General features: G+C 44.3%; 2 protein-coding genes across 4 annotated transcripts; both read left to right on the forward strand.

The window, feature by feature from the left end:
• The first annotated feature begins 4,334 nt into the window (after positions 1-4,334).
• On the forward strand, positions 4,335-47,949 carry LOC124122602 (lysosomal alpha-glucosidase-like). The gene is made up of 20 exons (XM_048398189.1): positions 4,335-4,633; positions 7,677-7,929; positions 8,775-8,920; positions 13,213-13,381; positions 15,892-15,988; positions 19,271-19,515; positions 20,636-20,767; positions 21,593-21,706; positions 25,821-25,934; positions 26,813-26,897; positions 31,411-31,528; positions 32,995-33,128; positions 38,194-38,345; positions 38,694-38,836; positions 39,844-39,928; positions 41,407-41,588; positions 44,360-44,448; positions 45,235-45,272; positions 46,548-46,694; positions 47,830-47,949. The coding sequence occupies exons 1-20, from the start codon at positions 4,350-4,352 to the stop codon at positions 47,887-47,889; spliced, it is 2,787 nt and encodes a 928-aa protein (XP_048254146.1). The 5' UTR covers positions 4,335-4,349; the 3' UTR covers positions 47,890-47,949.
• Positions 47,950-57,285: 9,336 nt separating this feature from the next.
• LOC124122604 (O-methyltransferase MdmC-like) lies at positions 57,286-70,306 on the forward strand. 3 transcript variants are annotated; one of them, XM_046485678.2, is made up of 6 exons: positions 57,286-57,380; positions 59,532-59,841; positions 61,911-62,120; positions 64,204-64,304; positions 67,621-67,764; positions 70,123-70,306. In XM_046485678.2, the coding sequence occupies exons 2-6, from the start codon at positions 59,532-59,534 to the stop codon at positions 70,174-70,176; spliced, it is 819 nt and encodes a 272-aa protein (XP_046341634.2). In that variant the 5' UTR covers positions 57,286-57,380; the 3' UTR covers positions 70,177-70,306. The 3 variants fall into 3 exon arrangements, with proteins under 3 accessions (XP_046341634.2, XP_046341636.2, XP_046341635.2); XM_046485679.2 differs by having other exon boundaries at positions 57,311-57,384; XM_046485680.2 differs by lacking the exon at positions 67,621-67,764.
• Positions 70,307-72,089: the final 1,783 nt, after the last annotated feature.

Raw genomic sequence — 72,089 nt, forward strand, 5'->3', positions numbered from 1 at the left:
ACGCCTCGAGATCAATTCTACTGTTTGTCAATAATATTGCTACATTTTCCTATAAGCAACAGGTTGTTTATGTGGAAAGTTTGACAACAATATAAAGTACAATGGTAACGCCTATTTCCGATCATTTGGACACCGAAAACAATTTTTGTAAAACTAACTTTCCATTTCCATTTTGTTTTCATTGCGTCCTTTTCGGAATGCCACAATGCACATTGATTGATGTTTGCGTGTATTGCATAAGCAGTGTGACATATAAAGTTGGACAATGCTTGGACTTCCCCATGCATAAAATTAACTAACTTGGATCGTAGTATCAGTATCCTGAAGTTCTAATTAGATATATAACGTCAAAGCCTAATAATAATGTCTCGATTATCCACCGAAACACATTCCACGGGGTGTAAAAGGCAAAATAGTTTTTAAAATAAATATACGAATGAATCACTGAAAATAAGTGCTGATACAGTAGAAAATCGACCATGAGCTCAAGTGGAGTTTTTTCTTCTGCCAAACTGCTCTCTCTAAATATATCCCCTTTGCGCTGTCCAACATTCTACAACGAAACTATTACCACCACCTCTCTCAAAATAATCTATACCTCTCAGTTGATTTATCATGTTTTTTTATTTTGTATTGAAAATATCTTACCTTAGGGATATTTGCAACAAAAAAATGAACTGTACTGTTGCTTAGTCAGCACGCAAAGAATACTTCCACATGGTTTTATTTTTTTAAAATAATTTGATCAAAACATTTATTTATTTATTTATATTTTTTTTAAATCGCATATTACACAACTGCTGATGGTTATGTTAGTCATCTTATCTCTGAAAATAAATAAATTAGATTTTTTCGGCATTGGTGACGAATGGCAACAGAGCCTGACATCCATTTAGTCGACAATCGGATCGGAAGCTACTATGGTTGGTTTGTTGTTTAACGCCGCACTCAGCAACATTCCAGCTATATGACGACGGTCTGTAAATAATCGAGTCTGGACCAGACAATCCAGTGATTAATATCATGAACATCGATCCACGCAATTGGGAACGATGATATGCATCTACCAAGTCAGAGAGCCTGACCATCCGATCCCGTTAGTCGCCTCATTACGACAAGCATGGGTTGCTGAAGACCTATTCTACCCCGGATCTTCACAGGTCTGCTATAGGGATCAATTCTACCATGGAACATGGAATCTCTACGGGGTTGAATCACGATCCACGATCCCCGTCATCTGGACACGGCGACACGACGGCACGACGACACGACAGCATGACGGCAAAGTCGCATAGCCTGACCACCCAGTGATATGGTCGTTAAACTCCCCTTCAAGATTATTGCACTTATATAGTGACATGCATGCACGGATGATTGTACTGGTCCGGACGTCTTTTATAATTTTAGACCACTGAGATACCAAGCCGCTGTTTAAGATGAATACCCATTCAGACACAGTAAACTGACTGCAAGCCGACCAGTCGTTGTTCCATCCCCATAATGCCAGACAGGGCAACAACAAGTACCATCTTTGAACGTCTCTTGGTATGACATGGGATCGAACCACCGACCTTCCGCTCTGGGGGCAGACGCTCTCTCCACGGAGGCCTGACCGGATTAATCTAGTCGACTCTTGTGACGATCAAGGAAGACTTTGGACCTATCCAGGACTATCTTCCCGAGGTAAGAGAGTTAACTGACTTTAAAAGTCCAGTTTCCACCCTTGCCGAACTAGGCTGGTATTATGGAGTTACATTTTGGCTGGACTAACGAGTCTATGCATAGTCCAATCAAAATCGCGCAACGAAATCGAAATCCGGTTCGTAAAATGTCGTGCAGATTTCGGTCGATTGCAGGATTTGCAAAGCATGCACACCGCCAACTCGCTGTCAACAGATATTTTCCCAACCTTTTCATGTTTTTAATGAAGGTGCTCGCGTGATTTGATGCACATCGCGATGTAAGACCCGTTTTATCACAATATAGATCTTGATTATCGATCAGATCGTCTTGACTGGGCGCCGCCATTTTGTTTGAAACAAATGCAAGTGATGGAATCGGATTGGTCCATAGGAGAGCCTCAGAGGGGACATAACACATAATAACCATTGGCGGCGCTACGATCGAGCCCAGTAATTCCAGCCTAGTTCGGCAAGGGTGGAAACTGGACTTTTGTAGTCAGTTAACTCCCTTGCCTCGGCCCGACATGGGTACAATGTGTAAGGCCCATTTCTGGTGTCCCCCGCCGTGATATTGCTGGAATATTGCTAAAAGCGGCGTAAAACCATACTCACTCACTCACTCACTCTTGCCTCGGGAAGATGATCCAGGACCAGGTACCCCACAAGATGTAGCAGATGGGTTTCCTGCTTAGTTTAACATAAAAGTCCGGACAAAAGAAAGTATACCCTTGAAAGTTGGATTTGACCCCAAAATTACAAACGTTATAAAACTGTTACTAGGCTGAAAGCAGTCGCCGAAACCTTGCAAACGTTAGGTCCAAAACTCAACTGTGATACCCGTATCAAATGCACCCCCATCGAATAACCATTTGTTGTTTGTTTCATTTCTAGCCGCCAGAAAACATGGTGTATACTTTCTTGTGTGTATGTAAAATGTTTACGAAGAACATGTGTGATACCCGTATCAAATGCACCCCCATCGAATAACCATTCGTTGTTTGTTTCATGTCTAGCCACCAGAAAACATGGTGTATACTTTCTTGTGTGTATGTAAAATGTTTACGAAGAACATGTGTGATACCCGTATCAAATGCACCCCCATCGAATAACCATTCGTTGTTTGTTTCATGTCTAGCCACCAGAAAACATGGTGTATACTTTCTTGTGTGTATGTAAAATGTTTACGAAGAACATGTGTGATACCCGTATCAAATGCACCCCCATCGAATAACCATATGTTGTTTGTTTCATTTCTAGCCGCCATAAAACATGGTGTATACTTTCTTGTGTGTATGTAAAATGTTTACGAAGAACTAACCATGCATTGCCAAGGAATCTGAAGTTCCCGAAGAAGGAAAATCAAGAAGAGAATCGATTTGTAAAAAAATGGGAATTTCTTAGTATTTTCTTTATTTACACAGTAGTATTGGAAGCTTTGAAGCACTACTATTGAGTGAGTGTGCGAGTATTGTTTTATGCCACTTATAGCAATATTCTAGCAATATCATGGCGGGGGAAACTAGAAATTGGTTTCATTGTACCCATGTAGGGATTCGAACCTGAGCCTTCGTCGTGACGAGCGAACGTTTTAACCACTAGGCTACACCACCGCCCCTGAAGTAGACTAACATTTAGTCTCTGAAATCTTATATTACACAATATCCTTCTTGACTCTAAAAATAAAAATAAAAATCCCTATGCTGATTTTAGAATAGAGCTAGCTTGAGCTGGCTGGTCGCCGCGAATAGCTGCAAAATTGCTGATGCGGCGTTAAGCAATATTCACTCACTCACTGAGCTGGCCGGACTTGCTTTTGTATGCGTTTCTAGATTATTATTTTCTCCATAAAATAAATATATTCCACGGTCATGGTGCAGGACTACCCTTGAAGCAATACTACAAGATAAGCTACATGTAAAAATATTTTTCTCCACATTGGTCATCTTATCAGTGAAATGACAAGTCTTCTTGGAAAACCTAAGCCACGAAGACACTTCTAATTTATTTCTCAAGAACAACGTATGATAAGGGCATTTTTTTTTTATTTGTTTGTTGCTTAACGCCGCCCTCAGAAATATTCCAGCGAAATGACGGAAGTCTGTAAATAATCGAGTCGAGACCAGACAATCCAGTGATTGATATCATGAGCATCGATCCACGCAATTGGGATACGATGACATGCATCAACCAAGTCAGCGAGCCTGATCACCCGATCCCGTTAGTCGCCTCTTGGTGAAGACCTCTTTTACCCCGGAGCTTCACGTGTCAAGGGTCGTTTTTGGCCCTCTCCGATGACGATTTCATTGGGAGGGGAGCCGTCCGGTTGAACGAGGTGATTTGTTAACGCCGACGATTTCATTGGGAGCGGAGGGTGTGGAAGTGGGGTGGGGGGTGGGTGGGGGTGGAAGGGGTAGAGTCGTCCAGATGACGATTTTATTGGGAGGAGAGCCGTTCGGATGAACGTGGTGATTCGTAAATGCGGAAGATTTCATTTGAAGGAGAGCCGTCCGGATGAACGAGGTGATTCGTTTTTGCGGACTATTTCATTGGTTGGGTAGAGTCGTCCGGATGGACGAAGTTTCACTTTATATGGCCAAAGCTCATCGCTGCAGTCCAAATACACTGTGTCCCGTATGTGACACTGTGTCTCTAGCTATTCACCTCTAGATGACGAAGTCATCTGTGCAGTGCCAGACTATGAGAAGTAACGGGTGTTCGAGGTCAAAGATGAGGCATATATATATGAGGCTCTTACTGCACAGCGTCATTCACTCCAAGCAACTCCACACCATGTGGCGGCCTCAGAGACTTGGCGTGCATGAAGCTGTGATAGCGGCACTGGCGTTACAGGCCTGGGTGCACGGGTTTGGTGTCCATGGTAACGGCACCGGGCGTGTTTTCGTAAATCGTGACCAGGACTCACCCCAGTGTCATCTCACAGGCGAACACAGGTAAGTCTCACCAGTGGACAGAGGTACGTGACACAGGTATGTCACGCAGGTACGTCACGCAGGTACGTCACGCAGGTACGTCACGCAGGTACGTCACGCAGGTACGTCCCGTCCTTACCATACCAGGGATGACACGGCCTATTATCCTCGATTATCACGCGTTTAGAAAGTATCACCATCTGTTGAAAGACAATATTGCGTGTAGACATGTTTTATGAACTAAAATCTGTTGTCATGTGCCAATACAAATACCAATACCAACAAACAACTTGTGACCAATAATCAATAAGATCACCCATCAAAATGAGAGTATCTGGCCAAAACCGAAACTTAAAAAAATCACGAAAACTGATTCATTGTTAAAAAACTAAAAACAACTCTCAACAGCGCGTATGTAATCTACATGATGCGATGACATTCTGGCGTGTCTGGATGGTTCACCACTCTTCAGTAAGCGCATTGCCGAGTTTCCGTAGACTTGCCGCAAGGCGTCATGAGAGGGCGATAGGGTTGAGGTCTGGTGACCAGGCTGGCCGCTCCATGCGGACAGTTGTCATCAAGTAGGCATCGACGACACTGGGGTGACGAGGTCGTGCGTTATCGTCCATGAGGTTGAAGTTCGGTCCGATTGCACCAGCATACGGTCTCACGTACACACCCAGAATGTTATCCCTGTAGCACATACCTGACATCGTGGCCATCTGTAGGACATGGAGATCGGTTCTTCCAGCTCTACTAATCCCACCCAAATTCATGATTGAGCTCCCTCCACGGAGGTCATGTTGGGCTTCGTTGGAATCCAGAAATATTTCTCCTCGGCACGACCATCGGGCACGACGATCTGTGAAGTCTAGACAGTATCTCGATTCATCAGTGAAAAGTACTGGAACCCAGTCTTGGTCTGCCAATTGACGTGACCTTCAGCCCAATTCAAACGTGCCTGCCTTTAAGGTCGGGTCATTGAGATGCAAATGCATGCCCTCCGCGACCGGAGACCAGTCTAACGGAGACTATTACGCACTAACCGAGTAGAAACGTTAACGCCACTGGTGTTCTGCAGGTCATTTCTGAGTGTGGTGGCAGTCACAAAGTGATGCCGTCTTGCTGCAATCAAAGCTTTGTGGTGGAACGCTGTCGACCACCTGAATGTTGCTGAGTAGCTGATCCAAATGTGTGGTGTCGATTCCATGCCATGCTGGTAACTGACAGGATTCTGTCACGATACATTCAACAGAGGTTTGACGCACCTCCTGTACACCGTGCCCATGACTGCATGCATCTGTCCGTTCGTTATGAAACTAAGGTCCTACAGGGGTTACCCAATCGTTGTGTTCCGGGATATTCCAATATTTGTTGGATGTTTTTTGATATAATCCAAATATGATTCTTCGAAAACTAAGTATATCTCCATTCTGTTGTGACATTTGTATGAACCCCGAGTAGTCCAGACATCACAGGGGCAAATAAGTTGTAAAATATAACAGGTGCAAAGGTAACTTTGGTCTCTGATAATCTTAACAGGGTGTGCGCAAAACGCAGTTGGTGCTATTGTTAGCCGCTCGCAGTGTTTTCATGGCACAAAACGTTCCAGATTTACAGTATGTATCCTTGACCCATATGCTGCCATAGCGATAAGAGAACTTAGTGATAAGAGATATAGGGATAGTGACGTCACTTCCGAAACGAAGATATGACTAATGGTTCTATCCACCACACCACGAAGGCGGTCTCTCTAAGTGATGACGGTATGATACGGCTGCAGAAACAATTAAACGTTTTTTCGGGCACATTCTTCTCAAAAGTGATGAGGGTGCTGAGTCGTATTTTAATTTTTTTTTCTCATTAAGATTGGACCGCCTCCGTGGTCTAGTGGTAGAGTGTCCGCCCGGAGAGCGGAAGGTCCGGGGTTCGATTCCCGGCTGCGTCATACCAAAAGACGTTAAAAGATGGTACTTGTTGTTACCCTGTCTGGCGCTCGGCATTAAGGGGCTAAAACAAGGACTTGTCGGCTCGGAGTCAGTATACGGTGTCTGAGTGGGGTATTCATGTTAAACTGCGACATGATATCTCAGTGAGCTAGCACTATAAATCGGCATCAGTCAGGACTAGTACAAGCAGCCACACACACACACACGTACATGCACGTCACTATATAAGTGCAATAATCTTGGACGCGACGTTAAACCCCATTTCACCTCACCCAATTAAAATTGAAAACAAAAATATAACGAGGCAGGCACAACTCGGTTGATCTCTTAATCCTTTAATACAATCTCAGTCGTGAAATTCAAGCAGGGGTAACAGTTTATCTGAAAATTACTTCAACTCAATGTTGAGATGTGATCTGTTCACGTGATCTTGACAAACTTCTACGTATCCCGCCTGTTGTCAATGACAATGACGAGTCAATGACAGTCACGTGACAAAGCACAAGTTAACCTCAGCTCATTCGAACAGCTGTTTTCCCATCAATCTTCAATTTGTTTTAATTATTTAACTATGGCAGATTGAAACATGTCGGCAAGCTAAATTCGGTGAAGCAATATTACGGAGGTTATATTTGACTTTATGCGTCTGTACGACTCGTGGTATTAAACCAACGCGGGCCGCATAAACTACATAAATATTATATTTCTACAATTCATTTTGCTTTGTATGATGCCGTGAAACATATTGATTACCAATAAAAAGACTGATACTCAGGGTTTTAAGTGACGGGTCGATGCCCGATAAATATTTCATTTGCTTTTTTAGCCAAATCTATCTGATGTGATCTATCCTGCCTCCGAGATATGAGAATAAATGGGAAAAACGAATCAAAGTCAAATCTAGAATGATTTGGCAAGTCTAGATTCTGGCTGCTCTTGTCTGAAATTAAGCTAGTGCTGGTCTCCATTTGATTTGATTTAGGCTGCGAAAAACAACGACTACGAGTCGTTTATGTCTTACAAGTGACCCACATTCCAGTGAGGTTTAAAGAGCTCTCGCCAAGTATATGGGAGACTTACACTCAGACGATTGAATTTTTCCCTTTTTATTAAAGGAGTGATTGTTACCCAGAGACAGGCGTCACAGAGGCTGCCTGTTTGTCACGTGGTTGCTGCTGGCAGACTACCAACGTGAAGGGCGCCCCCTACTGTTTCTACCCGCCAGGGGAAGACTACTCTGTACAGAAAGTAATAAACAATGGCAGGTCCGTGCTGTTGACAAGAAGCCAACATACCCACTGGCCTGATGACGTTATGGATCTACAGGCTGACGTGGTCGAGGAGACAAGCAGTAGACTCCGATTTAAAGTAATTTTGTAAATGTGATATCTGCCCACAATATTCAAATACTAATTTTATATATTTTCGCGGTGGTCTGTCAACACAATCTTTGCACTGAGTTGCGCCCCTTTGCTGTCAAAGCTGAAGGTCGTGGGTTCGAAGCAACGCCTATAAACATGATCCTTGGTTTGTTGGCACCAGACTCGTGCTCATATTTGCACCAAAATGGTAAATAAATGGTAACACTCAAACCCACTCAGCAACTCACCCACTCACTCACTCGTGGTAGACCCGTAAAGATCCGGGGTAGAATAGGTCTTCAGCAACCCATGCTTGCCGTAAAAGGCGACTATGCTTGTCGTAAAAGGCGACTATGCTTGTCGTAAAAGGCAGCTATGCTTGTCGTAAGAGAAGACTAATGGGATCGGGTGGTCAGGCTCGCTGACTTGGTTAATGCATGTCATCGATCCTAATTGCTTCGATTGATGCTCATGCTATCAATCACTGGATTGTCTGGTCTGATTATTTACAGACCGCCGTCATATAGCTGGAATATTGCTGAGTCCGGCGTTAAACAACAAACAAAAACAAAAAAGCACTCGTGGTAATAATCCTTGATCTGTCAGTTTCGATCGCAGAGTAAAATGATTGCCCGTCACTGAACTGAAATATTATTCAAAATGACGAAAATAAACCCTAACTATTTAGTGGGATTCCACATCATCGGATCCCGACGACGTGGGACGTTGCTCATAGTCATATGGTCCAGACTATTAAATTCACAGGCCGCCGTAAAAAATCTGGAATGTTACTGAGTACGGCGTTAAGCAGCATAGAATTCACACCCGACGTGACACATTTACTCTTTTCAGATATACGACCCCAACAACAAGCGCTATGAAGTTCCTCTACCGCTCAACAAGGCATCCGGTTCTTCGCAACAAACTGATTACTCCTTCACCATCGAGCACAACCCCTTCGGCCTCACCGTCACCAGGAAGTCAACAAAGAGTGTTCTGTGAGCCATCGAACTCTGTGAAAAGGATGTCTGTTGAATGTTAGACGCCAGGCGGCATACTCTGATCTTCGTCTCTTCTAATCGTATTCCAATGTTCTGTTGATTGTTTGACGCCACTCTCGCTCTCATCTGATCGTATCCAATGTTCTGTTGATTGTTTGATGTCACTCTCGCTCTCATCTTATCGTATTCCAGTGTTCTGTTGATTGTTTGATGTCACTCTCGCTCTCAACCGATCGTATTCCAATGTTCTGTTGATTGATTGATGTCACTCTCGCTCTCATCTGATCGTATTCCAATGTTCTGTTGATTGTTTCATGTCACTCTCGCTCTCATCTGATCGTATCCAATGTTCTGTTGATTGTTTGACGCCACTCTCGCTGTCATCTGATCGTATTCCAATGTTCTGTTGATTGTTTGACGCCACTCTCGCTGTCATCTGATCGTATTCCAATGTTCTGTTGATTGTTTGACGCCACTCTCGCTCTCTTCTAATCGTATTCCAATGTTCTGTTAATTGTTTGATGTCACTCTCGCTCTCTTCTGATCGTATTCCTATGTTCTGTTGATTGTTTGACGCCACTCTCGCTCTAAACTGATCGTCTCAGTGTTCTGTTAATTGTTGGACGCCAGTCTCGATCTCATCTGATCGTATTCCAATCTTCTGCTGATTGTTTGACGACACTCTCGCTCTCTTCTAATTGTATTCCAATGTTCTGTTAATTGTTTGATGTCACTCTCGCTCTCTTCTGATCGTATTCCAATGTTCTGTTGATTGTTTGACGCCATTCTCGCTCTAAACTGATCGTCTCAGTGTTCTGTTAATTGTTGGACGCCAGTCTCGCTCTCAACTGATCGTATTCCAATCTTCTGTTGATTGTTTGATGCCACTCTCGCTGTCATCTGATCGTATTCCGATGTTCTGTTGATTGTTTGACGCCACTCTCGCTCTCTTCTAATCGTATTCCAATGTTCTGTTAATTGTTTGATGTCACTCTCGCTCTCTTCTGATCTTATTCCTATGTTCTGTTGATTGTTTGACGCCACTCTCGCTCTAAACTGATCGTCTCAGTGTTCTGTTAATTGTTGGACGCCAGTCTCGATCTCATCTGATCGTATTCCAATCTTCTGCTGATTGTTTGACGACACTCTCGCTCTCTTCTAATTGTATTCCAATGTTCTGTTAATTGTTTGATGTCACTCTCGCTCTCTTCTGATCGTATTCCTATGTTCTGTTGATTGTTTGACGCCATTCTCGCTCTCAACTGATCGTCTCAGTGTTCTGTTAATTGTTGGACGCCACTCTCGCTCTCAACTGATCGTATTCCAATCTTCTGTTGATTGTTTGATGCCACTCTCGCTGTCATCTGATCGTATTCCGATGTTCTGTTGATTGTTTGATGTCACTCTCGCTCTCATCTGATCGTATTCCGATGTTCTGTTGATTGTATAACGCCACTCTCGCTCTCAACTGATCTTATTCCTATGTTCTGTTGATTGTTTGACGCCACTCTCGCTCTAAACTGATCGTCTCAGTGTTCTGTTAATTGTTGGACGCCAGTCTCGATCTCATCTGATCGTATTCCAATCTTCTGCTGATTGTTTGACGACTCTCTCGCTCTCTTCTAATTGTATTCCAATGTTCTGTTAATTGTTTGATGTCACTCTCGCTCTCTTCTGATCGTATTCCTATGTTCTGTTGATTGTTTGACGCCATTCTCGCTCTAAACTGATCGTCTCAGTGTTCTGTTAATTGTTGGACGCCAGTCTCGCTCTCAACTGATTGTATTCCAATCTTCTGTTGATTGTTTGATGCCACTCTCGCTGTCATCTGATCGTATTCCGATGTTCTGTTGATTGTTTGATGTCACTCTCGCTCTCATCTGATCGTATTCCGATGTTCTGTTGATTGTTTAACGCCACTCTCGCTCTCAACTGATCGTATTCCAATGTTCTGTTGATTGTTTGATGTCACTCTCGCTCTCTTCTGATCTTATTCCGATGTTCTGTTGATTGTTTGATGTCACTCTCGCTCTCATCTGATCGTATTCCAATGTTCTGTTTAAGGTTTGACACCACTCTCGCTCTCAACTGATCGTATTCTAATGTTCTGTTGATTGTTTGATGTCCCTCTCGCTCTCAACTGATCGTATTCCAATGTTCTGTTGATTATTTGACGCCACTCTCGCTCTCATCTGATCGTATTCCAATGTTCTGTTGATTATTTGACGCCACTCTCGCTCTCATCTGATCGTATTCCAATGTTCTGTTGATTGTTTGACGCCACTCTCGCTCTTTTCTAATCGTATTCCAATGTTCTGTTGATTGTTTGACGCCACTCTCGCCCTCATCTGATCGTATTCCAATGTTCTGTTGATTGTTTGACGCCACTCTCGCCCTCATCTGATCGTATTCCAATGTTCTGTTGATTGTTTGACGCCACTCTCGCTCTCTTCTAATCGTATTCCAATGTTCTGTTGATTGTTTGATGTCACTCTCGCTCTCTTCTTATCGTATTCCAATGTTCTGTTGATTGTTTGACGCCACTCTCGCTCTCAACTGATCGTATTCCAATGTTCTGTTGATTGTTTGACGCCACTCTCGCTCTCTTCTAATCGTATTCCAATGTTCTGTTGATTGTTTGATGTCCCTCTCGCTCTCAACTGATCGTATTCCAATGTTCTGTTGATTACTGGACGCCACTCTCGCTCTCAACTGATCGTATTCCAATGTTCTGTTGATTATTGGACGCCACTCTCGCTCTCATCTGATCGTATTCCAATGTTCTGTTGATTATTTGACGCCACTCTCGCTCTCTTCTTATCGTATTCCAATGTTCTGTTGATTGTTTGATGTCCCTCTCGCTCTCAACTGATCGTATTCCAATGTTCTATTGATTGTTTGACGCCACTCTCGCTCTCTTCTAATCGTATTCCAATGTTCTGTTGATTGTTTGATGTCCCTCTCGCTCTCAACTGATCGTATTCCAATGTTCTGTTGATTGTTTGACGCCACTCTTGCTCTCATCTGATCGTATTCCAATGTTCTGTTGATTGTTTCATGTCACTCTCGCTCTCTTCTGATCGTATTCCGGTTCGCCCCGATTATGTTTCTAGGTTTGTGAGCACCATACGCGTGCTCGTGGGTTTCACCGAACTGGTAAACGTCTGAGACCTGCACCACTTCGGGCTTTCCTCCTACATTAAGCTGACACGCCGTGATATAACTGGAATACTGTTAAAAGCGGCGTTAAACCCAACTCACTCACTCACTCTGATCGTATTCCGAGGTTCTGTTGATTATTTGACGCCACTCTCGCTCTGTCCTGATCGTATTCCAATGTTCTGTTGATTGTTTGACGCCACTCTCGCTCTCTTCTAATCGTATTCCAATGTTCTGTTGATTGTTTGACGCCACTCTCGCTCTCATCTGATCGTATCCAATGTTCTGTTGATTGTTTGATGTCACTCTCGCTCTCATCTTATCGTATTCCAGTGTTCTGTTGATTGTTTGATGTCACTCTCGCTCTCAACCGATCGTATTCCAATGTTCTGTTGATTGATTGATGTCACTCTCGCTCTCATCTGATCGTATTCCAATGTTCTGTTGATTGTTTCATGTCACTCTCGCTCTCATCTGATCGTATCCAATGTTCTGTTGATTGTTTGATGTCACTCTCGCTCTCATCTTATCGTATTCCAGTGTTCTGTTGATTGTTTGACGTCACTCTCGCTCTCATCTGATCGTATACCAGTGTTCTGTTGATTGTTTGACGCCACTCTCGCTCTTATCTGATCGTATTCTAATGTTCTGTTGATTATTGGACGCCACTCTCGCTCCCTTCTGATCGTATTCCAATCTCCTGTTGATTGTTTGACGCCACTCTCGCTCTCAACTGATCGTATTCTAATGTTCTGTTGATTGTTTGATGTCACTCTCGCTCTCAACCGATCGTATTCCAATGTTCTGTTGATTGTTTGATGTCACTATCGCTCCCTTCTGATCGTATTCCAATGTTCTGTTGATTGTTTCATGTCACTCTCGCTCTCATCTGATCGTATTCCAATGTTCTGTTGATTGTTTCATGTCACTCTCGCTCTCATCTGATCGTATTCCAATGTTCTGTTGATTGTTTGACGCCACTATCGCTCTTATCGGATTGTATTCCGATGTTTTGTTGATTGTTTGACGCCACTCTCGCTCTCATCTGATCGTATTCCAATGTTCTGTTGATTGTTTGATGTCACTCTCGCTCTCAACTGATCGTATTCAATAAACCTGTTCTGTTTAAGGTTTGACGCGAGTCTCGCTCCTCTGATCTTCTCCGACCAGATGCTACAGATCTCAGTGGGGGTGCCAACTACCAACTTGTACGGCATCGGAGAAACCAGGAAGCCTTTCCGGATCCAACTGGAGCAGGGTCCTGGCTATTCCCTCTGGGCTCATGATATCATCCCGGAGGTGAGTGTCCCACTGAGTCTATGAAGGCTGACGCGGTCACGTCATCCGGATTGCCTAAACGCCCGCTCTGGTAGGGGTGAGACGGGTCAAGGTTATGATTGGCACAGTACTTCATTCACGGGTGTGGTGAGATGGAATAGGACTCACGTCGCGATTTAGATTATTTCACTCACATAAAGACGACCATCCATGTGTGTGTGTGTGTGTGTGTGTGTGTGTGTGTGTGTGTGTGTGTGTGTGTGTGTGCGTGCGTGCTTGTTCTAGTCCGGAGTAATGCTGGTTTTACTATTTACTATTCCTAGCCCACTGAGATACCGTGCCAGAGGACTCGGATACACATATATTCTGACCTCGAGCAGCAGCTTTAATCCTTATAATGCCGAGCGCCACACAGAGTACCAACATGTACTATCTGTTAATGTCCTTTCATATGAACCGCCTCCGTGGTCTTGTGGTAGAGCGTCCGCCCGGAGAGCGGAAGGTCCGGGGTTCGATTCCCGGTCGCGCCATACCAAAAGACCTTAAAAGATGGTACTTGTTGTTACCCTGTCTGGCGCTCGGCATTAAGGGGCTAAAACAAGGACTGGTTGGCTCGGAGTCAGTATACTGTGTCTGAGTGGGGTATTCATGTTAAACTGCGGCATGGTATCTCAGTGAGCTAGCACTATAAATCGGCATCAGTCCGGCCTAGTACAAGCAGCCACACACATACACGTGCATGCACGTCGCTATATAAGTGCAATAAGTGCGACGTTAAACCCCATTTCACCTCACCTCACCTTTCATATGACGCGGCTGTGGATCGACCCACGAAACTTCCGCTCTCCTGACAGACCTCTGCCCACAACACCAGGGAGGCGGTCTATTTCATTATCGACGACCATACCTATATTGTATTGATGCCACGTAAACATGAGCAATCACAAACCAACACTATGCAAAAAGGTCAAGATTGTGGGACTTCTTCGAATGTGGTTGCCAAAGTTAAATATAAAAGACAAATCGTTAAAAACATTATAATATGAAACATTGCAAAACGCTGAAACAAACTGTCGCGAAATAACTTTACATTCCTCAAGTAAAGCTGCAACTGACTATATGTAAAGTTAAAATGACACATTGTACTCCCCCGTGAAGATCAGGGTTCAATCACATTAAAATTAGGTCTAAGTTCTTGCTACCGCTAAACAAAGATCTCAGGACATCCCATTACGGGTCACGTCAGAACGACCTTTCATCCAACCAATCAGAGGGTAGTTTGCCAGATCAGGAAAGTGACAGTCGGAATGTATTTTCTAATCTTGCAACTTAGAAACAATTAACACGCGGTATCCCGAACGACAGTTACGGGCTTTGCAACTGAATCCATACAAATTAGGCCATGTATTAGCCATTCCAGAATGTTGTTTTGTTTTGTGTCGAAACTAGTACCGCAAAGCACGAGAAAGCTGCCTTCTGATTGGCTCATGTCGACTTATTGTCAGTCATTCCATTGGTCGGTCAAAGTTCACGAAAGGTAGGTCTGACGTGACCCGTAATTGGATGTCGTCAGATCTTTGTTTATAGCAATATAAATGCAATAGCAATGATTTCAATGAGATTGATCCGGGTCTTCAGCAACTCATGCTTGTCGTAAGTAAGAGACCAACAGAAGGTCAGGCTCCCTGACTTGGGATCTACGGATCGACCCGTTAGAAAACGAAACCTGGTGCCGGTTTTTGGAGACAAGATAGCAGCCCCCATGAAACGGCTACCAATTTTCGTTTTTATTTGGAATCCTCACTCAACAATCACCTTCGAAATTGAAAAAGTATTTGGAGATGTGTGATTTTGGAAGCTGTGGGCCTATAACTGTTCAACATTGTAGCCTGATTATATTCTAAAGATCTGCTAATGTATTTTTTTAATAACCTGAACTAAAAAAGGTTTGGGATCATGAATATATTATGGGATATTTCTATTGTAGCGAACACTGAGCAGACAATATCATAAAAATATTCCCCCCAAGATACAATATAAGAAAACAAATTCTGCGTAAAGAATCAAACATTAAATTCTTTTTAAAAAAAGATGTGCATTGCAACCGTTATTCCGGAAATCATGTTATTCCGGAAACCCTGTTATTCCGGAAATCATGTTATTTTGGAAACCCTGTTATTCCGGAAAACCCGTTATTCCGGAAACCCTGTTATTCCGGAAATCATGTTTTTCCGGAAACCCTGTTACAATGAAAACCTGGTTATTCAGGAAACCCTGATATTTTGGAAACCTGTTTTTTCGGAAACTCTGTTACTTTGGAAACCCAGTTATTCCGGACCATTTTTGTTTAGAGTTCAATTATTATATCCAAAGGATTAGACCCCGTAACACGTCTTCGTTATTTCGGAAAATGTGCTATCTGGGAGATTGTTTCGACGAGGAACGGCACCATCCGGATAAAGGCGGTTTCATTGAATGAAATAGACATGGCGTGGTCCTTGTTTTTGATGTAACACCCCATTTTCTTTCAGATCAACACGAATATGTACGGCAGCCACCCATTTGTGGTCGGAATAGAACCAAACGGCGACGCATTTGGAATATTTCTCATTAACAGCAATGCTCTACGTAAGTGAGTGAGTGAGATCACTTGACATCTTATACTTTAAAGGGGTACTGATCTAAAGCAATTCCCCGGGACTGGTTGTTGCCTTTGTTATTGTTTTCCCCTGTGAGTACCCGGATGATATAGCAGAAACCAAGACTAGTTCGCGACCTGTGCTGCGCAATTCGTAAGCGCATTTGTCACTTTTATTGATAGTATAAGGGCGTATGGTCACATTGATCAACAAAATGAAATACAGTTTTGGAAATAATTAGGAAATGTAGGTATCTTTGTGGGTAGCATCGGTAATGGTGACGAACTTTTGATATGTCACTTGCTTGGTAATTGTGCGATTTTCGTTTACACTATTTTGACTTGCAACACAAAGTAAATATTTCTCCTGAGCATTGCTTATTTTATCGTGTTTATATTTTTTACAGTCAAAATGTGCAAAATTTTCACCTAGGAAATTTATTAAAAGCCTGAATATTCAGTTATTTTACAAATTGACTGAAAAATATGTCCATCTGTATTATTATGATAACGAATTCCAAACATTTTTATGTTTAATATCTTCACCAAGAGACTGAAAATGTTACGATGAAAAGTACATTTCTATATTGTTTGGCTTCTAATCCTACATAATAATCTATTGTGAAGTTTATAGGCCCTTTTGATCGTCTTAATCAGTTTTAGTCAATCTGTTAAAGAGATGGACAGATTTTTCAGTCAAAATGACTGAAATATTTACACATTTTATAAATTGTCTGAGAGAATCACATTTTACAAATTAACTGTAATAAGTACATGCTTACAAAGGAAAAGACTTGTGAAAACAACATCTATCGCGCATCGAAGAATTTCCCAACCAAGACGTAGAGGAACAGGAACGAATCTGTTCAATGCTACAGCAAATGAAGGAAAACATAAAGGAAAAATATCATAATTACAACCTACCGAACCTATGTTCGTGGGTCCTACTTTATATTTAACGTCCGGGGGCGTCCGGAAACGCCCGGGAGGTTTCATCAGACGTCCGGAAACGTCCGGGAGTTTAAAAATACAGTGCAGTCAATGTCTTTCTCAGTTTGGTAAGATCGTGAGAATATCAACTGACGTACGTGTTTGCCACGTGCAGCGGCCAGAAAATGGAAGTACCAGTATCCGGAAGTTTCTGGCCGCTGCACGTGGCAAACACGCACGCTAGTTGATATTCTCACGATCTTACCAAACTGAGAAAGACATGTTTTATTGACAGCACTGTATTTTTAAACTCCCGGACGTCTGATGAAACCTCCCGGACGTTTCCAGACGTCTGATGAAACCTCCCGGACGTTTCCAGACGTCTGATGAAACCTCCCGGACGCTCCCACCAGATGCTCCCCGACGTTGCCCGGACGCTATAGTACCGGACGTTTTACACTCAGTGAATCACCTGGGGCAACGCATGAACTTTTGAAAACGTCTGTGTTTCAGTTTTAGTTATGGAAATGTATACAGAATATGACACTATAAAAGAACATTTTATTTGTTCCATAAGCAAATTAAATTGTATCCATCAAAGCCTACGTTACGAATACCTCGTCAGTTCGAATAAATAAAATCGCATTTGCTTCGCAGATTCACCATTTAAAAAGAAAAGGGGTGTATGTAATTTTTTTCCAGCTATATTTTATTTTGTATAATTAATATAAGAACACAATTATATAGAATACACTTTATTATTTAGTATCATTCTCCCGGACGCTCCCTGGCATTGCCCGGGCGCTCCCGGACGTTTCCGGGCGCTCCCGGACGTTTCCGGACGCCCCCGGGCGTAATTTAGTAGGACCGGTGTTCGTTTCTCAACTGATCACTTAGATTGTTTCAGGTGTTTCACATAGGTGTCATGTCTCAAAGGTCGGCTGAGAAAGCCTACGTGACAACTATTTTCATAACGTCCTCGGTTCCCAAAAAAATCCATTGAGTGATAGATAACAATGAGCTGTCAATCAATATATTATCGCCTTAACCGTTTGAACAAAGTATGTTGTTTTTATATCGGCACTTCACGCCATGATATGAGTGTATTCCCTTTGTTTTAGTAAACCTAGACATGTAAACACTCACTTTTGACAAGATAACAGTGATTAATCAATCAATGTATTTTCTGTTAATCCTTTGATGACTAGGAACGATCCGTTGATTTACAAAAAAGTAAATCAACTGATCATTCATCTCTTGCTGAGCTGCTACGTGCATATTACATAACACACATTTCACCTCACTTTAAACCTGGATTTAGATTGAATAATTACCCCAGACACAATAAATGCCAAATGGTAATCGATAATACGAAATCCGAAAATGCTTTCACTGCATGGATACTCGTTTATTATTAAACTATAACAATCATATAACTATTTCCAAATGACGACATCCGATGAGCTTCTTTTTGTCTGTTTGTTTAGGCTGAAGAAATTAATTAACATGCGCCCTTTGTCGAAATCTTTATAGATCACGGTTAACCAATCAGTGTTCAAAAATGAGTAAGACAATTATTGCCTCCAAGTTTATTCAGCTGTCCTTGCAGACGGTAGCCCAGTTTCTTGTCACGCTCAGTTGCGTTGCGTATCATCCGGGTACTCACGGGGATAACAGCAATAACAAAGGCAACCACCAGTCCCGGGGAATTGCTTTAGATCAGTGCCCCTTTAACAGGATAACATGACTCAATACTAGGGCGATGTATGGATGCTTTAACTTGATACCTGCCTGATATCTTGGTACTTTAATTTGATACCTGGCTGACATCTGGATACTTTAAATTGATACTTGACTGAAATGTTGGTACTTTTATTTAACACCTGGATGAAACATGGGGACTTTAGCTTGATACCTGACTGAAATCTTGCTACTTCAATTTGATACCTAACTGAAATTTTGGTACTTCAATTTGATACCTGACTGAAATCTTGCTACTTCAATTTGATACCTAACTGAAATCTTGCTACTTCAATTTGATACCTAACTGAAATTTTGGTACTTCAATTTGATACCTGACTGAAATCTTGCTACTTCAATTTGATACCTAACTGAAATCTTGCTACTTCAATTTGATACCTAACTGAAATCTTGGTACTTCAATTTGATACCTGACTGAAATCTTGGTACTTTTATTTGACACCTGGATGAAACATGGATACTTTTACTTGATACCTGACTGAAATCTTGGTACTTTAATTTGATACCGTGGTTATATCTGGGTACTTAAATGTGAAGTCTGGGTATTACAAATGCTATTTTTTCTTATCACTTGCGAACAGGTATCGACGTTATTCCAACCAATCCCGTGACAATTCGCTACCGCGCCCTTGGGGGAATACTGGACTTCTACGTTTTCACTGGCCCTACGCCGGATGACGTCATCGATCAGTACTGGACTTTGATTGGACAGCCACCACTTCCGCCATACTGGTCGCTAGGATACCATCTGAGTAGGTGGGGATACGGCGGAACAAGCGGGATGAACGCAACCATACAAAGGATGAGGAACAAACAGATGCCATTTGTAGGTTGAGGTCACACTGCATCATTTGCCGAACGCAGAGCATCCTTTTTAAATCTGAACTACGTTTGCAAGGCGTATGATTGACGGTCCAGCTTGTGGTATAATTTTGGAGACAATCAGTACAGAGTAAATGCGTGAGAAGCTTTTTTTCATGTTTTGTCATTAAAAGCAGATGTTAGTTCTCGTTGCCACTAAACAAAGATCTGATGTCACTCATTTCGGTCACGTCAGAAAGACCCTTTGCGAACTTTGACCGACCAATGAAACGACTGATATGAAGTCGACGTTAGCCAATCAGAAAGCTGCTTTATCGAGCTTTACGCGACTAGTTTCAAACTGGCAACTTCCATTCTTGATTACGCTTTGAAAAATATTGATTCAAAATTTGAAAACTGTACAAACGAAAAGCCTGGAATGTCTAATAGATGGCCGAGATTGTATGGCAGTACTTCTCACTGGTTATAGAGGTGAGGTGAGGTGAGGTGAGGTGAGGTGAGGTGAGGTGAGGTGAGGTTATTTTTACCCCATAATACACGGAAAGAAATGGCACAAGTCCAAATCGGGAAGTGCATCTGACTTTGGTCATGTGAGTGAGACTCGGACCCGACCAGTCCTTATTTTAGACCCTGAATGACGAATGCCAGGCACGGTAACAACAAGTACCATCGTTTAACGTCTTTTGGTATGACGCGGGCGGGCCCGGGCTACGGAATATATCTTCCGTTTCAAATATTTGTCCTATTGAAGCAAAAGATAGACGATTATTTGGACGGAATCAGTCGTACAGTCCTTAACTGACGTTCAGAATACATTTACGAGGTTGCATGATTAGAAAATACACTCTGACTATCACACCGGAAATGGGCTTCATATTGTGAATCGAACACTGTCCCCGTGTTCGGCTTTTACCACAATGTTATTGAAACTTAATACTAAAGCTCAAACACATTTTTATTTAATGCCTTTTGCGTACATTTTTCTCCCACCACTTTGGCGTTTCAAGAAGAATGACAGAAGGGTCCCGTATCGTCCATCCATCATCCTTTGAATGTGTACGTTTACAGATACATTTCTATGTCATGATTTACAATGTCTTGTGAAACCATATTGTGTTTAAAAGGACACCATCTGGAACGACATCGACTACATGGTCAAAGAGATGGACTGGACCTACGACCACACGGTGTATGGTCAGCTGCCGGACCTTGTTAAGGATATACATAGTCATGGGGAGAAATACGTCATCATCTTGGTGAGTGTTAAATATGCCGTATTATCTGACTATTGTGTAGTGTATGTTACACTTTATTCATCTGGGTAGGTCTTAAATATCCCGTATTATCTGACTATTGTCTATTGTATGTTACACTTTATTCATCTGGGTAGGTCTTAAATATCCCGTATTATCTGACTATTGTCTAGTGTATGTTACACTTTATTCATCTGGGTAGGTGTTAAATATCCCGTATTATCTGACTATTGTCTATTGTATTTTACACTATATTCATCTGGGTAGATGTTAAATATCCAGTATCATCTGACTAGTGTGTAGTGTATGTTACACTCTATTCATCTGGGTAGATGTTAAATATCCAGTATCATCTGACTATTGTGTAGTGTATGTTACACTTTATTCATCTGGGTAGGTGTTTAACATCCCGTATTATCTGACTATTGTCTATTTTATGTTACACTTTATTCATCTGGGTAGGTGTTAAATATCCTGTATTATCTGACAATTGACCCCTTAATGCCGAGCGTCAGGCAAGGTAACAAAAAGTGCCATCTCTTTACGTCTTTTGATATGACGCGGGTTGGGATCGAACCTTCCACTCACCTGACGACGAGGGCGGTCCAGAATCGATGTAACTAAATCGGTAGCCGCAGTAACTGAAAAAATGTGATGTAATCAAGTTTGAATTATTGCTTCTGTGTTTGCATTCCAGTACTTATGACTGTGGTATAGTCGGAATCGTACAGTTGACACTTATGGTAATGAAACATTTTTGTCGCTGTTATTTATATAATGCCAGCAATTCTAAATCCCTGGGTTCACATTTGACCAACTTCGTTCCAGGATCCCGGCATCAGCAACACCCAGCCCAAGGGTCAGTATGCCCCGTATGACGATGGCATAACAGATGATATCTTCGTGAAGACTGCCAACGGATCTGCTCCTTTAGTGGGGGAGGTGGGTAGACCATAGCTTGCCCTTAGCAGCTCCTATAGTGGGAGAGGTGGGTCGACTCTAGCTGTCCTTGGCAGTTCCTATAGTGGGAGAGGTGGGTCGACTCTAGCTGTCCTTGGCAGCTCCTATAGTGGGAGAGGTGGGTAGACTCAAGCTGTCCTTGGCAGCTCCTATAGTGGGAGAGCTGAGAAGATCCTAGCTGTCCTTCGCAACTCCTATAGTGGGAGAGATGGGTAGACCCTAGCTGTCCTAGACAATTCCTATAGTGGGAGAGTTGAGTAGATCCTAGCTGTCCTTCGCAGTTCCTATAGTGGGAGAGGTGGGTAGACTGTAGCTGTCCTAGGTAGCTCCTATAGTGGGAGAGGTGGGTAGACTCAAGCTGTCCTTGGCAGCTCCTATAGTGGGAGAGCTGAGAAGATCCTAGCTGTCCTTCGCAACTCCTATAGTGGGAGAGATGGGTAGACCCTAGCTGTCCTAGACAATTCCTATAGTGGGAGAGTTGAGTAGATCCTAGCTGTCCTTCGCAGTTCCTATAGTGGGAGAGGTGGGTAGACTGTAGCTGTCCTAGGTAGCTCCTATAGTGGGAGAGGTGGGTAGACTGTAGCTGTCCTAGGTAGCTCCTATAGTGGGAGAGGTGGGTAGACCCTACCTGTCCTAGACAGCTCCAATAGTGGGAGAGGTGGGTCGACTCTAGCTGTCCTAGACAATTCCTATAGTGGGAGAGGTGGGTAGACCCTACCTGTCCTAGACAGCTCCAATAGTGGTAGAGGTGGGTCGACTCTAGCTGTCCTAGACAGTTCCTATAGACGGAGAGGTTGGTAGACCCTAGCTGTCATAGACAGCTCCTATAGACGGAGAAGTGGGTCGACTCTAGCTGTCCTAGACAGCTCCTATACACGGAGAGGTGGGTAGACCCTAGCTGTCCTAGACAGCTCCTATAGTGGGAGAGGTGGGTCGACTCTAGCTGTCCTAGACAGCTCCTATAGACGGAGAGGTTGGTAGACCCTAACAGTCCTTGGCAGCTCCCATACTGGGAGAGGTGGGTAGATCCTACCTGTCCTAGAAATTTCCTTTAGTGGGAGAGGTGGGTAGACCCTAGCAGTCCTAGACATTTCCTTTAGTGGGAGAGGTGGGTAGACCCTACCTGTCCTAGACATTTCCTTTAGTGGGAGAGGTGGGTAGACCCTAGCAGTCCTAGACATTTCCTTTAGTGGGAGAGGTGGGTAGACCCTACCTGTCCTAGACAGTTCCTATAGTGAGAGAGGTGTGTAGACCCTAGCTGTCCTAGACATTTCCTTTAGTGGGAGAGGTGGGTAGACCCTACCTGTCCTAGACATTTCCTTTAGTGGGAGAGGTGGGTAGACCCTAGCAGTCCTAGACATTTCCTTTAGTGGGAGAGGTGGGTAGACCCTAGCTGTCCTAGACAGTTCCTTTAGTGAGAGAGGTGTGTAGACCCTAGCTGTCCTAGACAGTTCCTTTAGTGGGAGAGGTGGGTAGACCCTAGCTGTCCTAGACAGTTCCTTTAGTGGTAGAGGTGGGTAGACCCTAGCTGTCCTAGACATTGCCTTTAGTGAGAGAGGTGGGTAGACCCTACCTGTCCTAGACAGTTCCTATAGTGGGAGAGGTGGGTAGACCCTAGCTGTCATAGACAGTTCCTATAGTGAGAGAGGTGGGTAGACCCTAGCTGTCCTAGACAGTTCCTTTAGTGGGAGAGGTGGGTAGACCCTAGCTGTCCTAGACAGTTCCTATAGTGAGATAGGTGGGTAGACCCTAGCTGTCCTAGACAGTTCCTATAGTGAGAGAGGTGGGTAGACCCTAGCTGTCCTAGACAGTTCCTTTAGTAAGAGAGGTCGGTAGACCCTAGCTGTCCTAGACAGTTCCTTAAGTGGGAGAGGTGGGTAGACACTAGCTGTCCTAGACAGTTCCTTTAGTGAGAGAGGTGTGTAGACCCTAGCTGTCCTAGACAATTCCTTTAGTGAGAGAGGTGGGTAGACCCTAGCTGTCCTAGACAGTTCCTTTAGTGGGAGAGGTGGGTAGACCCTAGCTGTCCTAGACAGTTCCTATAGTGAGAGAGGAGGGTAGACCCTAGCTGTCCTTTGCAGCTCCTATGCTGGGAGAGGTGGGTAGACCCTAGCTGTCCTAGACAACTCCTATAGTGAGAGAGGTGGGTAGACACTAGCTGTCCTAGGAAGCTCCTATAGTGGGAGAGGTTGGTAGACGGTAGCTGTCCTAGACAGCTCCTATAGTGAAAGAGGTGGGTAGACACTAGCTGTCCTAGACAGCTCCTATAGTGAAAGAGGTGGGTAGACACTAGCTGTCCTAGACAGCTCCTATAGTGAAAGAGGTGGGTAGACACTAGCTGTCCTAGACAGTTCCTATAGGCGGAGAGGTGGGTCGACCCTAGCAGTCCTAGACAACTCCTATAGTGAGAGAGGTGGGTAGACCCTAGCTGTCCTAGACAGTTCCTATAGTGAGAGAGGTGGGTAGACCCTAGCTGTCCTAGACAGTTCCTTTAGTGAGAGAGGTGGGTAGACCCTAGCTGTCCTAGACAGTTCCTATAGTGAGAGAGGAGGGTAGACCCTAGCTGTCCTTTGCAGCTCCTATGCTGGGAGAGGTGGGTAGACCCTAGCTGTCCTAGACAGTTCCTATTGTGAAAGAGGTGGGTAGACTCTAGCTGTCCTAGACAGTTCCTATAGTGAGAGAGGAGGGTAGACCCTAGCTGTCCTTTGCAGCTCCCATGCTGGGAGAGGTGGGTAGACCCTAGCAGTCCTTTGCAGCTCCTATGCTGGGAGAGGTGGGTAGACCCTAGCTGTCCTTTGCAGCTCCTAAGCTGGGAGAGGTGGGTAGACCCTAGCTGTCCTAGACAACTCCTATAGTGAGAGAGGTGGGTAGACCCTAGCTGTCCTAGACAGTTCCTATAGTGAGATAGGTGGGTAGACCCTAGCTGTCCTAGACAGTTCCTATAGTGAGAGAGGTGGGTAGACCCTAGCTGTCCTAGACAGTTCCTATAGTGAGAGAGGTGGGTAGACCCTAGCTGTCCTAGACAGTTCCTTTAGTGGGAGAGGTGGGTAGACCCTAGCTGTCCTAGACAGTTCCTTTAGTGGGAGAGGTGGGTAGACCCTAGCTGTCCTAGACAGTTCCTATGCTGGGAGAGGTTGGTCGACTCTAGCTGTCCTAGACAGCTCCTATAGACTGAGAGGTGGGTAGACCCTAGCTGTCCTAGACAGTTCATATAGTGTTAGAGGTGGGTAGACCCTAGCTGTCCTAGACAGTTCCTTTAGTGGGAGAGGTGGGTAGACCCTAGCTGTCCTAGACAGTTCCTTTAGTGAGAGAGGTTGGTAGACCCTAGCAGTCCTAGACAGTTCCTTTAGTGAGAGAGGTGGGTAGACCCTAGCAGTCCTAGACAGTTCCTTTAGTGAGAGAGGTGGGTAGACCCTAGCAGTCCTAGACAGCTCCTTTAGTGGGAGAGGTGGGTAGACCCTAGCTGTCCTAGACAGTTCCTATGCTGGGAGAGGTTGGTCGACTCTAGCTGTCCTAGACAGCTCCTATGGACGGAGAGGTTGGTAGACCCTAGCTGTCCTAGACAGTTCCTATGCTGGGAGAGGTTGGTCGACTCTAGCTGTCCTAGACAGCTCCTATAGACGGAGAGGTTGGTAGACCCTAGCTGTCCTAGACAGTTCCTTTAGTGGGAGAGGTGGGTAGACCCTAGCTGTCCCAGACAGTGGTTACACCCATTTTCAGATAACCTCAAAAAGACGATTCTCCAAATGTTTATTTTATTGGGTTCACGGATCCTTATACCAAATGACAGACCCGTGAAGATCTGGGATAGAATAGGTCTTCAGCAATGCATACTGGCCGTAAAAACACGACCATGCTTGTCGTATGAGGCGACTAACGGGATCAGGTGTTCAGGCTCGCTGACTTGGTTGACGCATGTCATCATATCTCAATTGCGTGGATCGATGCTCATGATGTCAATCACAGGATTGTCTGGTCCAGACTCGATTATCTACAGACCGCCGTCATATTGCTGGAATATTGCTGAGTGCGACGTTTAACAACAAACAAAGAAAACTAAAAACAAATACGATTGCAATATTTTCACCTGTGACAGGTGTGGCCGGGGAAGACGGTATTCCCAGATTTCTCTCACCCTAAGGCTGAAGCATGGTGGCAGAAACACGCCCAGATCATGCACGCTCAACTTCCATTTGATGGCATCTGGATTGTAAGTACACACACATATGGACAACCATAATTACTTTGATTGGATGAAAAACGACTAAAAGTCTTCATTTACTACGGTAGGGATACCCCACAAATATCTCACTAGGCGTCAATAGGTAATGAGCAAGGTTTTATGCCGTTGTTTTAGCAGCATGGCTTCAACTATTGTTATGTTGTTGTTCTCTTATAGTTGTCCTGACTTGTACAAACACACCCAAGCACTCTCCCTCTCTCTCTCTCTCCCTCTCTCTCTCTCTCTCCACACGTGAACACACACACATACACATGAACACACACACATACACACACACATGTACACACACTCACGCGCACATACACACACGCATGCACACACATGTATACACACACCCGCACGAAGACGCATTCGTACACTCACACGTACACACGTGCGTACACACACGCGGTACGCACATATTCACACAAATTCACACAAACTTACACACATTCACACACATACACGCATGCACGCACACACACATACACATACACGCATGCACGCATACGTGTATTCACCCACTTACCCCCACATAAACACTTACACACATGCACGCACACACATTCACACTGACGCAGTAGCACACCTACAGACACGAACACACACACACACACACACACACACACTCACAGATCCTCAAGCTGTCCTGCCCTCCTTGTCAGTACGTGGAGCAATATAAAGAGTAAATGTGTTTCTAATCACAGATCAAGTTTCGCGTTAAATAGTGTTGCAATGTGTATACGTTTTTAAATAAAGCAAGAGGATCCAAGTAAGCCATGTGTGCAAGATAAACAACTGCAGGATTTATGCGTTCGATTAGGTTTATGAAATCAAGTTGTTTACACTGCATTAAATGGCGACAGGACATGAACGAACCGTCCAACTTCAAGGACGGGTCTGTGACAGGATGTAGCAACAACTCTCTGGAAAACCCGCCCTATACACCACGTGAGGCTAATTTCTGGTCACGTTGCCTATATTTTAATTTCGCTCCTCATGGATTTCCTTTACAATAGATTTCAAGTACCCCATCTCCATCGCCCGATTGCTCTACCCTTTAGCTTGTAGCTTGTAGAGTGTAGCTCTGTGGTACTTGGCAGTGTGAATTCCAGAAAAGAATAGTCCCCAGCACTCCACCCCACACACCGTGTACGTCCGATTGCCGGTGGATCCAGTAACATTGCTTTTAGTTGTAGCTTGTAGCTCTGTGTCACTTGGCAGTGTGAATTACAGAAAAGAATAGTCCCCAGCACTCCATCCCACACACCGTGTACGTCCGATTGCCGTAGGAGCCAGTAACATTGCTTGTAGTTGTAGCGTGTAGCTCTGTGTCACTTGACAGTGTGAATTACAGAAAAGAATAGTCCCCAGCACTCCACCCCACACACCGTGTACGTCCGATTGCCGGTGGATTTAGTTCTACCCTGAGGCTTGTAGCTTGTAGCTCTGTGTCACTTGACAGTGTGAATTCCAGAAACAATTAGTTTCCAGCACTCCATCCCACACACCGTGTACGTCCGATTGCCGGTGGATCCAGTAACATTGATTTTAGTTCTACCCTGAGTCTTGTAGCTTGTAGCTCTGTGTCACTTGACAGTGTGAATTCCAGAATAAATTAGTTCCCAGCACCCCATCCCACACACCGTGTACGTCCGATTGCGGGTGGATCCAGTAGCATTGCTTGTAGTTCTACCCTGAGTCTTGTAGCTTGTAGCTCTGTGTCACTATACAGTGTGAATTCCAGGGAGAATTAGTTCCCAGCACCCCATCCCACACGAGGTACGTCCGATTGCCGGTGGATCCAGTAACATTGATTTTAGTTCTACCCTGAGTCTTGTAGCTTGTAGCTCTGTGTCACTATACAGTGTGAATTCCAGGGAGAAGTAGTTCCCAGCACCCCATCCCACACACTGTGTACGTCCGATTGCCGGTGGATCCAGTAACATTGCTTGTAGTTCTACCCTGAGGCTTGTAGCTTGTAGCTCTGTGTCACTTGACAGTGTGAATTCCAGGGAGAATTAGTTCCCAGCACCCCATCCCACACACCGTGTACGTCCGATTGCCGGTGGATCCAGTAACATTGCTTGTAGCTCTACCCTGAGTCTTGTACGTACGCCTAATTTCTAGTCACATGGCCTGTCTTCTTACGGTTGCCGGTCTACCATCTCAGGTATTCCTATCCTGTGTTTCCCATTGCCTGTATTCTACCTTGCTCCCCGTGTGATTCCGTACACATTACATTCTCAGCACCCTCGGCTCAACACTACATACGTCACAATGTTGGCCTATCCAACAATAGGGGGGCACGGGTGGCCCAGTCGTCTGAGGCGCCGCGACTCGCTGTGCAGAGTTGCGTCCCTTGGGCACGCCAGAAACCTATGATTGTGGGTTCGAGTTCCGGCTCGCCCTGATTATGTTTCTAGGTATGTCAGCACCATACCCGTGCTCGTGGGTTTCACCGAAGTGGTAAACGTCTGAGACCTGCGTGACTTCGGGCTTTCCTCCCACATTAAGCTGACACGCCGTGATATAACTGGAATACTGTTAAAAGCGGCGTTAAACCCAACTCACTCACTCACTCACTATCCAACAATATTGCCTGCTGTTCAAGCTCCTCCGCTGGACAGACTTCAAGTACCCTAATTACACACTACCTCCCGCATTTTCCTCCATTGCCTGTATTCTACCTCATCCCCGTGCAATCTCACTGAAATCAGATCTTAGTTCTCGCTACCGCTATAAACAACGATCTGAGGACATCCCATTACGGGTCACGTCAGACCGACCTTTCGCGAACTTTGACCGACCAATGGAATGACTGACAAGAGGTCGACATTAGCCAATCAGAAGGCAGCTTTCTCGTGCTGTACGGTACTAGTTCACACTGGCGACTACGTTTCTAAACATATTTTGAAAACTGCACAAAAGAACGTTCTGGAGTGGCTCATACATGGCCTCATTTGTATGGATTCAGTCGCAAAGCCCGCACTGTCGTTCGGAATACCGCGTATCAATTGTTTCTAAGTTGCAGGATTAGAAAATACATTCCGACTATCACTCTCCTGATCTGGCAATCTACCCTCTGATTGGTTGGATGAAAGGTCGTTCTGACGTGACCCGTAATGGGATGTCCTGAGATCTTTGTTTAGCGGTAGCAAGAACTTAGACCTGATTTTAATGTGATTGAACCCGGATCTTCACGGGGGAGTACAATGTGTCATTTTAACTTTTCATATAGTCAGTTGCAGCTTTACTTGAGGAATGTAAAGTTATTTCGCGACAGTTTGTTTCAGCCTTTTGCAATGTTTCATATTATAATGTTTTTAACGATTTGTCTTTTACATTTAACTTTGGCAGCCACACTCGAAGAAGTCCCACAATCTTGACCTTTTTGCATGGTGTTGGTTTGTGATTGCTCATGTTTACGTGGCATCAATACAATATAGGTATGGTCGTCGATAATGAAATAGACCGCCTCCCTGGTGTTGTGGGCAGAGGTCTGTCAGGAGAGCGGAAGTTTCGTGGGTCGATCCACAGCCGCGTCATATGAAAGGACATTAACAGATGGTACTTGATGGTACCCTGTCTGGCGCTCGGCATTATAGGGATTTATAGTGCTAGCTCACTGAGCTACCATGCCGCAGTTTAACATGAATACCCCACTCAGACACAGTATACTGACACCGAGCCGACCAGCCCTTGTTTGAGCCCCGAGCGCTAGACAGGGTAACAACAAGTACCATCTTTTAACGTCTTTTGGTATGACGCGGCCGGGAATCGAACCCCGGACCTTCCGCTCTCCGGGCGGACGCTCTACCACAAGACCACGGAGGCGGTTCATATGAAAAGACAGGGTAACAACAAGTACCATCTATAAACGTATTTTGGTATGACGCGGCCGGGAATCGAACCCCGGACCTTCCGCTCTCCGGGCGGACGCTCTACCACTAGACCACGGAGGCGGTTCATATGAAAGGACAGGGTAACAACAAGTACCATCTATAAACGTCTTTTGGTATGACGCGGCCGGGAATCGAAACCCGGACCTTCCGCTCTCCGGGCGGACGCTCTACCACAAGACCACGGAGGCGGTTCATATGAAAGGACATTAACAGATAGTACTTGTTGGTACCCTGTGTGGCACTCGGCATTATAGGGATTAAAGCTGCTGCTCGAGGTAAGAATATATGTGTATCCGAGTCCTCTGGCATGGTATCTCAGTGGGCTAGTAATACTAAATAGTAATTTTTTCGAGGTGGCAAGATAAGAAAATACATTCCGACTGTCACTTTCCTCATCTGGCAAACTACACTCTGATTGATTTGATGAAAGGTCGTTCTGACGTGACCCCTAATGAGATTGGCTCCCTGTTCTGCTGCGAACATATGCAGTGTTTGACGCGTTGCCTTCAACCAACCTTGCCGTCATTAATGTGTATGTCTTTATGTATGTTTCTCTCTTGTATAGGGTGGCACGGGTGGCCCAGTCATCTAAGGCTCAACAATTCACTGTGCCAGTAACCTATGATTGTGGGTTCGAATCCCAGTCCGTTCCGATTATATTTCCAGTTTTGTCAGTATACCATACCCGTGCTCGTTTATTTCACCAAAGTGTAAACGTCTAAGACCTGCATCACTTTTGGCTTTCCTCCCACCATAAGGTGACACACCTTGATATAACTGGACTATTGTTCAAAGCAGCGTCAAACACAACTCACTCACTCACTCTTTGTACACTGCATACATTTCAAGAAACTCAGTCCTCAGCACACAAAAAAGTATTTCCCAAAATACTTATGATCCCCAGGCTTCTTTTAAGGGACCACGTACGTGGTCTAGTGGTAGAGCATCCACCAGGAGAGCGGAAGGTCGGGGGTTGGATGCCCGGCCGCGTCATGCCAAAAGACGTGAACAGATGGTACTTGTTGTTATCCTGCCTGGCGCCCGACATTTGGGGGATAAAACGAAGACTGATCGCTCGGAACCAGTATACTGTGTCTGAGTGGGGTGTTCATGTAAAACTGCTGCATGGTATCTGAGTGGTAGCACTAAAATTCGGCATTAGTAGCACACACACACACACACACACACACACACACACACACACACACACACACACACAGACAGACAGACAGACAGACACACACACAGACAGACAGACACACACACACACACACAGACACACACACACACACACACACACAGACAGACACACACACACACACACACACACACACACACACACACACACACACACAGACACACACACACACACACACACACACACACACACACGTCGTCGCTATATAAGTGCAATAATCTTAAACGCGACGTTAATCTCCATTTCAGCTCACGTCACCTTTTTCTCTCAGTGTTTAGGAAGGCAGCTGACCCGCCTCTTCATGTCAACGTTTTCCCAGGCTATATACATAGATTGTTATGTTATATATATCGTTGTTCAGCCCTGAATGGGAGCAGCCTCATGCAGAAGACGTTGTGCATGTCATCCACGTTCCACGGAGGACTCCACTACAACCTGCATAATCTGTACGGCCACTTCGAGGGCAAAGCAACATACAAGTAGGTACCAACAACAGAGCTACATCCAAGTAGGTACAAACAACAGAGCTACACCCAAGTAGGTATCAACAACAGAGTCACATACATGTAGGTACCAACAACAGAGTCACACCCAAGTAGGTACCAACAACAGAGCCACACCCAAGTAGGTACCAACAACAGAGTCACATACATGTAGGTACCAACAACAGAGTCACATCCAAGTAGGTACCAACAACAGAGCTACATCCAAGTAGGTACCAACAACAGAGCCACATACATGTAGGTACCAACAACAGAACTACACCAAGGTTGGTACCAACAACAGAGCTACATCCAAGTAGGTACCAACAACAGAGCTTCATCCAAGTAGGTACCAACAACAGAGCCACATACATGTAGGTACCAACAACAGAGTCACATACATGTAGGTACCAACAACAGAGTCACATCCAAGTAGGTACCAACAACAGAGTCACATCCAAGTAGGTACCAACAACAGAGTCACATACATGTAGGTACCAACAACAGAGTCACATCCAAGTAGGTACCAACAACAGAGCTACATCCAAGTAGGTACCAACAACAGAGCCACATACATGTAGGTACCAACAACAGAACTACACCAAGGTTGGTACCAACAACAGAGCTACATCCAAGTAGGTACCAACAACAGAGCTTCATCCAAGTAGGTACCAACAACAGAGCTACATCCAAGTAGGTATCAACAACAGAGCCACACCCAAGTAGGTACCAACAACAGAGCCACATACATGTAGGTACCAACAACAGAGTCACATCCAAGTAGGTACCAACAACAGAGCCACATCCAAGTAGGTATCAACAACAGAGTCACATACATGTAGGTACCAACAACAGAGTCACATCCAAGTAGGTACCAACAACAGAGCCACATCCAAGTAGGTACCAACAACAGAGCCACACCCAAATAGGTACCAACAACAGAGTCACATACATGTAGGTACCAACAACAGAGTCACATGCGTGTTGGTACCAACAACAGAGTCGCATACATGTAGGTACCAACAACAGAGTCACATACGTGTTGGTACCAACAACAGAGTCACATACATGTTGGTACCAACAACAGAATCACATACATGTAGGTACCAACAACAGAGTCACATACGTGTTGGTACCAACAACAGAGTCACATACATGTAGGTACCAACAACAGAGTCACATACATGCAGGTACCAACAACAGAGTCACATACATGTAGGTACCAACAACAGAGTCGAATACATGTAGGTACCAACAACAGAGTCACATCCAAGTAGGTACCAACAGCAGAGTCACATACATGTAGGTACCAACAACAGAGTCACATACGTGTTGGTACCAACAACAGACTTGAGTCACACACAAGAAAGTATGAACATACATCCTGCACTGGTTCCCTCCAGTTAACACATGCTGCACTACTGCGTGCTCCTTAACCCATTAACGTAAGGTTTCTTTTTCAGTGTTCTAAAAAATATCATCGGAAAGAGACCATTTGTCCTTTCTCGTTCTACTTTCGCCGGAAGCGGAAATTACGTCGCACACTGGGAAGGAGACAACTTTGCTGACTGGTCAGACTTGTACTACTCTATACCAGGTCAGACTTGTACTACTCTATACCAGGTCAGACTTGTACTACTCTATACCAGGTCAGACTTGTACTACTCTACACCAGGTCAGGCTGGTACTACTCTATACCAGGTCAGACTTGTACTACTCTATACCAGGTCAGACTTGTACTACTCTATACCAGGTCAGACTTGTACTACTCTACACCAGGTCAGGCTGGTACTACTCTATACCAGGTCAGACTTGTACTACTCTATACCAGGTCAGACTTGTACTACTCTATACCAGGTCAGACTTGTACTACTCTATACCAGGTCAGACTTGTACTACTCTATACCAGGTCAGGCTGGTACTACTCTATACAAGGTCAGGCTGGTACTACTCTATACCAGGTCAGACTTGTACTACTCTATACCAGGTCAGACTTGTACTACTCTATACCAGGTCAGACTTGTACTACTCGATACCAGGTCAGACTTGTACTAATCGTCTAAGCCGCCGCAATTCGCTGTACAGAGTTGCGTCCCTTGGTCACACTAAATTTTTTTTATTATGGTGGGTTCGAACCGGTTCGCCCCGATTATGTTTCTGGGTTTGTCAGCACCGTGCTCGTGGGTTTCACCAAAGTGGTAAACGTCTGAGACCTGCATCACATCAGGCTTTCCTCCCACAGTAAGCTGACACGCCGTGATATATCTGGAATACTTTCAAAGCAGCTATCACATGCAGTATACAGTATTTCAAGAGATATATACAGTATACCACATGCGGTAATATACAATGTACCGCGAGCAGTGTGCGCTGGGCAGTAGCGCACATTTCCTCCCCCCTCTCCCTCAAGCAAACCCCTCGTGGGGGAGTGACCAGGTCACAGGTCAGGCGTGCACTGGACAGCTGTTTCACTGGGGGCTAGTGAGGGATGCGGGAGGCCGGCCATACATACTCTTGGAGTTGTGGGACTGCAACTTCATGCTGTTGTCTTATAAGGCCAAGAGTAAGATCACCAGGACGACCACTGCACGTGAGGCATGTGGGTTGTGGACGAGATACCACATAGCATAGCTGTATTACCTTATAAAGAATAGTAATGAAAGTTAGAAAGAGATATATCCATCAAGACCGGCGAGGGCGGGCAGTTGAGATCTGGGAGCTGAACACGAAACAGCTCCCATGCACAATAAAACGTTGTGGACCCGCAGACGGATTTGTGTTGTATATTGAAGAAGTATCCCCTAGAACAACATACATTTTCTACGGCGGATATATTGGTGGAGCTTCGATCCTCGGTACCTCAAACCCAAAGCACCAAGATAAAGAAGGTAGTCAACACGAAGTGAATTTCTATTATTCGTCTGGGGTCCACGACATCATCTACAACATCAGCCACAACGTCGTTCACAACATCATCCACAACTTCATCCACAGCACCATCCACAACAGCAACAACGACGGCCACAACAACAGCAATAACAACAGTCAGAATTCTGGTTCATGTGGTTCGTCTACTCTCAAGCTATTTCATAAAGCTTGATATCGGCTCATCATTATTGTCTTCATCGTTTTCCCTACTCTGAGACCTTGTCACCACCCCTCCACCGTTAGCTGGGACCGGCAACTTCTGGGAAGACCAATAAAAGAAGAATCTGAAGGTTATTTCAGCCATCGCAACCGCCCTCTACCACTAGGAAGGTAAAAGACCATCGAAGCGTCACACAGTCCTTGATAAATATCATCAACTACAAGATCAGTGCCTGAACCAGAGAAGTCTTAGCTTTCTTCATTCTACTGTGTGTCTGCAGTGTGTATATTGTTTGTCTGCAGTATCCTCTCTCAAGAAACATTTCTCAAGAACGAAGTGACATTTGTTTTCTTAAACGAACATTTTATTATTTATTTCTTGGAACAATTCATCTATTTCATTCATTGGAACATTTATTGGTAAGAACTATTTTTTATTCCCATTTTTATATAAAACAAAAATATATAACGCCATGAATGTACTTTGCGATCCATGGGGCATTCCATACAGCCCATTAGCATATGAAACTCACTCACGTCACTCTTCCTCTTCAAGTTCGCCTCTTCAACACGAAGCGCCCCCACCCAAATCTACATTCTATATACCAACTGCCCAAACGTCATGTCTATGTTGCACTTTCTTTTGTTGTTATGTTTATGGACTTTTGTCACAGTATGCATACACAGTTAGACACCCGCGTACTCCACTCCCGCACATACAGAATATATTAACCTGTTAATGGCTTTTATATTAATCAGAAGTTTAAATTAATAACCTTCATATTATATGCTGACGTACATCAGCTTTTTATCCTCAGACGTTTAGATACTAGATAACGGTTTAATTTTATGCAGTCTAAGTCCTTCACATGATTATTCGGATAAGATATACAATATTTGATTTCTCTCTTGTGTGTATGAATATATGAGAACGAATGCAAGCTGATAGGAATGTTACGACTGGCCGTATGTGAGATTTCTTTGTCCTGTATATGTAGTACAGTTATTGATAATTGTATTGATTATTGTTTGTGATCTGGACATGTTCGTCCACTTCTATTATGATGTGTATTGATGACAAGAGGTTTATTGTATTTATTATGCTGTAGTTGAAATATGCTGCGTGCGAGGGGGGAAGAGAAGAGCTAAGCAGAGTGAGAGAGAAAGAATAAAAGGATGTGTGTGAGCCAGAGAGATACATATATTTTAATCAAATTTCAAACAAACTCTTCGTAATGCTTCACTGATGATCTCATTAAAATACCAACAGTGATTCAAAGTCTACTTTTTATACCATATACACAACCGTGCATTCATCGCCACACAAACCAAAGACATAACAAACCGAACACCTCAACTTACCTACAAACAAAATCGGATGATAGATGAAACATTGTCAACATATGTGTTTGTTAGGTTGTACAATTTGTGTTTACATGTATGTTTATGTGTGAAGGTTATAGTTTTATATACAATCGTTAATTATGTACAACAATGCAACAAAATGTATCTGCCACCTTTCATTGGATACGAAATTTGATATACTATAAAAATTAACTTGTGGTTCGGTCATCATCTGTATATGTAATATTCATATTTATGTATGACAGGCTTGGGGATGAAAGGTGTGCGCAGTTTTGTGTCTCGTATAGGTGTCAACTGTGTATAAACAGGTACAGGACAACCCTCAGACAAAAGAGCCATCACGCCATTGTCTGGGGACCTGGAGAGACACCGGGTGTTATATTGAAGAAATGATAATATAGTGATGGAGAGAAGGAGAGGAGTAGTAGTGTAGTGATGGAGAGGAGGAGAGGTGTCAACTGTGTATAAACAGGTACAGGACAACCCGCAGACAAAAGAGCCATCACGCCATTGTCTGGGGCCCTGGAGAGACACCAGGTGTCATGTCGCTATGCGGCAGGGTGGCTGATGGATTCCACCGTCTATCTGTCCCTTGATCACGGACAGACACACAGGCGTGTTCGATACCCATGGGAGGGGGATAGAGCAATCATCCTCTCTCCTCTAAGTCCCGGTACTAGTAGAAGGGCCAGCCATACCCGAGGGGAAATTGTAAACAAGATAAGTGCCATGGTAAATGTTGATGTTTTGTGATGTAATTGTATGTAACTAACATGGATGCGCAGAAGAAAGGAGAGTGATTGCTAATGTCAAATTTTACGTTATATACATTAATTTGAAAGCATAATGTGTAGGCTGAACGTGGGTCAGTGAACGCAAGAGTGAACGACTGATGTGTGTAAAGTAAAAGATAAGGAAAAAATATGATAGTTTGTTTATACACGATGATGACTGATAGGCTAATTTGGCTTATTATCTGATCATATTATGTCATATACAGGTATTAATCTAGCCATAAGAAACATGAACATGGAACAAACAATAGATTCTCATTACTGATGCCTACTGTTATAAACCAGCATAAGCAGATCATTGTTCGTATGTTTATATGATTGGTTGTATATCATGACTGTACATATGTATGTGAATGTGTTAGTAGATTGTATTGAACGATTATTAAGACAAAAAGTGGTCCACAGCAAAACATTGTACATCCTACCAAATCTAATTCTAAAATCATGTCCATCTATAATATTTATTGTTTATGTATAATATTTATTGTTTACCTATAATATTTATTGTTTAGCGATTAGACAACATTAAGGAAATTCCTTTTGATATATATCGATTGCCGACTGTATCTCATTCACAACCCTTATTAAGGACGTGAGGACACGTCCTTCGTCACGATCGGATCGTATATCACATGCAGTATACAGTATTTCAAGAGATATATACAGTATACCACATGCGGTAATATACAGTGGACCGTGAGCAGTGTGCGCTGGGCAGTAGCACACATTTCCTCCCCCTCTCCCTCAAGCAAACCCCTCGTGGGGGAGTGACCAGGTCACAGGTCAGGCGTGCACTGGACAGCTGTTTCACTGGGGGCTAGTGAGGGATGCGGGAGGCCGGCCATACATACTCTTGGAGTTGTGGGACTGCAACTTCATGCTGTTGTCTTATAAGGCCAAGAGTAAGATCACCAGGACGACCACTGCACGTGAGGCATGTGGGTTGTGGACGAGATACCACATAGCATAGCTGTATTACCTTATAAAGAATAGTAATGAAAGTTAGAAAGAGATATATCCATCAAGACCGGCGAGGGCTGGCAGTTGAGATCTGGGAGCTGAACACGAAACAGCTCCCATGCACAATAAAACGTTGTGGACCCGCAGACGGATTTGTGTTGTATATTGAAGAAGTATCCCCTAGAACAACATACATTTTCTACGGCGGATACAGCGTTAAACCCAAGTTACTGACTTGGTTGATGCATGTCATCGTGTCCCCATTGCCTAGATCGATGCTCATGATGTCAATCACTGGATTGTCTGATCCAGACTTGATTATTTACATACCGCCGTCATATAGCTGGAATATTGCTGAGCGCGGCTTTAAACGACATGCAACCATAAACTGAAAGCGGTTGTAAACGTGGAGTAATAAATCGGACATTTAATCATTTACCTTGTTTTGTTCGCCAGAAGTTCTCAGTTTCAACATGTTCGGCATCCCCTTCACCGGCGTGGACATATGTGGGTTCAGAGGCGACTCAGACGAGGAACTGTGTACAAGATGGCTACAGCTAGGCGCCTTCTACCCTTTCATGAGGTCTCACAACGAGAAAGTGGCGCCGGTAGGGTGTCATAACGTCACAGTCGGGTTCACTCGGCTTTTCCCGTTAATTCCATTGTTTTTTGTTTGTTTGTTGCTGTTTAAGGCCGCACTCAGCAATATTCAAGCTGTATGACGGCAGTCTGTAAATAATCGAGTCTGGACCAGACAATCCAGTGATTGATATCATGAGCATCGATCCACGCAATTGGGATCGATGACATGCATCAACCAAGTCAGCGAGCCGACCACCCGATCCCATTAGTCGCCTCTTACGACAAGCATAGTCACCTTTTACGGCAAGCATGGGTTGCTGAAGACCTTGAAAACGAAAACTAACATAAAATATAAATGGTGCCCTTTCTCGCAGGACAAAGATCCCGCAGCGGTGCGATTTAGTTCCGCTGCGCATGACCGGAACCGCGAGGCCCTGAGGCTCCGTTACCGCCTTCTCCCCTTCCTGTATTCACTCATGTCCATGAAGAGGGCAGTGGCCAGGCCCCTCATCTTCCAGTGCGTATGACTAAGTTATATTACCGCTGACTTACAAAGTTTGATTAAAATTATTTAAGGTACTCCAACACTTTGCTCGTGTAGAATTGCATAAATTTTCCTACAATTTACAGCCATATTTCATTTTCTATTGATTTAAATTTCCCTAATAAATCACGAACCTGAGGTAGCCTAGTGGTTAAAGCGTTCGCTCGTCACGCCGAAGACCCAGTTGCTCTCCCCCACATGGGTACAATGTGTGAAGTCCATTTCTGTTGCCCCCGCCCTGATATTGCAAGAGTATTGCTCAAAGTTGCGTATAACAGCTGAAATGTCGTTGTCGTTGTGGGACGTGGTCCTGTGCACAGATCGCAGGTCACAAATCAGGCGAAGTTAAGTAACGTTGGTCACGGAGAGTAGGTGGATGGGTGACCGTGTTCGGCAGCTTGACCTCTGAGAGTTTCTCGTACTTCGGTCCTGCCCCACACACACAAGCACATGTGGTGTCTTCTTAGGCAAGGGGCTTTGTTCGATAAAACCGGCCTCTGATTACCCAGCAGTGAATGGGTACTCGAGAGGTGAAATGGTTCTGTGACTGTTAACCGTCTAGCGCCTCACAGGCAGCTTGGGTTGTATACTCCCTAGGGAGCTGAGAAAGAAAATCGATTGGACACTGATCCATACACCGTGGAATAATGGCGCTAATTATAAATAATAATAATAATAATAATATTATTATTATTATTATTATTATTATTATTATTATAATTATTATTATTATTATTATTATTATTATTACAACAAAGAATAAACAAGTTGAAAAAGTTTCATGTCTTCCGCTTGAGGGGCAAGGTAGACCGAAATTTAATATAATTTTTTACTCCTTATTTACTGCCACTTCAGTTTTAAAAACAGTATCACAAAAACATGTTCAATTTCGGAAGGAATAATAATACCGCGAAACTAGAACCGAATTTAGCGAGGTAAATGTCATGCTGCCTGAAAGTAACTTTCAAAGTTTGTTCCAGGTACCCGACTGATTCCGCCGCCTACAGCATAGACAGACAGTTCCTGTGGGGAGACTCGCTGCTCATAAGTCCTGTGTTGGACAGGGTAAGTCCGTCTTAGTTTCTTGGTGGCTTGTCTTGAAGTTTCGACAACAACTGATACGAAGAAGAGTGGGTGAGTAGGGTTTTATGTCGCTTTTAGCAATATTCCAGCGATATCACGGCGGGGATACCAGAAAGTATACGAAGAAGAGTAAATGAGTATGGTTTTACGCCGCTTTTAGCAATATTCCAGCGATATCACGGCGGGGATACCAGAAAGTATACGAAGAAGAGTAAATGAGTATGGTTTTACGCCGCTTTAAGCAATATTCCAGCGATATCACGGCGGGTGACACCAGAAAGTATACGAAGAGGAGTGAGTAAGTATTGTTTTACGCCGCTTTTAGCAATATTCCAGCGATATCACGGCGGGACACCAGAAAGAATACGAAGAGGAGTGAGTGAGTATTGTTTTACGCTTAAAATGGTATTTCAGTGAGCTAGTTCTATAAATCGGCATCAGTCCGGACTAGTGCAAGCAGCCACACACACACACACGTACATGCACGTCGCTATATAAGTGCAATAATCTTGGACACGACGTTAAACCCAATTTCACCTAATCTTATTCATCTTATAAAGGTGTGTGTTATGATGCAATAAACCAATATGTTACACTTGGTATCATGGTAAATATGTGGCCTAGCAGGAACTACTTTCAAGCTCCGCATATATTAACGTGATGCCTTCTGTCTCAATAAAATATTGACTAACGTTCCCAATATGCTTAGATAGGGTTCCCTCATGTGTCGCCGAAACATGGCGTCAAACATGGCTGCGGATCATTTGACACTATATCACACATTTGACTGTTCACTAAAATATTGTACGCATGGACGTTTTCTGAAGCTACTTCACTCAGTGAAAATACATCTTAAACATCCATTATTTTAAAAATGACCTTATGTGAAGAAGATATTGTGTTTCTGTATCGTATATATATTTCATATATTAGGAATCTAAAATATGCCAAATATATGCCAAAGGCACACACAATACAATATTTATGTCTTATTAATAATTAATACGATACAAAAACACATTCGGCTAATGATCACTAAATATAACGCATGATGGGTACAATGTGAAACCAATTTCTGGTGTTCCCCGCCGTGATATTGCTGGAATTGCTAAAAGCGGCGTTCAATACAAATCACTCACCAAACTTGGAACTAATATATCAACATTTATGTATTTCTTGAATAATAACAATTTCCTCCATAACATCCTTTTCTATGGGGGCGGTCTGGTAGCCTAGTGGTTAAAGCGTTCGCTCGTCACGCCGAACACCCGGGTTCGATTCCCGACATGGGTACAATGTGTGAAGCCCATTTCTGGTGTCCCCCGCCGTGATATTGCTGGAATATTGCTAAAAGCGGCGTAAAACCATACTCACTCACTCCTTTTCTATGAAGCCATTCTAATTTTCAAATATCCCATGACAACATTTGTTTTGAAAAGTTTTGCGTCTTACATATACAGGGGAACAGAACAGTGAACGCCTATTTTCCTAAAGACACGTGGTACGATTTCTTCACTGGGGCGGAAGTGTCCAAAACAGGGCAATGGTCAGTTATCAGTGCACCGCTGGACAAGATCAATGTCCACGTCAGAGGAGGCAGCATTGTCCCGACACAGGTGCCCGATGTGACCACAGAGAAGAGGTAGGCATCCAGTGATACACTGTTTCCCGATGTTAATACTCAGAGGTAGGCCTTCAGTATTACACTGTTGCCCGATGTGACCACAGAGAAGAGGTAGGCATCCAGTGATACACTGTTTCCCGATGTTAATACTCAGTGGTAGGCCTTCAGTATTACACTGTTGCCCGATGTGACCACAGAGAAGAGGTAGGCATCCAGTGATAAACTGTTTCCCGATGTTAATACTCAGAGGTAGGCCTTCAGTATTACACTGTTGCCCGATGTGACCACAGAGAAGAGGTAGGCATCCAGTGATACACTGTTTCCCGATGTTAATACTCAGAGGTAGGCCTTCAGTATTACACTGTTGCCCGATGTGACCACAGAGAAGAGGTAGGCATCCAGTGATACACTGTTTCCCGATGTTAATACTCAGAGGTAGGCCTTCAGTATTACACTGTTGCCCGATGTGACCACAGAGAAGAGGTAAGCATCCAGTGATACACTGTTTCCCGATGTTAATACTCAGAGGTAGGCCTTCAGTAATAAACAGGTGCCCGATTTTAATGCACAGAGGTACATTGTCGCGACACAGGTGCCCGATGTGAACACAGAGAAGAGGTAAGCCTCCAGTGATACACTATTTCTTGATGTTAATACTCAGAGGTAGGCCTTCAGTAATACACAGGTGCCCGATTTTAATGCACAGAGGTACATTGTCGCGACACAGGTGCCCGATGTGACGACAGAGAAGAGGTAGGACTTCAGTCATACACAGGTGCCCGATCTTAATACACAGAAGTACCTTGTCCCGACACAGGTGCCCGATGTGACCACGGACAGGAGGTAGGCCTAAAGTGATTCACAGTTGCCCGATGTTAATACACAGAGGTAGGCCTACAGTGAAACAGGTGTCCGATGTTTATACACAGAGGTAGGCCTACAGTAATAAACAGTTGCACGATGGTAATACACAGAGATAGGCGTACAGTAATACACAGGTGCCCGATTTTAATGCACAGAGGTACATTGTCGCGACACAGGTGCCCGATGTGACGACAGAGAAGAGGTAGGCATCCAGTGATACACTGTTTCCCGATGTTAATACTCAGAGGTAGGCCTTCAGTAATACACAGGTGCCCGATTTTAATGCACAGAGGTACATTGTCGCGACACAGGTGCCCGATGTGACGACAGAGAAGAGGTAGGACTTCAGTCATACACAGGTGCCCGATCTTAATACACAGAAGTACCTTGTCCCGACACAGGTGCCCGATGTGACCACGGACAGGAGGTAGGCCTAAAGTGATTCACAGTTGCCCGATGTTAATACACAGAGGTAGGCCTACAGTGAAACAGGTGTCCGATGTTTATACACAGAGGTAGGCCTACAGTAATAAACAGTTGCACGATGGTAATACACAGAGATAGGCGTACAGTGATGCACAGTTGCCCGATGGTAATACACAGAGGTAGGCCTACAGTAATACACAGTTGCCCGATGTGACCACGGAGAAGAGGTAGGCCGACAGTAATACACAGTTCCCCGATGTGACCACGGAGAAGAGGTAGGCCGACAGTGATACACTGTTGCCCGATGTGAACACAGAGATAGGCCTACAGTGATGCACAGTTGCTCGATGTTAATACACAGAGATAGGCCTACAGTAATGCACAGTTGCCCGATGTTAATACACAGAGATAGGCCTACAGTAATGCACAGTTGCCCGATGTTAATACACAGAGATAGGCCTACAGTAATGCACAGTTGCCCGATGGTAATTCACAGAGATAGGCCTACAGTAATGCACAGTTGCCCGATGGTAATACACAGAGATAGGCCTACAGTAATGCACAATTGCCCGATGTTAATACACAGAGATAGGCCTACAGTAATGCACAGTTGCCCGATGATAATACACAGAGGTAGGCGTACAGTGATGCACAGTTGCCCGATGGTAATACACAGAGGTAGGCGTACAGTGATGCACAGTTGCCCGATGGTAATACACAGAGGTAGGCCTACAGTAATACACAGTTGCCCGATGTAGCAACATGTCCGATTGGGAATATTTTTAGCATAGCCCTGGCAAAACGTATTTACATGTATTAAACGATCTGGTCATGCATACACTGAAGTTGAATTAAGTTATATCTTTATTCAACCATATGAAAAATCAGAAGGAATGGGTGCACAGTCAGAAGGAAAAGCGAACATTAGTGACTTGTAGTGTAACCATAGAGTTCCAGATATTTTTAGTCATTAGACAATATATCACGTGACTAACCACGAGTCCGGGTAGTCCTGTGGGTACCCGGGTCCCTACCCACCCGATCCGGGTACCCGAGTTACCCGTCCCAGCCCTAAACTCAAGCAATATTTACTTTGAAAGGAATAGCCACAAATATGTGGGATCTAAAACACAATTCAGAACATGTTCAGTGAATGCTTTTTCTCCTTATGTTTTTTTGTCTTTAGTATGTGTTGTTTAACGCCGCACTCAGCAATAGTCCAGCTATGTGACGGCGGTCTGTAAATAATCGAGTCTCGACAAGGCGATCCAGTGGTTGACATCGTGAGCATCGATCCACGCAATTGGGATCGATGAAAAGCATCAACCAAGTCAGCGAGCCTGACCAGCCGATTCCATTTGTCGCCTTTTACGACAAGCATGGGTTGCTGAAGACCTATTCTACCCCGGATGTTCACTGGTCTAGTACCTCACTATACATATCTTTACCTGTGTGTGATCAGCTTGTTTGTTTGTTTCCTTCTTTCTTCCAACTGCAAGCCGACACAATGACTTCGGTCTGGTGGTGGCGCCGTCGGGCTCTAGGACAGCTCAAGGCTTCCTGTATTGGGACGACGGAGATACCTTAGGTGAAGTATGCTTGATTGTTTGTTTGTTTGTTGTTTAACGCTGCTTTCAACAATATTCCAGCTATATGACGGCGGTCTTAAATAATCGAGTCTGGACCAGACAATCCAGTGATTTACATCATGAGCATCGATCTAAGGAATTGGGATACGATTACATGCATCAACCAAGTCAGCGAGCCTGACCACCCGATCCCGTTAGTCGCATCTTACGACAAGCGTGAGTTGCTGAAGATACGTTCTAACCCGAATCTTAGGTGAATTTTGCTGCCCAAAAATCTGAACGATATTGGAATCCACGATCACCAGATCCGGGCTCGAGAAAGGGACGCAACTTAGCTAACTGCGATTCCTTCAAACTGTTGAGCACTCTATATATATGTTTACGTTTTTCTAGCAATAGTAAGTGAGTATGGTTGTACGCCGCTTTTAGCAATATTCCAGCAATATCACGGCGGGGGACACCAGAAATGGGCTTCACACATTGTACCCATGTCGGGATTCGAACCCGGGTTTTCGGCGTGACGAGCGAACGCTTTAACCACTAGGCTTCCCGACCGCCCCTTTCTAGCAATAACTGCAGATATATACATATAATTTCTATTAACCCTCATATGATTTAACCACATGGAGATCTAGTATAGTGTATTGCAGCCTGTAATCAGCCCATTGGTCCGCCACTCCATATCTGGCTTCCGACTTCTGTCATATACGGAAACTAAAAATATAAATATAAATTGGAACAAATTTTCAAAGCAAAGATCCTTAACGCTATATATTTATTTCCAGATGCACCGTTTAACAATATCCAATTCAATCTGGACGGGGTATGTATTTAACACTACACCACTGCGAGTAATTCTGGTTTAGAGGAAGCCATCGAGCGATAGACAAAGGCTGGAAGATCTAAAGTAACTCGTGACCCAAATACGTCATAATGACAACTGTAGGTTAGGACTTTTGTGAAAGACCCCGTGAGTATGGTTTTACGCCGCTTGTAGCAATATTCCAGCGATATCACGGCGGGGACACCAGAAAGTATACGAAGAGGAGTGAGTGAGTATGGTGTTACGCCGCTTTTAGCAATATTCCAGCGATATCACGGCGAGGGACACAAGAAATTGGCTTCATACAGAGTTACCAATGCGGAAATGTCGAACCCGGTACTTCGGCGTAACGAGCGAACTCTTTAACCACAAGGCTAAATCAATTAATCAATAATATGCAGTTATAAAACTCTTCCAAAGAAATACCTCAAAGGTAGTGAGTGAGTGAGTATGGATTTACGCCGCTTTTAGCAAAATTCCAGCAATATCACGGCGGGGGACACCAGAAATGGGCTTCACACATTGTACCCACGTCGGGAATCGAACTCAGGTCTTCGGTGTGAAGAGTGAACGTTTTAACCACAAGGCTACCCGACCGCCCCTACAAACCCAGTGATCCTAAAAATATAATATCCCGGGAGTTTGTTATTTCGTTGTGGGATGAAGGATGAAGAGGATGGCACGGTGGCTGTCTGTAATGTTGCATTGAACCGTGAACCAGTTATATATCTGGTCTTGATATGCAGGCAAGCAAACCTGACGTACGGCGTTGATGTCACTAGTTTACAAGTGTACGATAAAGTGAGTGAGTGAGTTGGGTTTAACGCCGCTTTTAACAGTATTTCAGTTATATCGCGGCGTGTCAGCTTAATGTAGGAGGAAAGCCCGAAGTGATGCAGGTCTCAGACATTTACCACTTCGGTGAAACCCACGAGCACGGGTATGATGCTGACAAACCTAGAAACATAATCGAGGCGAACCGGGATTCGAACCCACAATCATAGGTTTCTGGCGTGCCCAAGGGACAGCGAATCGCGGCGCCTTAGACGACTGGACCACCCGTGCCCCCTATACGATAAAGCACATCCGAGGGGTTTTACGATTTTTAAAACCCTCCCCCGCAGGATAAAAGTTTTAAAAATCATAAAACACCGAGGGGGGAATGTTTTATCTAACTTATAAACCGAAAAAACAAACTTAACACAACATTCAGCAACATTTTTTTCATTTTTACATTTTATCTTCCCTAATATCAACGCGTGTCCCTTGTTGCAGGAGCGTCTGACGTCCACTATCAAGTCCAGCAACTACGCCACGACAATGACGTTAGGGAGCATCAACGTGTACGGTGTGGCAGCAGCGCCTTCAACTGTCAGAGTCAACGGTATGGGCGTGGCTCACTCCTACGACTCTCACACAAAGGTGACCATTCTATTATCTCATCGATCCCAATTGCGTGGATCGATGCTCATGATATCAATCACTGGATTGTCTGGTCCAGACTCGATTATTTACAGACCGCCGTCATATATCTGGAATATTGCTGAGTGCGGCGTTAAACAACAAACCAACCAACCAACCAACCGTTCTATAATCAGATATATTTTACGAGCGTTTCTTTAGACTATCGCAACGCACTTTTATTCATAATATCAAACAAATATTAATAATTGTTGTATCGACGGTATATAAGTCAGAGAAATAACTTCTCTGAGATTTTGGTAGTAAATGTAAACCATCGGCGACGGACTAACCCTGTCCGGGTTTGTTTGTTTTCAACCCAAACCTCCGAAGCATGTTTCAGCGTAAAAGAATACACTTCATCCACGAGGATGGGAAGAATGCTTTTTGTGTTCATACAATGGATAATGTCACTGGAGATTCTTAAGCAGTTAACCTGTGTTGATCCGGGGTAGAACTGGTCTTCAGAAACCCATGCTTGTTGTAAGAATCGGCTAACAGAATCGTGTGATCAGGCTCGCTGACTTGGTTGATGCATGTCGTCGTTTCCCAATTGCGTAGATCGATGCTCATGATGTCAATCACTGGATTGTCTGGATTGTCCAGACACGATTATATACAGACCGCCGTCATATAGCTGGAGTGATGCTGAGTGCGGCGTTAAACAATCAGTCAATCAATCAATAATAAGCAGTTATAAAAGCACTTCCCCCCTCCCCCCTCGTCTAAAGCGCCGCGATTCGCTGTGCAGAGTTGCGTCTCTTGGGCACGCCAGAAACCTATGATTATTGGTTCGAATCCCGGTTCGTCCCGATTATGTTTCTAGGTTTGTCAGCATCATACCCGTGCTCGTGGGTTTCACCGAAGTGGTAAACGTCTGAGACCTGCATCACTTCAGGCTTTCCTCCCACATTAAGCTGACACGCCTTGATATAACTGGAATACTGTTAAAAGCGGCGTTAAACCAAATTCACTCACTCACTCACTCACTCACTCACTCACTATGTAAGGAGACTGTATAGTGGCTCCACTCGTAACAATTCTAACACTCCGAGTTTAGGACCAGTAATTATTAATGGTTATCATTACTTTTCAGGCTCTTTCGGTGACGCGACTGAAGGTGGATCTCCTGAAGCCCTTTGTTATGACTTGGTAGTTGTTCTCTTGAATGTGATGATACCGTCAAGTTGGTTGAATAAATCAAAGGTTATTTAAACAGCGTTCTAAAGTGAGACCGCTTCCATGGTCTAGTGGTAGAGCGTCTGCCCGGTGAGAGGAACGTCGGGGTTCGATCCCCACCCGCGTCATGCCAAAAGACGTAAGAGATGGTACTTGTTGTTACCCTGTCTGGCGCTGGGCATTAAGGGGCTAAAACAAGGACTGGTCGGCTCGGAGTCAGTATACTGTGTCTGAGTGGGGTATTAATGTTAAACTGCGGCATGGCATCTCAGTATGCTAGCACTATAAATCGGCATCAGCCCGGACTAGTACAAGCAGCCACACACACACACACACACACACACACACACACACACACACACACACACACACACACACTCTCTCTCTCTCTCTCTCTCTCACACACACAAACAGACAGACAGGCAGACAGACATACACACACACAGACAGACAGACACACACACACCCACACACACACAGACAGACACACACACAGAGACACACAGACAGACAGATAGACACACACACACACACAGACAGACACACACAAACACTCTCTCTCTCACACACACACACACACACACACACACACACACACACACACACACACACACACACACACACACACACACACACACACACACACACACACACACACCGGGGGCGGTGTCAGGGGGGATACCAGAAATGGGCTTCACACACTGTACCCACGTGCGGAATCGAACCCGGGGCTTCGACATGACGCTTTAACCACTAGCCTACACCACCACCCCGAAGTGACCTTCCTCAGAGAGAATATGAGATTAGATCAAAGTCTACGATCACAGCGATGCAGTTCCTATCTGTCGTGAAACCGATGGGTAGGTTGTTGACAAGCCAATAATAACCCTGACGAATCAGGGATTCGAACCTTCGACCACTGGATTCTGCCTCGACTAAGGGACGCAACTCTGTACAGACACCTTGGTCACTTTAACTGGTTTTATGAAGGATATGTAATGCTAATGTACTTAAAGCAAGTCATATTCAGGTGCGTGTACAGTATAGGCGCTTAACCTGACATACGGGTGTGTGTACAGTACAGGCGCTTAACCTGACATACGGGTGTGTGTACAGTATAGGCGCTTAACCTGACATACGGGTGTGTGTACAGTATAGGCGCTTAACCTGACATACGGGTGTGTGTACAGTATAGGCGCTTAACCTGACATACGGGTGTGTGTACAGTATAGGCGCTTAACCTGACATACGGGTGTGTGTACAGTACAGGCGCTTAACCTGACATACGGGTGTGTGTACAGTATAGGCGCTTAACCTGACATACGGGTGTGTGTACAGTATAGGCGCTTAACCTGACATACGGGTGTGTGTACAGTATAGGCGCTTAACCTGACATACGGGTGTGTGTACAGTATAGGCGCTTAACCTGACATACGGGTGTGTGTACAGTATAGGCGCTTAACCTGACATACGGGTGCGTGTGCAGTATAGGCGCTTAACCTGACATACGGGTGTGTGTACAGTATAGGTGCTTAACCTGACATACGGGTGTGTGTACAGTATAGGCGCTTAACCTGACATACGGGTGCGTGTACAGTATAGGCGCTTAACCTGACATACGGGTGTGTGTACAGTATAGGCGCTTAACCTGACATACGGGTGTGTGTACAGTATAGGCGCTTAACCTGACATACGGGTGTGTGTACAGTATAGGCGCTTAACCTGACATACGGGTGTGTGTACAGTACAGGCGCTTAACCTGACATACGGGTGTGTGTACAGTATAGGCGCTTAACCTGACATACGGGTGTGTGTACAGTATAGGCGCTTAACCTGACATACGGGTGTGTGTACAGTATAGGCGCTTAACCTGACATACGGGTGTGTGTACAGTATAGGCGCTTAACCTGACATACGGGTGTGTGTACAGTATAGGCGCTTAAACCTGACATACTGGTACGTGTACAGTATAGGCGCTTAACCTGACATACGGGTGTGTGTACAGTATAGGCGCTTAACCTGACATACGGGTGTGTGTACAGTACAGGCGCTTAACCTGACATACGGGTGTGTGTACAGTATAGGCGCTTAACCTGACATACGAGTATGTGTACAGTATAGGCGCTTAACCTGAAAAACGGGTACGTGTACAGTATAGGCGCTTAACCTAACATACGGGTGCGTGTACAGTATAGGCGCTTAACCTGACATACGGGTGTGTGTACAGTATAGGCGCTTAACCTGACATACGGGTGTGTGTACAGTATAGGCGCTTAACCTTACATACGGTGCGTGTACAGTATAGGCGCTTAACCTGACATATGGGTGTGTGTACAGTATAGGCGCTTAACCTGACATACGGGTGTGTGTACAGTATAGGCGCTTAACCTGACATACGGGTATGTGTACAGTATAGGCGCTTAACCTGAAAAACGGGTACGTGTACAGTATAGGCGCTTAACCTAACATACGGGTGCGTGTACAGTTTAGGCGCTTAACCTGACATACGGGTGTGTGTACAGTATAGGCGCTTAACCTGACATACGGGTGTGTGTACAGTATAGGCGCTTAACCTTACATACGGTGTGTGTACAGTATAGGCGCTTAACCTGACATACGGGTGTGTGTACAGTATAGGCGCTTAACCTGACATACGGGTACGTGTACAGTATAGGCGCTTAACCTGACATACGGGTGTGTGTACAGTATAGGCGCTTAACCTGACATACGGGTGTGTGTACAGTATAGGCGCTTAACCTGACATACGGGTGTGTGTACAGTATAGGCGCTTAACCTGAAATACGGGTGTGTGTACAGTATAGGCGCTTAACCTAACATACGGGTATGTGTACAGTATAGGCGCTTAACCTGAAATACGGGTGTGTGTACAGTATAGGCGCTTAACCTGACATACGGGTACGTGTACAGTATAGGCGCTTAACCTGACATACGGGTACGTGTACAGTATAGGCGCTTAACCTAACATACGGGTATGTGTACAGTATAGGCGCTTAACCTGAAAAACGGGTGTGTGTACAGTATAGGCGCTTAACCTGACATACGGGTACGTGTACAGTAAGAGCGCTTAACCTGACATACGGGTGTGTGTACAGTATAGGCGCTTAACCTGACATACGGGTGTGTGTACAGTATAGGCGCTTAACCTGACATACGGGTGTGTGTACAGTATAGGCGCTTAACCTGACATACGGGTGCGTGTACAGTAAAGGCGCTTAACCTGACATACGGGTGTGTGTACAGTATAGGCGCTTAACCTGAAAAACGGGTACGTGTACAGTATAGGCGCTTAACCTGACATACGGGTGTGTGTACAGTATAGGCGCTTAACCTTACATACGGGTGTGTGTACAGTATAGGCGCTTAACCTGACATACGGGTGTGTGTACAGTAAGAGCGCTTAACCTGACATACGGGTGTGTGTACAGTATAGGCGCTTAACCTGACATACGGGTGTGTGTACAGTATAGGCGCTTAACCTTACAACGGATACGTGTACAGTATAGGCGCTTAACCTGACATTCGGGTATGTGTACAGTATAGGCGCTTAACCTTACATATGGGTGCGTGTACAGTATAGGCGCTTAACCTGACATACGGGTGCGTGTGCAGTATAGGCGCTTAACCTGACATACGGGTGTGTGTACAGTATAGGTGCTTAACCTGACATACGGGTGTGTGTACAGTATAGGCGCTTAACCTTACATACGGGTGCGTGTACAGTATAGGCGCTTAACCTGACATACGGGTGTGTGTACAGTATAGGCGCTTAACCTGACATACGGGTGTGTGTACAGTATAGGCGCTTAACCTGACATACGGAAGTGTGTACAGTATAGGCGCTTAACCTGACATACGGGTGTGTGTACAGTATAAGCGCTTAACCTAACATACGGGTATGTGTACAGTATAGGCGCTTAACCTGAAAAACGGGTGTGTGTACAGTATAGGCGCTTAACCTGACATACGGGTGTGTGTACAGTATAGGCGCTTAACCTGACATACGGGTGTGTGTACAGTATAGGCGCTTAACCTGACATACGGGTGTGTGTACAGTATAGGCGCTTAACCTAACATACGGGTATGTGTACAGTATAGGCGCTTAACCTGAAAAACGGGTACGTGCACGGTACAGGCGCTAAACTTGACATACGGGTACGTGTACAGTACAGGCGCTCAACCTTACTTACGGGTACGTGTACGGTACAGGCGCTCAACAATACATACGAGTACGTGTACGGTACAGGTGCTCAACAATACATACGAGTACATGTACGGTACAGGTGCTCAACCTTACATACGGGTATGTGTACGGTACAGGCGCTCAACCCTTACTTACGGGTACGTGTACGGTACAGGCGCTCAACATTACATACGAGTACGTGTACGGTACAGGTGCTCAACAATACATACGAGTACATGTACGGTACAGGTGCTCAACCTTACATACGGGTACGTGTACGGTACAGGTGCTCAACATTACATACGGGTATGTGTACGGTACAGGTGCTGAACAATACATACGAGTACGTGTACGGTACAGGTGCTCAACATTACATACGGGTATGTGTACGGTACAGGTGCTCAACAATACATACGGGTACGTGTACGGTACAGGCGCTCAACCTTACATACGAGTACGTGTACGGTACAGGTGCTCAACAATACATACGAGTACGTGTACGGTACAGGTGCTCAACAATACATACGGGTACGTGTACGGTACAGGCGCTCAACAATACATACGAGTACGTGTACGGTACAGGTGCTCAACAATACATACGAGTACGTGTACGGTACAGGCGCTCAACAATACATACGGGTACGTGTACGGTACAGGCGCTCAACATTCCAAACGAGTACGTGTACGGTACAGGCGCTCAACAATACATACGAGTACGTGTACGGTTCAGGTGCTCAACAATACATACGAGTACGTGTACGGTACAGGCGCTCAACATTACAAACGAGTACGTGTACGGTACAGGCGCTCAACAATACATACGAGTACGTGTACGGTACAGGCGCTCAACCTTATATACAGGTACGTGTACGGTACAGGTGCTCAACAATACATACGAGTACGTGTACGGTACAGGTGCTCAACAATACATACGGGTACGTGTACAGTACAGGCGCTCAACCTTACATACGGGTACGTGTACGGTACAGGTGCTCAACAATACATACGAGTACGTGTACGGTACAGGTGCTCAACAATACATACGGGTACGGGTACGTGTACGGTACAGGCGCTCAACATTACATACGGGTACGTGTACGGTACAGGTGTTCAACAATACATACGGGTACGTGTACGGCACAGGCGCTCAACCTTACATACAGGTACGTGTACGGTACAGGCGCTCAACAATACATACGAGTACGTGTACGGTACAGGTGCTCAACATTACATACGGGTACGTGTACGGTCCAGGTGCTCAACATTACATACGGGTACGTGTACGGTACAAGGGCTCAACCTTACATATGGGTACGGGTACGGTACAGGTGCTCAACATTACATACGGGTACGTGTACGGTACAGGCGCTCAACATTACATACGGGTACGTGTACGGTACAGGTGCTCAACATTACATACGGGTACGTGTACGGTACAGGCGGTCAACCTTATATACGGGTACGTGTACGGTACAGCCGCTCAACATTACATACGAGTACGTGTACGGTACAGGCGCTCAACATTACATACGGGTACATGTACGGTACAGGCGCTCAACCTTATATACGGGTACGTGTACGGTACAAGCGCTCAACATTACAAACGAGTACGTGTACGGTACAGGCGCTCAACATTACATACGGGTACCTGTACGGTACAGGTGCTCAACTTTACATACGGGTACGTGTACGGTACAGGCGCTCAACATTACATACGAGTACGTGTACGGTACAGGCGCTCAACATTTCATACGAGTACGGGTACGGTACAGGCGCTCAACATTACATACGAGTACGGGTACGGTACAGGCGCTCAACATTATATACGGGTACGTGTACGGTACAGGTGCTCAACATTACATACGAGTACGTGTACGGTACAGGCGCTCAACATTACATACAGGTACGGGTACGGTACAGTTACTCAACATTACATACGGGTACTTGTACGGTACAGGTGCTCAACATTACATACGGGTACGTGTACGGTACAGGTGCTCAACATTACATACGGGTACGGGTACGGTACAGGTGCTCAAGATTACATACGGGTACGTGTACGGTACAGGTGCTCAAAATTACATACGGGTACGTGTACGGTACAGGTGCTCAACATTACATACGAGTACGTGTACGGTACTGGCGCTCAACATTACATACAGGTACGTGTACGGTACAGGCGCTCAACATTACATACGAGTACGTGTACGGTACAGGTGCTCAACATTACATACGGGTACGGGTACGGTACAGGTGCTCAACATTACATACGGGTACGTGTACGGTACAGGTGCTCAAAATTACATACGGGTACGTGTACGGTACAGGTGCTCAACATTACATACGAGTACGTGTACGGTACAGGCGCTCAACATTACATACGAGTACGTGTACGGTACAGGTGCTGAACATTACATACGGGTACGGGTACGGTACAGGCGCTCAACATTACATACGGGTACGTGTACGGTACAGGTGCTCAACATTACATACGAGTACGTGTACGGTACAGGCGCTCAACATTACATACGGGTACGTGTACGGTACAGGTGCTCAACATTACATACGAGTACGTGTACGGTACAGGCACTCAACCTTATATACGGGTACGTGTACGGTACAGGCGCTCAACATTACATACGGGTACGTGTACGGTACAGGCGCTCAACCTTATATACGGGTTGGTGTACGGTACAGGCGCTCAACATTACATATGGGTACGTGTACGGTACAGGTGCTCAACATTACATACGGGTACGTGTACGGTACAGGCGCTCAACCTTATATACGGGTACGTGTACGGTACAGGCGCTCAACAATACATACGGGTACGTGTACGGTACAGGCGCTCAACATTACATACGGGTACGTGTACGGTACAGGCGCTCAACAATACATATGGGTACATGTACATGCTCCGGAAACGAAACGTGACGGAAGTACGGACGGACGGACGGACGGACGGGCGGAGCCCGTTTCTATATTCCCCGCCAACTTCGTTGGGCGGGGGATAATAAAGAAGTTGTTCATCCATACATCCGATCCTTACGTATGTCCCTATAGATAAAACATATTTGACTTTATCAAGTTAAACATGCACTATCACTTAAACATAAATACAACACCTCATCTCAGGGACACGGACGAGAACCTTTCCATTGAGAGGTGCAGTGTACAAGCCTTAGCAAATAAATACCTTTATCTTACATGGGCTGGTTTCCTGGCAGGATAAAGCCAACGGATAAAAAAACGATATCCGTTGGGGTCATATGCGGATTGAGATGCAAATATCAAAGGTCAAGTAGGGACTACTTTCACTGTTTATAAACAAACGTGGCGTCGCCCTCTTATTCGGCAATCGAGTCAGAATTAACCATCGGGAATCTGGATAAACTACAGGGATAACTGCTATCATTATCAAAAGAACAGTCTAATATACTGAAAATCAGTGTCTAACTGTGACGTAGCTAAGGCATTTTATAAGTTTTGGCAACTTTGGAGATATACATTTCGAAACAATTTTGCGAGGGCACGAGGCCTAGCCAAGCGGGATCAGTAGCCATATCTGTGCTTGTAGACCTCTGCGGCTTGAAACCTTCTCCACAAATTAAAATTGTTGGATTTGGCCGAAATATGTTTGAATTGTTACCTTGTTTCGTTTTGTCGCTGTGTGTACATCTGACTACACTTCTTAACGTTATGGCAGGACCGACCGACTGTCAACAACGTCCGACCGTGCCCGTGACGTCTCATAGACTAGGGTTAGAGTAGCTTCCCTTTGACAAAGGGCAGTTACTCTAGCGGACAGACCGATGGATTGCCGCGAAAGGCAATTAAAAACAATTGTTATTTTGCGTATATATGTTGCTTCGCCAATGTATAAGAAACTGCCAAGGCTCGCTAAATACAATGTTTATTCCTAATGCAGGATATTTACCATCCTCAGACACACTCGCGTGATAACCTCTATATATTAAGAACACAGTTACACCAGCATGCATAGGGTGCTGGGGACACTGCAAAATACGATGCCTCTATTTATTTATCTAGTTTACAGATCCTCTGACCCATGATACTGAGAAAATGGAGAAAAAACATTCTAAAGAAAAGTTATCATTTAAAAAAATAGTTTAACAGTTGCACTTCTATCACTGATTAGAAATTTTAATATTTATAGGCTCCCTAGATTCACACTAGAGTTACAGTAAACTACGGTTATACCGAACTCAAAGGGACTACTTATTTTAGTTCGTTATAACCGTAGTTCGTTATAAGCATATAAACAGCATAACTACGGCATAGAGTCCGGACCAAAAAAGTAAGTTCGTTATATCCGTCAGTTCGTTATAAGCGTGTTCGTGATAACCGTAGTTTACAGTATAGTATATACTTGGTCCTATACACGTACTTATAGTTCGGGAAATACCGAACGTAACCCCCCTGTTCATAAAACAGACTTGTCCGATATTTCCAATGTCGGATTATATTCAGGGAGTCGTCCTTATTTAAATACGAGCAAATATTTTGTAAAAGCTTGTGTATAATATTAGCATCTTTAAAGGGGTTGTACAAAATGTCAATGTCTCATATAAGAAATAAACAACTCGTGGTCGTTGTTTATCGTATAAAAAAACACTGCGCCTCACATGGTGAATTCTCCCAGAATCAGCCAATCAAATGTCTAGAATAACTGAGAGTGACATGTGCTCACTGTGCGAATATCAGAAATATGTACAGTAAACTACGGTTATAACGAACTCAAAGGGACTACTAATTTTAGTTCGTTATAACCGTAGTTCGTTATAAGCATATATGCAGCATAACTACAGCAAATAGTCGGGACCAAAATGTAAGTTCGTTATATCCGCCAGTTCGTTATAAGCGTGTTCGTTTTAACCGTAGTCTACTGTACACGGTTATAATTTACCCCTGGGATAATGGAATAAAATATCTTATGATTTGACAATTCTTCATATTTTGTGGACCTGTGAAGCTCCGGGGTAGAATAGGTCTTCAGCAACCCATGCTTGCCGTAAAAGGCAAATATGCTTGTCGTATGGGCGACTAACGGGATTGGGTGGTCAGGCTCGCTGACTTGGTTGAGGCAACCCCGCACAAAAAAATACCAACCTATCAGGTGTACGAAAACAGCTGACGCAGCTCGAGCGTAGCAAAAGTTTACAGACGAAGCACTGGTGGGGAACGCCTTTCACCGGAGACAACTTTTCCAGTCGGAATAAAGCTGAATTTTATAGAAGACTTCACCTGTAGGTATTACCACGAATCTAAATTTTGATCATTTCATCCCTCGATATATCAGCAATATCGTTTAAACTGTTCGAAAATTGGATATGCGAGGAAATGTCAGAAAAAAAACATCTCAATGTGATCGCCATTTTTTTTGCATTTTTTACACGAGATGACAATAGACGTCAGTTATGTTGCATATATTGTTACACCATTTGTGTTTTATGTAACATATCATATACGTATCTTTAATTATAAAATGCTCCATATGTATCCGAGTCTCCCAATTAGGGAGAGAAACCCTCACACAGAAACGATACGTCCTTTTTTTAAGCGACCGATCCAGGTCATGGCACGCGTTGGTCCAGCAGTTTAAAGATGCAGGTCACAGTCTGAATAGTACGAAAGCCTTTTAGGGCCATTTGTGTTTACTTTTTTTCTTGAAATTTCAAGATACATAAGTTTAAATTTCAAGATAATGATCCTGAAATTTCTACTTATTGTTTCAACACTGAAATTTCAAGTTAGTATCTTGAAATTTCAAGAAGGAAATAAAAAAACAAAATGGCCTTAAAAGGCTTCTGTAGATTACGACTTTCCAACAACTCGTTTTCGTCCATCCAAGCGAGCCCCTGTTGACGTCGTTTGCTCCTGCAGAATCCCATCTTGTCCTGTGTCATGATCCTCGTCTTCCTGAGTTTTTCCTTGCGGGGACTGAATGCTAAAGTGCTAAATCTCGCCCTCCTTCTTTAAAGACGGGTAAAAATCTGACAACGTTTGTTGTACATATATATATATTATGTCCTGTATATTGTTAAATAGGATTATTTCAGGGGTGTAGTTGAGTGACAATTTGAATATTTCATTCTCCGAAATATTTCTGAATTTAATCATGTTTAATCAGTCTTTTGGATCTTTAGCATCTCTTTGAAAACTTATCGGCTGTCAGGGATAAAATTGTATTCCACAGGAGGAATTGTAACAGGACAGAACGGCTGTGCCTTTCGCTTCTCATATCTCGCGTGCATATTCGATCACATTTTGAGTTTCGCGAAGAAAAATGGCTACCGCGCATGCGCATCAATTGCAAGTTAAACAATCGGGTGCTGATCACGAGGTATACGCGCACTGATTAGTTGTGTAATTCATTTAGCCAGCTTAGATTGAAACCGGCAACGCGAGTTCGATCCTCCGCTAAATGAAATTTTTTAAAGTGCACCCGGTAAGGTGCAGTACTCCCGTTATTTCCAGAATATATTTCACTCACAAGTCATTCATTCTACTTTGACAAGTAGGATTTCTGGTTAGGATAGTTCCCTTAGCTTCCCTAGCAACCCATGCAGGTCTACAGTTCCCTTAGCTTCCCTAGTAACCCATGCAGGTCTATAGTTCCCTTAGCTTCCCTAGCAACCCATGCAGGTCTAAGAAGCGACTTAGTGGATCGAGTGGTCGGGCTCGGGTATGGCGCTGACAAACCTGCAAACATAATCGGGGCGAACTGGGATTCGAACCCACAATCATAATTTCGGGCACAAGCTCCTCACAGTGATAGACCGTTCGCGGAGCTCTCTATACTATCGCCGCCACCAGTCAAAACTCCACACTGTGATAGATGACCACAACCATGCTTGGAGTTGAACTCGCAACAAACGGACCGTTATGTTTACAAACAAGTGATGACTGCCATGACGCATAATGCTTTTAACCCAGCTTAATTATTTTCTTTGTTTGTCAGTTTTAATTTCTATTTCATTCCAACCATCATGTAATTGGTATAGTAAGAATGTAACGGGGAAGTTAAGTGATTTTCCGTTAGTCTGCAACCTCGAACCAATCTGATTATACAAACAAAAAAGTAAATTCAGCTGGAAAACATGGTCAATCATAAACCTTTTCAAAATCAACTGTGATGGCATTCCCAAAGACATAAACACAAGTATGAACGTTACTACATTTGGGGTTAGAGGGCAAATTTCAAAATTCTTGTAATGGCTGCGCCCACACTGTTTGCAGCGATGTTACCGAGAGTGTAGCGAAGGTGTCACGCGCTGGGAAGGAGCTTGTTTCTTGCATGCCAAAAGGAGGCAACTTCGCACAAGGAAATATGACCTCTCCCCATGCCCCTAACTTGTACACATGTCTGAAATTTTGGTTATCTTTGCTATTGAAAGATGGCGACAAGAAAGGGAATTAAACTCCTTAGCAAGGTGATGGCTCGTGACCCTGCTGTGGAGCACTTATGTGGACTCCTCACACGGTCGCAGCGGCCTGACACACCCTCCGACGTTGCTGAGAGTATTCACAGAGTCCTGGGCCTGATTGAAGCGAGGGAGAATTACTGTCAGAAATTAACAATGCCGGAACCCCCGAATACCCGGATGATCTGCGAAAAGACGTACAAAATGCCATGGAAGAAACTGTTTGATGAAGGGAAAGTCAAGACGGAGTTCTCTCCCGTATGGATGAGTGGATACGGAGAAGGTAAAACCTGTTTTCATCGGGTGAGGTTGGTGATTATCGGATGTATGTGTCAAGCACTTGGAGGGTGAGGGTATGTGGTGGTGTGGGATGGGGTTGGTGATTATCGTGTGTTTGTGTCAAACAGTTGGGGTAAGGGTATGTGGTGGGGTGGGGTTGGTAGTTATCGGATGTATGTGTCAAGCAGTTGGGGGGTGAGGGCAAGTGGTGGTGTGGGGTGGTGTTGGTAGTTATCGGATGTATGTGTCAAGCAGTTGGAGGGTGTGTGGGGGGTGGGGGATGAGGGTATGTGGTGGTGTGGGGTGGGGTTGGTGATTATCGTGTGTTTGTGTCAAACAGTTGGGGTAAGGGTATGTGGTGGGGTGGGGTTGGTGATTATCGGATGTATGTGTCAAGCAGTTGGGGGGAGGGTATCTGGTGATGTGGGGTGGGGTTGGTGATTATCGGATGTATGTGTCAAGCAGTTGGGGGGAGGGTATCTGGTGATGTGGTGTGGGGTTGGTGATTATCGGATGTATGTGTCAAGCAGTTGGGGGGAGGGTATCTGGTGATGTGGGGTGGGGTTGGTGATTATCGGATGTATATGGCATGCAGTTGGGGGGTGAGGGCAAGTGGTGGTAAGGGATGGGGTTGGTGATTATCGGATGTATGTGTCAAGCAGTTGGGGGGAGGGTATCTGGTGATGTGGGGTGGGGTTGGTGATTATCGGATGTATGTGTCAAGCAGTTGGGGGGAGGGTATCTGGTGATGTGGGGTGGGGTTGGTGATTATCGGATGTATGTGTCAAGCAGTTGGGGGGAGGGTATCTGGTGATGTGGGGTGGGGTTGGTGATTATCGGATGTATGTGTCAAGCTGTTAGGGTGAGGCTATGTGGTCGGTTGGGGTGGGGTTGATGATTATCGGATGTACATGTCAAGCAGTTTGGGGTGAGGGCAAGTGGTGGTGTGGGATGGGGTTGATGATTATCGGATGTATGTGTCAAGCAGTTGGGGGTGAGGGCAAGTGGTGGTGTGGGATGGGGTTGGTGATTATCGGATGTACATGTCAAGCAGTTGGGGGTGAGGGCAAGTGGTGGTGTGGGATGGGGTTGGTGATTATCGGATGTATGTGGCAAGCAGTTTGGGGGGAGGGTTAGTGGTGGTGTGGGGTGGGGTTGGTGATTATCGGATGTATGTGGCATGCAGTTTGGGGGGAGGGTAAGTGTCGGTGTGGGATGGGGATGGTGATTATCGGATGTATGTGTCAAGCTGTTGGGGGTGAGGGCAAGTGGTGGTGTGGGATGGGGTTGGTGATTATCGGATGTTTATGACAAGCGCTTGGGTTGGTTGGTTGGTTGTTTAACGCCGCACTCAGCAATATTCCAGCTATATGACGGCGGTCTGTAAATAATCGAGTCTGGGCCAGTCAATCCAGTGATTAATATCATGAGCATCGATCCACGCAATTTGGATCGATGACATGCATCAACCAAGTCAGCGAGCCTGACCACCCGATCCCGTTAGTCGCCTCTTGCGACAAGCATAGTCGCCTTTTACGGCAAGCATGGGTTGCTGAGGACCTATTCTACCCCGGAATCATCACGGTTTTTTTTGGAGTGAGGGTATGTAGTGAAGTGGGATGGGTTTGGTGATTATCAAATGTATATGTGAAGCACTTGGGGTGAGGGTATGTGGTGGTGTGGTGTGGGATCGGGATTAGTCTATGTGGGGTTGGTGGGTGTGCGTGCGTGTGTTCGTGCGAATCTGTGTGTCTGCGTCCACATGTGTGTGTGTGTGGGTGAAGGGGAGGGGATTGTTTGTGGGTAGGGGATGGGAGAGAGTTGTGGGGGTGAGGTGGTTTTCTAGGCATACGGTATATAGTTCACCTCTATCCTTTTAGGCAATTGTTGATTTTCTGAAACTAAAACATCTGCAATAAGATACATCTGAGCTAATTTGTACTTGGCCTCATAGAAATATAATAATATACCATCTGAACACAAAAAAATTCTAGCTGTTATGGCGTAAATGTTTCTAATCTTGTCAGTTCCATATTATTCTTTGTCTGGAAGAAAGAACATCTTTATTTGCAGCACAGTTTCTTCAGTTCTTGATAAGGATGCAGAAAGCTAAGAGAGTCCTGGAGATCGGGATGTTTACAGGATATGTTGCCATGGCAATGGCGGAGACTCTTCCTGAAGATGGCGTGGTGGTGACCTGTGAGATAGAGCCTTATTTGGTAGAGATGGCGAGGGAGACATTCGATGGTTCACCATACGGAAAGAAAATAGAGATAAGACAAGGTGCGACTAAAAAAAATATTTACCTAGTAACCAGCTTGAGTCAGTATGGTTTAATGCCGCTTTCATGCAGATTCCAGCAAAGTCACGGCTTGGTACGTATACGTACACCCAGAAGGGGTTTCACACATTGTACCAATGTTGGAATCAAACCCGTACTTTCATCGTGACGAGCAAAGCGTAACCCGCTAGGCGACTACACCGTCCCGATAACTAGTGAAGTTGGGTTTTACCCCGCTTTAACAATATTCCAGCAATACCACGGCGGGGGACGCTTTAACCACTAGGCAATCCCATTGCTGTCAAACTGGATGACACCAGTAAAATACAGAGCGCTGGGACAATTGCTTATACTGTGGAATCAGGACTTCTTAAGTCAGTTCCGGCAGTATTCACTCAAAGAACCACAGGCTTGTACCAGAGAGAGACTCAACTTTACACATACGGAATTTGTTTAAGTCGTCTAAGGCGCTGCAATTCGCTGTGTAGAGTTGCGTCCCCTGGGCACGCCAGGAACCTATGATCCCAGTTCCCCGATGATGTTTCCATGTTTGTCAGCACCATACCCGTGCTCGTGGGTTTTACCAAAGTACTGAACGTCTGAGACCTGCATCACTTCTGACTCTCCTCCAACTTTAAGCTGATACGCCGTGATATAACTGGAATACCGTTGCAGGCGGCGTTAAACCCAACTCACTCACTCACTTCTGTTTGTTTTGTTTGTTTGTTTGTTGTTTAACGCCTAACATCAGCCTTTACTTGGCTGTGAGCTTACCAGGGCTTATATATAGACAATGTGAAGGTGCGTAATTGGTCAGTGTTGTTTGTTTGTTGTTTTACGCCGCACTAAGCAATATTCCAACAATATGATGGCGGCCTGTGAATAATGGAGTCTGGACCAGACAATCCAGCGATTGACATCATGAGCATCAATACACACAATTGGGATACGATCACATGCATCAACCAAGTCAACGAGTCTGACCGCCCGATCGCCACAGTCGCTACAGTCGCCTCTTACGACAAGCATAGTCGCCTTTTACGGCAAATATGGGTAAAGGGAATAAATGAGGCTGTTCTTGTGTTCTTGCATGTCTTGTCCTTAAACTCGCTGAGTGAACAAATAAGATTGTTCTTGTGTTCTTGCAGGTCCTCTTGACTCGCTCTGGGAACAAATAAGCTTGTTCTTGGGTTCTTGCAGGTCTTACCCTGGACTCGCTGTGCGAACAAATAAGGTTGCCCTTAACTTCCTGAGTGAACAAATAAGCCTGTTCTTGTGTCCTTGCAGGTCTTGTTCTTGACTCGCTGAGTGAACAAATGAAGCTGTTCTTGTGTTCTTGCAGGTCTTCCCCTTGACTCGCTCTGGGAACAAATGAGGCTGTTCTTGTGTTCTTGCATGTCTTACCCTTGACTCACGGAATGAACAAATGAGGATGTTCTTGCAGGTTTTGCCCTGGACTCGCTGTGCGAACATTTAAGGTTGCCCTTAACTTCCCGAGTGAACAAATAAGCCTGTTCTTGTGTTCTTGCAGGTCTTTCTCAGAGGCAGTTTTCGTGTTCCTGCAGGTCTTGCCCTTGACTCGCTGGGTGAACAGATGAGGCTGTTCTTGTGTTCTTGCAGGTCTTGTCCTTAAACTCGCTGAGTGAACAAATGAAGCTGTTCTTGTGTTCTTGCAGGTCTTGCCCTTGAATCCCTGAGTGAACAAATAAGCCTGTTCTTGCAGGTCTTGCCCTTGACTCGCTGGGTGAACAAATGAAGCTGTTCTTGTGTTCTTGCAGGTCTTGCCATTGACTCGCTGAGTGAACAAATGAGGCTGTTCTTGTGTTCTTGCAGGTCATGCCCTTGAATTCCTGAGTGAACAAATGAGTCTGTTCTTGTGTTCTTGCAGGTCTTGCCATTGACTCGCTGAGTGAACAAATGAGGTTGTTCTTGTGTTCTTGCAGGTCATGCCCTTGAATTCCTGAGTGAACAAATGAGTCTGTTCTTGTGTTCTTGCAGGTCTTTTCACGGACTCGCTGAGTGAACAAATAAGGTTGCCCTTGACTTTCTGAGTGAATAAATAAGCCTGTTCTTGTGTTCTTGCAGGTCTTGCCCTGGACTCACTGGACAACCTTGCCGAGGAGTGCCAGCATTTCGATATCATCTATCTCGATGCCGACAAGGCGACTTATCCCGATTACTACAAGGTAGTAACCCCTGAAGATCCGGGATAATATAGGTCTTCAGCACCCATGCTTGCCGTAAAAGGCGACTATAGTGATCGCTTGCTTGTTGTTTAACGCCGCACTCAGCAATATTCCAGCCGTATGACGGTGGTCTGTAAATAATCGAGTCTGGACCAGACAATCCAGTGATTGATATCATGAGCATCGATCTACGGAATTGGGATACGATGACTTGCATCCACTAAGTAGGCAAGCCTTACCACCTGGTGTCGTTAGTCGCCTTTTTCGACAAGCATAGTCACCTCTTACGGAAAGCATGGGTTGTTGAAGACCTATTCTATACCGGATCTTCACGGGTATGTAAACAATTATAATATTGACTTCATTGCTGTTTCATACTATGTTCCAAATAGATTCCCGAAGGCCTTTGTGTAAATGACTCGTAATCCCCCGATAACTGCAACACGATTCGCTTCCTTCAAACATGTGTACTTTTATTTTCGACCATGCAACGTTTTGTGTACTAAAAGGGTTAGAATCATCGGGAGGATTAAAAAAAGTATTTACCGGGCCACTTTCCAAATCGATAGGTAAATATATTGTTGCACGATCTGAAACATATTGTATTGAAGGCAATTCTAATATGACATTGAAGAATGCTTGATTGCGATTGGTTAAAAAGTTGTTTCCTTTTCGCAACAGAAACCTCTGTCAATATATTACGCCTTTTCACACAAAAATACGAAAATGAAAAATATGAAATGCGTATGAATACATCGATAGCCTACATATCGATATCTAAAAAGATGGCCGACGATCACCGATAAGAACTGTATACCGTATCGATATTTCCTCTATTTGACGCTGTGTCTCAAATACAAGCCAGGTCTCTAATACATGCCGGGAAATTAATAGACGGCACAGCGTCTAAAAGGGGAAATTCTTTTGATATGGGCTGTTTTGGTGACGATTTTGAAGTTCTAGATCTCGCCAGTAACCCTGGCTGTTTCGATGAGCTTACAAGATTTAACGAAGGCATATCTTTTGCATTCAAATGACAACATGTTTATTTGTGATCAGTAATTGCCATCTCCGTCAACCAGCAACGTCAGGCGTTAGCAGGAGGGGATTTGAAAATACATCGGTAAACACTTCTCCCTTCGAAAGGCCAAGAATGTCCCGACATCCCTGAAGTCACAGCACAGATGCTTGATCACAAACAGCTTATCAAACTTGCTGAAAATCATTTAAGCACAACATTCACGAACCACTAAATAAGGGCCACAACTGTCACATTTAGATTTTCTTTCCCATTCTAGCCTCGAATGTTGTGATATCTTGAATCTCTCGTGTCAAAATCCTGGCCTGTTGCACCCTAAAAAAACGGTTGTTCAGTCATATTCATTGCAGTTCCATTGCCAGTCACAAGCTTGTACCAGCAAGCTGATTCCTAGTAAATCTACAGGTTAACGCTGAACAACAGCGTAGATCGGGATTGCCATCTAGCTTCTTGTAACTGTGCAGGGCAGGAGCGAGTAAACAACATTGGCAGCCATTGGCAAGTTCAAGTCAAGTTCTGCCACAGCCAAGTGCAGGGTGGAGAGTCATTTATTTGAATTTGTATTACTTACTGGATGTAATTGCCAACTAACTAAAACGACTTACACATGAAAAATCTTAATTAATAAAGTTTGATGGAGAAATAAATTCGTCAGCCTTTTCTAAAACTATTCCTGCAACCTGTCACCCCTACAATGGGAAATGGTATATTCGATTTCCAAAACAGTGTAGATTGGGTTGCGATTAAATTAAAATATATATCTTTGGACAAAGTTTGGTGGGTTATTTGTCAACCTTTGTTTAAAAAAACTACTTGTTTTGAACACTTTTTTTAAACTAGTCAAGACTATGGGTATTTTAATGTTGAACTTTACTAATAGTTGTTACATATAAACTACCTGTGACCCCTTTTCGGAATGTTCTAAGATGGAGGACCTTTGTACCCTGTGTAGTTACGCGTTGCAATAGGTGAGGTGAAATGGGGTTTAACGTAGCGTCCAAGATTATTGCACTTATATAGCGACGTGCATGCACGTGTGTGTGTGTGTGTGTGTGTGTGTGTGTGTGTGTGTGTGTGTGTGTGTGTGTGTGTGTGGCTGCTTGTACTAGTCCGGACTGATGCCGATTTATAGTGCTAGCTCACTGAGATACCATGCCGCAGTTTAACATGAATACCCCACTCAGACACAGTATACTGACTCCGAGCCGACCAGTCCTTGTTTTAGCCCCTTAATGCCGAGCGCCAGACAGGGTAACAACAAGTACCATCTTTTAACGTCTTTTGGTATGACGCGTTCGGGGATGGAACCCCGGACTTTCCGCTCTCCGGGCGGACGCTCTACCACTAGACCACGGAGGCGGTCGCGTTGCAATAGAGCACCTTTTTCAAAGTGCTCAGTTCCAAATTAAAATAAGATTAGGACTACATCAAAATGTATGTTAGGAAATAGGGATATATCAGGAAAATTCCATGGAATAGCCGGTAGCTTTGGGTAGCGACGAATCAGCATCCAAATCATTCATACATAGGGAGCACATAGATACGGTTACCGTAGCTGCTATAAAATCAGTTACTATATTAGTTCTCTTCTTCCAACAGTTGAAAAAAATAGGTTAACTTGAGTCAGATCAGTAAGTTTTTATTATTCAATATTCCAGAAATGCCAGAAAATGTACCCATGTGGGGAATCGAACTCTGACTTTCGGCGAGACGAGCTAACACTTTTACCACACCGCCGTTACTTATGGAAAACCAGAAGCACAGATGCAGCTGATAATAATAAAAAAGGGAACAGACTACGCCTGTTCTGTCAGAACAATAAATATATTGGTCAGCTGAACAGTCAGGACACCATTCATCATTGGCGTCCAGTAGTCAAAGGCGTCGCAATTCGCTGTGCAGAGTTGCGTCCCTTTCGCACGCAAGAAACCTAGGGTCGTTTGTTCGAAACCCAGTTCGGCTCGATTATGTTTCTAGGTTTGTCATCATCATACCCGTGTTTGTAGGTTTCACCAAAATGGTAAACGTCTGAGACCTGCATCACTTCGGGCTTTCCTCCTAAATCATGCTGACACGCCATGATATAACTATAACACTGTTCAAAGCGGCGTAAAACCCAACTCACCTCATGATAAAAGCTCAACAGTGATGGTGAGAAAAGCAAGCTTACGTTTGTGAAATACCATAAAAGCATATTCACTCACTTTACTAAAATACTGTTCAAAGCGGCGTTAACCCACCCCACTCACTAACTTATTTACTCATTCATCATTTTAGAAAATAATGGATCGAAGTCTTCTTGCTCCCGGGGCAACACTGGTGGTGGACAACGCCTTTGAAATAGGGTTGGCGTACACCGAGTCGAACTCGGCAGTGGATAGGATGAACAAAATCATCATGCAAGACGAAAGGGTGGACCAGGTAAGACAGTGCATTAACGAGAGAGAGAGAGAGAGAGAGAGAGAGAGGGGGAGAGTGAGAGAGAGTGAGAGAGAGAGGGACGGAGAGAGAGGGGGAGAGTGAGAGAGAGAGTGAGAGTGAGTGAGAGAGGGAGAGTGAGAGTGAGAGAGAGAGGGACGGAGAGAGAGAGTGAGAGTGAGAGAGAGTGAGAGAGAGAGGGAGAGGGAGAGTATGAGAGAGAGGGAGAGAGAGAGTGAGAGAGAGAGTGAGAGAGAGAGAGAGAGAGAGAGGGGGGTGATTAGGTAGGTTCGTGTGTGTGAGGTTGGGGTGTGAGTGGGGTTGTTTTCTAGGCATACTAGAGAGCGCCTCCTCTGTTTCCCAGCATCGTATGATCGTATAATACTTTCAATCTCCTCTGTTTCCTTGCATCGTATGATACTTTCAAACCTCATCCGTTTCCTTGCATCGTATGGTACTTTCAAACAACCTCTGTTTCCTTCCATCGTATGATACTTTCAAACATCCTCTGTTTCCTTACATCGTATGATACTTTCAACCCTCTTCTGTTCCTTGCATTGTATGCTACTTTCAAACCTCCTGTTTCCTTGCATCGTATGATACTTTCAAACCTCCTCTATTTCCTGGCATCGTATGATACTTTCAAACCTCCTCTGTTTCACAGCATCGTATGATACTTTCAAACCTCCTCTGTTTCCTGGCATCGTATGATACTTTCAAACCTCCTCTGTTTCCCAGCATCGTATGATACTTTCAAACATCCTCTGTTTCCTTACATCGTATGATACTTTCAACCCTCTTCTGTTTCCTTGCATCGTATGCTACTTTCAAACCTCCTCTGTTTCCTGGCATCGTATGATACTTTCAAACCTCCTCTGTTTCCTGGCATCGTATGGTACTTTCAAACCTCCTCTGTTTCCCAGCATCGTATGATACGTTCAAACCTCCTCTGTTTCCTTGAATCGTATGATACTTTCAAACCTCCTCTGTTTCCCAGCATCGTATGATACTTTCAAACCTCCTCTGTTTCCTGGCATCGTATGGTACTTTCAAACCTCCTCTGTTTCCCAGCATCGTATGATCCGTTCAAACCTCCTCTGTTTCCCAGCATCGTATGATACTTTCAAACCTCCTCTGTTTCCTGGCATCGTATGGTACTTTCAAACCTCCTCTGTTTCCCAGCATCGTATGATACGTTCAAACCTCCTCTGTTTCCTTGCATCGTATGGTACTTTCAAACCTCCTCTGTTTCCCAGCATCGTATGATACTTTCAAACATCCTCTGTTTCCTTACATCGTATGATACTTTCAAACATCCTCTGTTTCCAAGGCATCGTATGATACTTTCAAACCTCCTCTGTTTCCTTGCATCGTATGATACTTTCAAACCTCCTCTGTTTCCTGGCATCGTATGGTACTTTCAAACCTCCTCTGTTTCCCAGCATCGTATGATACTTTCAAACCTCCTCTGTTTCCTTGAATCGTATGATACTTTCAAACCTCCTCTGTTTCCCAGCATCGTATGATACTTTCAAACCTCCTCTGTTTCCTGGCATCGTATGGTACTTTCAAACCTCCTCTGTTTCCCAGCATCGTATGATCCGTTCAAACCTCCTCTGTTTCCTTGCATCGTATGATACTTTCAAACCTCCTCTGTTTCCTGGCATCGTATGGTACTTTCAAACCTCCTCTGTTTCCCAGCATCGTATGATACGTTCAAACCTCCTCTGTTTCCTTGCATCGTATGGTACTTTCAAACCTCCTCTGTTTCCCAGCATCGTATGATCCTTTCAAAGCTCCTCTGTTTCCCAGCATCGTATGATACTTTCAAACATCCTCTGTTTCCAAGGCATCGTATGATACTTTCAAACCTCCTCTGTTTCCTTGCATCGTATGGTACTTTCAAACATCCTCTGTTTCCTTGCATCGTATGATCCTTTCAAACCTCCTCTGTTTCCCAGCATCGTATGATACTTTCAAACCTCCTCTGTTTCCTTGCATCGTATGATACTTTCAAACATCCTCTCTTTCCTTGCATCGTATGATACTTTCAAACCTCCTCTGTTTCCCAGCATCGTATGATACTTTCAAACCTCCTCTGTTTCCTTACATCGTATGATACTTTCAAACCTCCTCTGTTTCCTTGCATCGTATGATACTTTCAAACATCCTCTCTTTCCTTGCATCGTATGATCCTTTCAAACCTCCTCTGTTTCCTTGCATCGTATGATCCTTTCAAACCTCCTCTGTTTCCTGGCATCGTATGGTCTCACATGTATGTTGTTTCAGATTATGTTAAACGTCTTCGATGTCTCCCTCTGTTTCCTGGCATGGTATGGTCTCACATGTATGTTGTTTCAGATTATGTTAAACGTCTTCGATGGCATGTCGTTGATCAGGAGGAAAGGGGAGTAACTCTAACAGTGTCTTTGACAAGATGCAAATGGGAACAACTCTTCACCATACCGCGGAGACGAAGGTGACATAACCTTCCACGTCAACGGATCGCTCTAATATTTTCTGAAATAAAGGCTATATACTTTGAGCATCTTTCCTTTTGTCAATAGTGTATTTAAGTACTCAGTTGTTCAATGATGAAGGGTTTTTTAGAGTCAGAGCTTCAAATTATGAAGGTGAGGCAATAATTTGAGGGCATTGCTTAAGGACCAATAACTCATTATTTTTCCAGCATGTCCGGTGGACGATTTAATTATTCAGTAAACTCCGAGGAATATTCCCCAAACCCAAACTTCCAAATATATAAACAAGTCGGCCCGTAAGGCGCCACAATTCTCCTTACAGACTAGGTCTCTCAGTCACACCAGAACCGATGATAAGTGGGTTCGAACCCATGATTTGTCTTGAGAATGTTTCGCGAGACAGGTAAACGCCTTGTATCTGCATCAGATCGGATTTTCCACCAGCATTAAGCTGACAATGTAACAGAACTAATTCAGTTTTCAAAGCAGCTTAAAACTCAACTCACTCACTTACTCAAACACCCATCAACGCACACAAATCCACTCACTCACTCACTTAAATATGACTTCTCAATTGCAAAGAAAAAAATCACTTTCACTAGAAAAGCTTTTAAATATGTTTCCGCTAGTTTCAGAACATATAAAATAAAAGAAGATATCAATATGTTTAGTCACCGAAACAATCTCTCTATGGTCATATCGTGGGAAATATGAAGATTTAGCATTTAACTAAATCATTCGAAATCCCTTCAGCAACAATACTGAACCTCTCGGGACATTTCTCCACTGTTATACATACTGATAGAAATGAATGAAGGATCATATACAAATGTACCTGGATACCGTTTTCTGTTGTTTTCTAGTAAAATATTTAAAGAAATATACTAGTAATGTAAATATATTTGCTATCACTACAATCATATGTAGTAATGTTTAGGAATAAATTTATAAAACGTCAATTAACAGAAACAGACTATTGATCTTTCACTTGGATTACTGACATCTAATACATGTAAATGGATGTGATTTGGTACGTAAAAGAGACATATAGTTAGAACTACATGTACAGGAAAGGTATTTATTATAATTATTATAATTATTATTATTATTATTATTCTAATTTACAGATGAAAATAAAAAAATGCAGCAAAGAGGGTTTGGGTGATCCTGGCACAGTCAGGCTGGTTAGGCTCATCATCAGCTCAGGGCCCTTGCCCCCTCTACAAGCAGCCCAGACAGCGAAGCGCTGCCTAGTCGAACCCACCCAGAACGTTTCTGAAAATGTGAAGACTCTCAAACACTGCAGCCTTCTGCATTACCCAGATTATCAGAGGGGCTGTACTCCTTGCAGCAAACCTTGGCACTCTCCTAATATCAGAGACCAAACCCAAGACACCGAGAACAATTGGGAGTTGGAAAACTTGACGCTTCGAAAGCGAGGTCTGCATATTTGTCATTTTTCCCCTGAATCTTGTCAATCACATAAGTGTAAAAAGGTACAAAATATTTATTTTAATAGTAAAAATGATTTCATTGGATTTATAAAAAAGGACAAGATTGGGTCTGTAAGGCCTAGATAGGCCTGAGGCTGTATACGGGACTATCCCAAAGAATTATGCATTTGTCATTTTCCATGACACCCCCTACATATTATGGGTCGTGCCATGGATGAACCTCAGTGTCAAGACCACAAGCATGGCAAAGACGGTAATAAAATGACCGAGCTACACCATCCTATCCATGTTTGTGCTTGTGCCAAAGCGGATCATCCACTGACACTGTGTTGGACAGTGTCAGTAAATTCATTGCATATTTCACATTTCATATTTACATTGGCATAATGTATAT

Source organism: Haliotis rufescens, unplaced genomic scaffold (genome assembly GCF_023055435.1).
Source record: "Haliotis rufescens isolate VD_foot unplaced genomic scaffold, xgHalRufe1.0.p SCAF_18, whole genome shotgun sequence".
Lineage (NCBI taxonomy): Eukaryota > Metazoa > Mollusca > Gastropoda > Lepetellida > Haliotidae > Haliotis > Haliotis rufescens.

Coding starts and splice junctions, on each gene's coding strand:
- LOC124122602 (XM_048398189.1), top strand. CDS start 4,350: ATGACGAAGTCATCTGTGCAGTGCCAGACTATGAGAAGTAACGGGTGT. Junction 20,768..21,592: donor AGAAATACGTCATCATCTTG/GTGAGTGTTAAA, acceptor ACTTCGTTCCAG/GATCCCGGCATCAGCAACAC. Junction 39,929..41,406: donor TAAGTCCTGTGTTGGACAGG/GTAAGTCCGTCT, acceptor TTACATATACAG/GGGAACAGAACAGTGAACGC.
- LOC124122604 (XM_046485678.2), top strand. CDS start 59,532: ATGGCGACAAGAAAGGGAATTAAACTCCTTAGCAAGGTGATGGCTCGT. Junction 59,842..61,910: donor GATGAGTGGATACGGAGAAG/GTAAAACCTGTT, acceptor CTTTATTTGCAG/CACAGTTTCTTCAGTTCTTG. Junction 64,305..67,620: donor CTTATCCCGATTACTACAAG/GTAGTAACCCCT, acceptor TCATCATTTTAG/AAAATAATGGATCGAAGTCT.